Source organism: Vulpes lagopus, chromosome 12 (genome assembly GCF_018345385.1).
Source record: "Vulpes lagopus strain Blue_001 chromosome 12, ASM1834538v1, whole genome shotgun sequence".
Taxonomy (NCBI): domain Eukaryota; kingdom Metazoa; phylum Chordata; class Mammalia; order Carnivora; family Canidae; genus Vulpes; species Vulpes lagopus.
In genome coordinates this window covers 20,193,534-20,265,622 of record NC_054835.1, presented here as the reverse complement: position 1 = coordinate 20,265,622, position 72,089 = coordinate 20,193,534, and the positions used below count along the sequence as shown (strand labels likewise).

The 72,089-nt window shown below is 44.5% G+C and overlaps 1 pseudogene; it reads left to right on the top strand.

Annotated features, from left to right (window-relative positions):
- Nucleotides 1-51,209: 51,209 nt before the first annotated feature.
- Nucleotides 51,210-51,308, top strand: LOC121474309 (annotated as a pseudogene).
- The last annotated feature ends 20,781 nt before the right edge of the window (nucleotides 51,309-72,089 follow it).

The following is a 72,089-nucleotide window of genomic DNA, read 5'->3' as shown; positions in this document are numbered from 1 at the left end:
CTTCTCCCTCTGCCTATGTCTCTGCCTCTCTCTGTGTCTCTAATGAGTAAATAAATAAAATCTTTAACAAAAAACAAAACTTTATTTACAAAAGCAGGTGGCTGGTTGGATTTGGTCCATGGGCCATAGTTTGCCAACCCCTACTTAGCCTAGAGTCAGTTAGCAACATTTATCAATAGAAGGCAGATAGAAAAATATATTTAAAATTTTTTAAAATCTTTTAAAGACTTATTTGACACAGAGAGAGCACAAGTAGGCAGAGTGGCAGACAGAGGGAGAGGGAGAAGCAGGCTCTGAGCAGACAGCTCGATGTGGGACTCCATCTCAGGACCCCGGGATCATGAACTGAGCCGAAGGCAACACTTAACTAACTGAGCCACCCAGGTGACCCTAGAACATATATTTAGTTGGTACCTGGTACAGTTTCTGTTGCTGCTATTCCTTCTCCCCCTTTTCTTCTCTCCTTCCCCTCCCTCTTCTCCTTTTCCTGCCCCCTTCCCCCATCTCTCCTCTTCCTCCTCTTCCTTCCTCCTTTTTTTCTTCTTTTTCTTCTAATCTCCCTCCAACCTTTTAAGAATGTAAAACATTCTTAGCTTACAGACCATACAAAAACCAAACTTTTGTTGACCTCTGGATTAGATAAAAAGAAGTTGAGTTCCTGATTCAAAGAGTATGAACACTAAAAAATCTCTTGATGAACGCGACCTGATTGCTTTCCAGAATGGTGGTGGTTCCAGTTTCCACCCCCATCGGCAGTGCAGGCAGGTGTCCATCCTGTCTTACCCTCCCTAGAGCAAGAAGTTTCTTTTACTCAATCTTTGCTAATTCAATAGATGAGAAGATCTCATTTTAATTCACATTGTTTTGATTCCTAATAGGTTGAGTATTTTTCCTTTTAATTATCCATTTGTATTTCCTATTCTGTAAATGTTTTCTTTGTGTGTGTGTTCTTTGTGTTTTTTATTTGGGATCTTATTGTTGATTTTGCATGACTTTTTGACAGAAAAGATTTTAAGCTTTGTCACATTTGTTGCAATTATTTTCCCCAATGTTTTCTTTTGCCTTTAATTGTGTTTACAGTTATTCTGATAGCCAGAAGTGCTTAATTTTTATTTATCTTTTCCTTTGTGAGTTCCATTGCCCCTTTGAAACTTTCCCTTTTGGCTTTGTGAATATTCATTCTCCTGCTTTGCTCTCAGCCCCCTGATATCCCATAAACAGTTTAGGGATGCCATGGAGAAATGCATCAGTATAAATATTATCAGCTGAAACTCACAGAAACTCAGGCCAACAGTGGTTTAAGCCAGTGGTTCTTGAATTTTAGCTCATATCAGCATCACCTGGGGAGCTTGGTAAAACTCAGATTGCAGCCCCCCCTCCCCCCGCCATAGAATTTCCAGTTCTGTAGGTCTGGGGTGGGGCCTGAGAATATGATTTTGAACGCATTCCCAGATGGTGCTGATGCTGCAGGCCTGGAGCCACACTTTGAGAAACTCTGGCTTAAACAATTGAGACATTAAATTGCCTCAGAGAACCAAAACAATCCAGAAGAAGGTGGTCCCAGAGTTGGTTTAGCAGCTCAGTGTTATCAAGATTGAGGCCATGTCTTTGCTGTCTACTGGCCTTTTCCTCTGGACTGCAAGATGGCTGCCAGAGCTCCAGGTGATTCTTACTTACAGCATCATTCCAAGCCGGAAGAAAGGGGAAGAAGATGGCAAAAAGCTTCCTTTTAATCATCTGTGTATGTTGCCCCTTTGACCAAAGCTTTTAAGCAAACATCTAGTAAGAAGAGAGTGGATTTGAGGTGGGAAATAGTCTCTGTCTTAAGAGCTTTCCTGCACTGGGTGGCAAAGTGGATAGTTTCAAGCCCTTGGACCCTCAGCTGGGGGCCCTGTGACCTGTGCTCTATCAGGATGTCCAAAGGACCTAGAGTCAGGTTAGCTTGGCCTCTAGGCTGGATCTGATTTTGGCTTCACTGAAGTAATTGGATTTCTGCCTTGTGTCTGATAAAAGGCTGGACTCGTCTCCTGTTCTGGTATTTGGATGCTTTCTTGTCTGAATTCCTGGCTGAGTAATTAGCCTGGATCTAAGCTGGGAACCCTGCTTGCTTCTGCCCATCTTCTTCTAGCAGAGCCCCGACTCCTGATTCTAGTCCGGTGCTAGAAAGCCTCACTACCTGTTGACAGGCATCCCGAGCACCGTTTCGCCTGGATACCCAGAGACCTCCCTCAGCCTGGCTGCCACAGCCTTGGGGAACAGTGGACCCCCCTCTGAAGGCTTGCTGGGATCGGGTAGGCTGCTACATTTTTGCTTGTTGACTCAACTTTCTCTTATCTTTGATAACTGGTGTTTGAATTATTTGTAGCCTTCCTTGGAAGGCCAGGGCTGGCTCAACCTGCTCCATCTGGAGTGGGAATTGAGAGTAGAAGTTCCCACCTCAGACCCAAGGGAATACCACGGGCCCAGAGGAGCAGGCTAAGGCAGTGTCTCAGTGCAGGGGAGAATGAGGAAACCCTAACTCTGAAGGGCTTCAAAAGTGGCTTACCTATGAGGACCCAAACTGGTTTAAATGAAAGAGCTAATTGGGAAGTCCAGGGGTCTGGCTCATTGCATGTGTTCAAGTGGTATCTCTAGAATCCGGATGTTCCCATCTTACAATTTGGTTTCCTCTGGGTTCACTTCTTCAGCTGGCACTGCCCTCGTGGTCACAGGATGGTTGCCAGCAGCTCTGGGGGCTGCATCCTTTCCACTTTCTTTCTAGATGAGAAGGAGAAAATTCACTTTCCTGAGAGTACAAAACAAAAGTCTTAGAACTGAGGTTTGTTAGCCTGATATGGGTTGTTGTCCTTCCATGAAAGCAGCCATCAAGGTCGGAGGGATGTGATGCGCTGATGGGTTAATGCTTGGTCCTGGAATTCAACCCTACAATTGGGAGCAGAATCAATCCCACCCAAACCACGTGGCTGAAATAGAGCTAGAGTGCTTTCCAGGGGGTCCTCAGGGAGCACTGCTGGGGGGGACCAGGCAGGGGTGGATGCAGGGAGGTCATCCGCAAATGTTTATCTAACTGGACATTGACCTTGGCAGTCATAGTTAGAGGCTTAAGGTGACAGCCAGGATCTTAAAATCAGAAGAAAGCATGCAAGGATTGAGGGATGGAGAGGAAGGGATGCTTCGACTTCCAGAGGTGCAATGTGTGATTGGGTCAGGCTGGTTGGAAGTGTCAGGAGCAGGCGGGTGGTGGCTGTTCCAGCTCACTTTGCAGACCTAGTTCTGGGTTAGCCAGTTTCTTCTCTCAGAATCTCCTGGCCTGCCCACCTTGCTGTGCTTAACTCTTCCAGGTCCAGGGTGAGGTCCCCATCTTTTCCCACGAGATGCACTCAAGCATCATGCTTTCCCTTGGGCAATACAAACGCTGTTTAGAACATTCATTGCCAGTCAGGGCTGTGCCTCCTTCCAAAGCCCTTTGGGCTTACTGTTCTTGTTATTCTCTGTGACTCCAATATAATTTGTCTGCCCCATGTGATATATTTCAGCTTGAGTTTAGTCCCAGAAAGAAGTTTGTGGCCAGAGATGCACTCGAATGCTTTTCTATCATCAGCAGACAAAACGAATATAAAGCTAACGTGTGTTTCCATATGGGGCCACGAGAGTGTCCAAGGTATAAACTGGTGTTCCTCAGGTGCCTGCTGGTATCCTGCTGGCATCTCCTTCCTCTGTTCCATTTATGGTGTTCATTCCTTTCTTGCCCCTAATTATCACGGTTCCTGTTGTGTTTAGGCTTAGGAGCCTCCTAAACCCTTTTGGAATCAATCAGAGAAAATTCGAGGGAAGTAAATAACATGTGATTTGTTTTCCCTTATGTATTGGTTTTCTCAGCATGGAAGAGAAAAATTCAGACATAAACTTTGTCTGATTAAGATCAAACGAGGTTCTCGTATTTGTTCTTTTTTTCCCCCCTCATTGCTGCCCCTCCTGTCTTCCTCCCTTCTCCTCCTCCTATTGTGAAAGAGTATTTGATCCCTTTTCGGAAAGGGTAGGAGAAATGTTGGGGCTCAGAAGTGGCTGGTGGAACATGCCTGCTTCTTAACTTCCTCTGGGGTGGAAATTCATTTAAAACTTGCAGTTTCCAAAGTGGCTGCCAAAGCCACAGCACTGGGGGGGCCGGAGGGTAGGAGAGGGGAGAGGAGGGGCACTCAGAATCTCAGAGGACAGGCTGGAGCCAGGAAGCTGGGGGGATGGGTCACGCCTCATAGAGCCCATCCCTTGAAAATATCCTCAAGGCATAAAAGGGAGTGTTAATCGGAATCAGTAAGAGAGCAGACCCCTCCACCCGTGGCAGCCTCTAGTGGGGCTTAGATCCTATCGTGTCATATCTCTGTTAAAACCCATAGAAGTTTTTATTTCCTTCTCCATGAAATTCAACCTCCTCCTCATGACTTTCAGAATTCCCCATAACAAGGGCCACCCTACCAGGAATACCTAGCATGGCTACCTCACCCAATGCAACTCTTACCATTAATTCTTTTACCTTCCCAACACACACACACACACACACACACACACACACACACTCACTCACTCACTCACTCTGCTTCATTGGATTGGAGCAGATCTGAACTCCAGGTCCCTATTTACTCCTTCAGCTCCATGATCTTGGATACACGTAGCCATTCTGAACCTCCTGTTCTCTTTAGGCAAATAGAACTAGGGGATGTTAACTGAAGTCTGGAGGCTCTGCATCCATTTTCACCCATACTATCTCTTTGGTGGGCATATCCCAATTTTCCTCTGGGAAAATTCTTGGTCCACTTTTGGTCCATGGACCTCTGGGTAGAGTTGGTTATGCTCCCAGCTTCAGGAGTAGAACCCATGATCCAGTCTGAAGCTAAATGCATCATAAGCCTCTGTGCTCCCTGATTGCCTCATGGGCAAGTGACACACTGGTCCAACCAAAATGGATCTTGGGACTTCTGGGAATGCTGGGACATAGATGTTTGCTTTCTTTTGGCAGAATGTGAATCTGGAAAATACGGTTGCAGCAGCCTGAGGTGGAGGTGTCAGGCCTGAAAATGAACCAGCCTAGGAGTATAGGTGAGCTGGGGAAGAGAAAACATGTTTAGTGCTAGTGTGGAAGACCAACATTTACACTGTTGTGTAGTCCATCTTGGGGCTTTTTCATCTTGCAAATCTGAAACTCTACATCCATTGAATAACTCCCCATTTCCTCCACTTCCCTGTCTCCCCAGCCCCGGGCAACATTCTGTCCCTGAGTTCAGCTACTCTAGCATCTTCTATCCTCTACAAGTGGAATCATATACTATGTGTCCTTTTGTGTCTGGCTGTCTTTCACTTAGTATAATTCCTTCAAGATTCATCCATCTTGTAACATGAGTCAGAATTCCTTTCCTTTTCAAGGCTGAATACTATTTTGCTGTATGTGTATGCCACATTATTCATCTGTCAATGGACTTTTGAGTTGTTTCCACCATTTGGTTATTGTGAAAGATGCTGCTATGAGCACAGGTGTGCAAATATCTTTTTGAGATCCTGCTTTCAATTCTTTCAATTCCCAGAAGTGGAATTGCTGGATCATATGAGATTTAATTTTTAATTTTTTAAAAAGATTTTATTTATTTATTCATGAGAAATACGGAGAGAGAGAGGCAGAGACACAGGCAGAGGGAGAAGCAGGCTCCATGCAGGGAGCCTGATGCGGGACTCGATCCTGGGACTCCAGTATCACGCCCTGAGCCAAAGGTAGACGCTCAACCGCTGAGCCACCCAGGTATCCCTAATTTTTAATTTTTTGAAGAGCTGTCATGTTTACCATGGCAGACTCACCATTTTACATTCCAACTAACAATGCACAAGGGTTCCAGTTTCTCTCCAGCTTTGTCAACACACTTCCTGACCTGTTAGGCCAGCACAAAGTTGCCTCCTTTGGGGCACTGATCTCTGACACCAGGGATGCCATACAACTCAGATCCTGGTTATACGTGGGCCTCTGTGATTTCAAGTAGACCTTTTAGGTTTTTTCATGTCTGAATAGAGTTTCCTTGAGGTTAGGCCTCCCTGAGCCCCTGGTGACTAGCATGGGGCTGAGCACTCCAGAGGGGGCAAAATCGCTTCTTGTTTGTTATCTTTATGGGACTGTTCTTTACAGAGATCTTGTTTCTGAAGCATTATCTAGAACACAGGAGGTGGGTGGGACCATGAAAACAGCATGGGCTTTAGATTTCAATCCTGGTGCTGTCCTATACAGCTGCGTGGCCTTGGGTAAGCCACCCAAGCTCTCTCAGCTTGTGTTTTCTCACCTATAACACAAGACTACATTACTTCTCAAACAGGTCTCTATTTATTGAAGTTACTGGATCAGAGGTGCTAGGGATATAGAAGTCCTCTTCTTTGCCTTGCCAATACTGGTGGGGGCAGATGTCACACAAGTGGGATATAGAGATAATTGAGAGCATGATATATTGACTTTTGGAATATTTGAGGATAATCAGCCTTCCTAGACAATCCCCAAGTTTGTTTTAGTCAATGGTACCAGGGTCCTCCCTACCAAAGAGGACCTAACCTGCTAGTAAATGACTGAATAATTCAGCCACATTTCATCTTGACATGACAGTTGATGTGTCCCAATCCAAGACTCACGTTGAATAACCCTTCCTTCAGGAAGCCTTCCTTCATCTTACAGCACTTGGACACATCTCCATGTTAGTTTAATTGGTTTATTTTCCTGATGGGGAGTGTCAGTCAGCACATAGTAGACTCTTAAATGTTTGCTGAATGAATGAATGAATCCCAATCCAATCAGGGACCCTAAAGAAACAGGCTGCAAGACTAGTAAGAGATACCCACAGGGGGCCTGGAGAGTCTACAGCAGACTCCCTGGTTCACTGAAGGGTGCCCTGATCTATTTATATTCCTATTCTCAAGGTGATGTAGCATAGCCTGTGAGCACTTGGGCTTGAATGTAGATGAATATTCAGTTCCGACTCTGACCCTTCTTAGCTGAATGACTTTAAGCAAATTACTTAACCTCACTGAGCTACCAGCATTCAGCCCAGTTGGCTTTCCTTCTGGCTTTGCTTGGACATTCTCTCCTTGGAGCCCCCACCTGCCCTGCATGCCCCTTTGGGGCCAAGGCCTCCTCTTTCCAGGCTGCCTGCCATTTACACATCTGAGAAATATGCAGCCAATGGAAACACACATCCTCCCATCAGCCTGCTCCTCACGCAGGGGATTAAAATCTGTCTCATCTTCCCAGTTTGGAATGCTGAGTATTTGGTCAAAGATTCAGCTCCCCTTTTTTATGAGGCTTGAAGAAAACCCAAATTAAACCCTGATTTGTTTTGAAAGATCAGAATTCTTTTTTTTTTTTTTTTTTTTAAGATCAGAATTCTTAATCTTTCAGCATTTGGCTCATTTTCCTTACAGGCTTAGAAAGCAACATTAAACAGATTCTGTTTCTCAGCATACTCTGCTTTTTCTCTAGTGGGTGTTGGGGGCGGGGACAAAAGACCTCTAGAGAGTACTGCATGTCTTGTACTACTTTGGCTTGCCGGGTGACATTGGCCAAACCTCCCTATTTCTCTAGCCTTCATGACTTCATCTGTAGAATGAGGGGGCTGAGCATCAAGGCCTTTGTACTCCCTTAGGGAAGGAGATCATTTAAAATGCCTGTATTTCAAACTTAGGCTCAGAGATGGCCAGGGACTTACCAAAGGACACACAGCTATTTAACAAGCCGTACCAGCTCGGGGGTTCTGGTTCCTGAGAAAACACTTTGCTTCCTAGAAGCTTCATTTTTCTCTGGGAAGGAAATATGGGGCCACTGAGGATCCCTGTATAATTTTCAAGTCTTCCTCCATCATGGGTAGAGTTCAATTGACTTGAGGATGAGGTCTGTGTCTTCAGTGCTATTAAAAAAGGAGAAGAGAGAAAATACAGAAATAGGGAAATCAGGGTGTTTTGACACTATTCTGTGCTTTACTATATTAAATGTACCAAGAAGAAAAATGTTCTGTTCAAGCCAAAATGGTGTGACAAGCAGCAGCTCTCATGACATGTTCAGTGCTAAATCCTGGGCAGTCCCATGTAAACCAGGATGCATCGGTCACTCTGATGGCTAGCTAGTAAGTGAAGGGAGATGCCTTCTAAAAGGAGCTCTGGCTGATGAGGACTGGCTCTGACACGCGCCATGCAACTTTGCCAGGGCTAAGGGCATCTGGCGCAGAGTAATCGTCTAACGAAGCTTAAGTCTCTTCCTTCTGGGGAAAAAGAATGCAGATTTTTCTTTCTTTTTTCCTTCTTGGTAATCATTAGTTTTTTTTGTTTTTTTGTTTTGTTTTGTTTTGTTTTTTTAGCTTTATTGGGGTATTAGTGACGAAGTTGTAAGACATTTAAAGTGCACATCGTGGTGATTTGATTATGTATATATTGTGAAAGGGTTCTCGCCATTTATTAACACATCCATCGCCTTGCTTGTTTGCTTATTTTTTTTATGAGAAAAATTTTTTTCTAAGTTCTGAGTGTGTGGAAGAAGAAGTACAGATGATGTGTTTGAGGAAGGATTTTATAAAATCAGCCAGTCTTTTCCGTGTGGTTGAGTAGGTTTGGGTAAATTTCCACATCTTATTGGGCAAAGCAACCATATTGCCTCTTCTTTCTCTCTTAAGACTCTTAGGAAGGTCCCATGGATCGGCTCTGGAGTGTGGGAGACAGCAGTGTGGTCGGATCCCAAGCGCTCTAGCGGGTTCTATGAAAAGGGGAGGGTTGTTGGCAAGAGACCTGGTTTAAAATTGTAGCCCTGCTGTGTTCTGGCTCCATTATCCTCAACTGTGGTGGGTGAATGACCATCCTCACTGGGCCAGGTTTTCATGTGGACTGTGTAAGAGTTGATGCCTGGTATCTCCTGGGAACTCAATATTTCAGCCCTGCCTATTTGGGTTCCTGTCTCAGAGACCTTGGAGAGTCTTAAGGCGCTTTTCTTGTGACATTCAATGCTGGGTTAAAACATGTTTTGGAGAGTGTATGTTGGCTGGGATGGGACGCCAGCTCTCTTGATAGAGAACAGATGATTTCCCCTTGGACACCTGGAAATCAAGCCTGAAACCTTTGGCTCCAGAGACTCAGAACAACCACATTGTTCTGTTGGCAGCTGGACTCTGGGTTTTGGCCAATCTCAGCAAGTCAAGAAAAGGTCAGAAGACCAGAAGATCAAAGTCCACCTCCCTTACAGACCTCTCTGGAGGGTTTGTCCCGGGGTTGTTTCACTTGTTAGTGTTCCTTATCTTTTCTCTCAAGTCTGGAGTAGGGAGCCATGGATGTCTGCAGGTTGTCTGGAGGGCACAGGCTTGAAGCTCTGGCCTCTTCTCTTTCCCCAGCAGCTTTGAGCAGCAGCCGGGACAATTATGAATGGTTCATTGACATTGTATCTTTGTTAATGTAACCATTTTGCTATGGCTGTGTACTTCCATCACCTCTATTATAAGTAACATTGGTGTGAACCCTGCAAACAGGCTTCCCCCTTCAGGGAAGTTGACAAAGAGAGAGGCTGTGCTTGGTCTACAGATGAAATTTCCTGATAAATTGTTTTTCCTGATCAATTTAAAGCAAATTTGAAAACATTTTGAAGGAAGTCTTTCTAAAATATATTCCATCTTTCCCTGCCTCAGTGAACAGAGCATACTGATGAGACCCTTTGCCAGATACCAGGATCAATGTCTGTCTGATAATACCAGGATCTAGCAAGATGTATATCTCTTGTCTTGTTTTTTTCTGCCAGTTTCTTTTTTTTTAAATATTTTATTTATTCATGAGAGATACACAGAGAGAGAGGTAGAGACATAGGCAGAGGGAGAAGCAGAATCCATGCAAGGAACCTGATGTGGGACTCGATCCCAGGGCTCTGGGATCATGACCTGAGCCAAAGGCATATGCTCAATCAACCACTGAACCACCCAGGTGCCCCTTTTCCTGCCAGTTTTTACTCATGGTGTCTTGTCCCCTGTGAACTTGGTTATCTTTGAGTGTAGGATACTATGTTTGAAAAAATTATTAGTAAAAATAATTTGAAGCCTTGTATGACTTTGTGTCCCTCTAAAAAGGATTTAAAATTTTTCTTGCAGGTGCCTGGGTGCTCTAAATCTAATATAAACTTAATCTAAGTTTGGGGCTAAGGCTTTTGGGCTCCTCAAATGTCTTGAAGCAGTTGGCAGTCCTTGCAAGAGCTGCTTTACTGGTAGTCCACCCTTAACCAGGGAATGCAACCCTGTGGACTTGGTGATTTTTTTTTTTTCTGTTTCCCTGCCCCATACTTTCTAAGATTTCTATATAGTGATCATAGAGCATTGTTTTATTTATTATGTATTTATGATTTATTTATCTGGAAGTATAGTTGACATGTACTTTTAGTTTCCCATGTATAACACAGTGTACATAACATACTCTATACATTATGTAGTGCTCACCACAAATGAGGCTGCCATCTGTTAGCCTACAGTGCTATTAACAGCACTGTTGACTATATTCCCTATGCTGTACCTGTCATCCCTGTGACTTACTCATTCTATAACTGGAAGCCTGTACTTCCCTCTCCCTTCACCCATCTCCCTTCACCCACCACCCTCCACTGTCTCCCCTCTGGCAATCATCATTATTCTGTGTATTTATGGGTCTGTTTCTGCTATTTGTTCTTTTTTTATTTTTAAAATTCCACATACAGGTGGAATCATATAGTGTTTGTCTTTCTCTTCCTTGGATCACACCCTCCAGGTGCATCCAGTGTTGTCTCAAAAGGCAAGATCTTATTTTTTTATATGGCTGATAATATATATGTATACCACATATTCTTTATCCATTCACTATTGATGAACAGTTAGATTGCTCCCCTACTTTGGCTATTGTAAATTATGCCGCAATAACATAGAGGTACACATATATTTTTTAAATTAGTGTTTTCATTTTCTTTGGGTAAACAATAGGATATAATTTTAAATGAGAACAAATAATCATGCAAGCACAAAAATTAAAATGAGAGATCAGTCTCTGGATTTCTACACGTCAAAGTACCCAATTACAGAGGCTATCCCAGTTACCTGAGTGTCAGTAGATAATGTGGTAGATTAGCACTTGTCTGAAGATGGCAAAGATGCTAAGGGAGGCCCATATTTGCTTGAACCCAGAAAAAAAACCACAGAGCTTGAGGCCTCTGCTTCCACTAGGTGACCTCAAGGACTCCACCAAATTACCTCTACAAATAGCCTAAGTCTCCTCCCTTATATTACTCACAAATTCCTTCAAGTAGCAGATATCACTATTTAATCACTTGATTTTGTTTTTTTTGTTTTTTTAAAGATTTTATTTACTTATTCATGAAAGACCCAGAGGGAGAGGCAGAGACACAGGCAGAGGGAAAAGCAGTCTCCAGGCAGAGAGCCCGATGTGGGACTCGGTCCTGGGACTCCAGGATCATGCCCTGAGCCGAAGGCAGATGCTTAACCGCAGAACCACCCAGGTGTCCCAATCACTTGATTTTGATCTTCCCTACATTAATGAGGACTTTAAACAGCCAGATAATATGTAATACTTTGAATGGACCATAATTTATTTGATCATTCTCCTGTTAGGCTATTTACATTTTCCCATTATTGCAAAATATTTACAGTGAACATCTTTGTGCCTACCTCTTTGCAAGCATTTTGAAGTCTTTCTTTGTGGGTGGTTTCCTAACAATGGATCAAAAGATATGAGCATCTGTCAGGTTTTTTTATATATATTGCCAAATTACTTTCTAGAAAGTATGTTCTTTTTTTTTTTTTTTTTTTTTTAGAGATTGGGAGAGAGGGGTGCCTCAGTCAGGTTATGTAAGCATCTGCTGTAGGCTCAAGTCATGATCCTTGGCTTGAGCTCCGTGTCAGGCTTCCTGCTCAGTGGGGAACCTGCTTCTCACTCTCCTTCTGCTGTTCCCCCTGCTTATGTTCTCTCACTCGCTCCCTCTGTCAAATAAATAAGTAAAATCTAGGGCAGCCCCAGTGGCGCAGCGGTTTAGCGCCGCCTGCAGCCCAGGGCATGATCCTGGAGACCCTGGATCGAGTCCCACCTCGGGCTCTCTGCACGGAGCCTGCTTCTTCCTCTGCCTGTGTCTCTGCCTCTCTCTCTGTGTGTCTCTATGAATAAATAAATAAAATCTTTAAAAATAAATAAATAAATAAAACTACAAACAAAAAAATAGAGGAGAGAAGGCAAGGGGGTGGGGTGGGGAAGGGGCAGAGGGAGAGGGGGAAAGAGAGAGAATCCTAAGCAGGTTCCTACACTCAGCATGGAATCCAATCTCATGACCCTGAGATCATGACCTGAGCTGAAGTCAAGAATCAGATGGTTAACTGAATGAGTCACCCAGGTGCCCCAAGAAAGTATATTCTAATTACTATGCCCACCAGGAGCATGCAAAAGAGGCTGCTATACTCCTTGCCACACCAGGTATATAATATATAAAATAAAAAAGTTTTTGGCTAATTTGGTTAGTGAAAAATGGTATCTCTTTGTTATTTAATTTGCATTTGTACTCCTTTTTTGATGCAAGTCCCCTTTTGGTAAAATTACTCTCTATGCAGTTAGCACCTCTTTGATAGAAGCAGGCTTTAAAATAGGGGCAATTATTCCAGTGTCTAAGAGCTTTCTTTTTTCAGCATTTGCTGAAAAATATGTATATTGCATAATGTACTACATCAAGGCAGTCTCTACTGAGTCATTCACAAGGTCTTGCTTGGCTCCTGGCTGCTTTCCCTCTAGGAGCAAGGCAAGGAGAGTGCACTTGAAACCACTAGAATGATATAAAGTAAGTGGGAAAAGGGAGAATACAGAACAGTATAATTCCATTATGTTTTTTAAAAGTCATATATAGGGACACCTGGGTGGCTAGGTGGTTGAGCGTCTGCCTTCATCTCAGGGTGTGATTCCGGGATCTGGGATCGAGTCCCACATCCGGCTCCCTGTGGGGGAGTCTGCTTTGCCCCCTGCCTATGTCTCTGCTTCTCTCTCTCTCTCTCTATCTCTCATGAATAAACAAATCTTAAAAAAAAAAAAAGGCATATATACATTTTAAAAGGCATCTGCCTGGGCTCCTGGGTGGTTCAGTCGAGTTCGAGTTCGCACCTGCCTTTAGCTTAGGTCATGATCCCAGGATCCTGGAATCAAGCCCTGTGTTGGGCTTCCTGCTTGCAGGGAGCCTGCTTCTCCTTCTCCTCCCCACTCATGCGTGCTCGCTCTCTCTCTCTCTTAAATAAATAAAATCTTAAAAAAAATAAAAGGCATCTGGAAAGACACAGCATATACCATGGTTTTCTCTGTGGCTTAGTGTTCTATGGGAATTTGACACTTTTACCATACAGACTTTGTAATGTTTTTTTTTTTTTTCTTAATGAACAAGTGATACTTTTGTAATCAGATAAAATAGTAAAAAAAATTCTATTTTGAAAAAAAATCCTGTTTTAGCAACTGGTTATGGATGAAAAAAATACCATCCTATCTTGCCTGTGTCCCTCTTCTTCCCTTTTCCTTGATAAATAAATTCATATTGGGACACCTAGGTGACTCAGCCATTAAGCATCTGACTCTTGATTTCAGCTCAGGTCATGATCTCAGGGTTGTGGATTCAGGCCCCATGTCAGGCTCCACTCTGAGTGTGGAGCCTATTTAAGATTCTCTCTCTCTCTCTCTTTCTACCCCTCTGTCTCCCTCTGTCCCCCTCTGTCCCCTCCTCCTTGCTTGTGTTTGCATGCACTCTCGCTCTTCCTTTCTCTCTCTCAAAAAAAAATAATATATATAAATAGCATTTTATATTTATTTTTATATTTTAAAAGTTAATATTTTGTTATATTTATATATTTTAATATATTAAATATTAAGAAATTATTAAAATATATATTAAATACATATAATTTTTAAAAAATGTCTCTATAGAAAAAGAACCATTGATGCACTGATGCTTCTGCTCTGTGTAGCTCCAGGAGGATGACAATAGTAGCTGTCAAGACAAGTTCCCTACAGGGCAGATTGGGGCTATGGCATATATCCAATTTGTGTCTGATCTTGACAATAGTTTTAGATGAGATTGAAAGAGAAAGCCAGTATATACTGAAGGTCAATAACCTCTCATGACAACTTTGTGAGGCAGGTATTCCACACCTGGTATTTTGAGGGGAAGCTGAGGCTCCATAGGGTGAATCAATGTGGCCAGCAGGGCACAGAAGCAAGCTGTGGAATTTGGGATTTGGATCCACGTATTCCCGGCTCCAAAGGCTGGACTACTACACACAATGACTTTGTTAGGGGAAGTGAGAGGTTCTAAGATCCTTCTCCCTAGAACTACCACTGAGGAGGTGATACCTGGTCCTAACTGAGCTCTTTGGGTGATGAAGCTGAGTCATGTTCTGGTCATTTCATGCAGTAGAGGAGGTACTGTGGGATATACATGCAGGGGCCTTGAACTCCTCATACCAGGCCTCAGAACAGGGCTGGAGGGGTTTCCTAACCAAGGTGACTCTAGGAATTTAGCTGTAGGATTTCCTGGGACCTATGCCACCAGCTATTCATCATGTGTCTGCTCTTCCATGTATCACTATTAGCTGGCCCTCTTGCCCTCTATCTACTTCAGTGGACTGAAAAGCACCTGCATCAGACTCTCCTGAGGTTCTGGTTTAAATCAAATTCCTGGCCACTCCTCTGAATCAGATTTTCTAGGGCTGTGTGATGGTTTGTTTTATTTGTCAACTTGACTGGGCCACTAGATGCCCACGTATCTGGTTAAATTTTATTTCTGGGAGTGTCTGTGAGGGTGTTTCTGGAAGAAACTGGCATTTGAATTGGTAAACTGAGTAAAGCAGATGGCTCTCCTCAGTGTTAGTGGGCATTACCCAATCTGTTCAGGGTCTAAATAGAACAAAAAAGTGGAAGATGGTTGAATTTGCACTCTGCCTGACTCAGTGAGCTGGGACATCCATCTTCTGTCCTCAGTGCCCCTAATTTGCAGAACTTAAGATTCAGACTGGAATCTATACCATGGGTCTCCAGCCTTTGAATTATGCCACTGACTTTCTGGGCCTCCAGCTTGCAGACAGCAGAATGTGGGAATTCTCAGCCTTTCATTATCACAAGACAATACCTTATTATAAGTCATACACACACACACACACACACACACCTGGTTCTTTTCCTCTGGTGAACCTTGGCTAATACAGGTTTTGGTACCAGGAGTGGTACTAGAAGAACAGAATTTTGAGGATGAGTTTTCTGAATTGGTTCTAGGGATTCTAGAAGTGGGTCTCTGATCTGATTAAGGTTAAGGATGCTAAGACTCTATTTCCAGTAGTAAAGAGAGTACTGGTAGTCCATGGTGTGATCTGGCAATAAAAATACATATAATATCTGCATTAGATAGTCCTAATCAACCTCTTATAAGAAGCAAGGGTTGGATAATTGTGAATATGATACTTTGGAACATTTTTGGAAAATGAATGTAATAATGTTGGCTTGTGGACAAAGCCACAATGTTGCTGGACAAAGTGAGATGAGCTCAAGGATTCAAATTTCCAGCTCAAACTCAGTATAAATGAGTATAAATGACCAGGCTTCTATGTGTGTCCTGATGAGACAGGGCTAGTAGCTGCAGGGCTGAGAGTGCTGAAAGTCAAACACAGAATTTCATCCTGTGAGTGGCTAAATTACAATACAAATTGGCTCCCCAGCCTTGCAAGGTATCTGATAAAATGGGGGCATTGACTGGAAAAGAATGGGATCCTGTACACTGGGATGGGGATATGTGGGAAGACTCCAATGAAGCTGGGGACATTGAACCCCTAATCTTTGATGAGTCTTCTTTGGCAGTGGGAGAGATCTCCCCATCCTCAGTGGTAGCTGCCATCCTTCCACACCTTTTCAGGGGATTAACCCTGCATTGCCAGAGGAAAATATAATGGCCTCCTCTGAGGCAGTTGCCATGAAAGACAATGCTGGTTCTCTTCAGTATTCACCTGGACCACTCCTCTTTGCTTCTAGATGTATGACTAGACTCAAGTCCCAACAGGTGTGTAAAGGTGAGGTACAAAGTGTGACCCATGAGAAGGTGTGCTACACTCCAAGATACTTAAGACTTCTGTGCTACTGGACAGTGGAAAAAAGGTAATCCTTGTTAAAGAGTGGCAAAGAACTTGACTGAATTGTGTTCATGTTTTAGTGTTTTGCAAGAGGTAGAACCTGGGAGCCATGAAACTGGGTAGTTGGCTGAGGAAATTTTCTTTCTTTTCTTTTCTTCTTTTCTTTCTTGGGCAAGCATGCAGGTAGAGCATGAGGGTGGGGAGGGGCAGAGAGAATCTTTTTTTTTTTTAAGATTTATTTATTTATGATAGACATAGAGAGAGAGAGAGAGAGAGAGGCAGAGACACACAGGAGGAGGGAGAAGCAGGCTCCATGCTGGGAGCCTGACGTAGGACTGGATCCCGGGACCCCAGGTTCGTGCCCCAGGCCAAAGGCAGGCACTAAACCGCTGAGCCACCCAGGGATCCCGGCAGAGAATCTTAAGCAGCTTCCATGCTCAGCTCAGCCCTGGAACCCTGTCTCACTCTCATGACCCTGAGATCATAACCGAGCCAAAGCCAAGAGTAAGGTTCTTAACTGACTGAGCCACCCAGGTGCCCCTTGCTGAGGAGATTTCTAAGCAAAGTATTCAAGGAAAAGTCTAGTTCCTCCTTGCTAGTTACAGTAAAATGCAAGAGAGAAAAGAATTGAAGATGAAATTGTTTAAGCAAAAAAGAGTGAGAACTTAAAGATCTGGAAGAGTCTCAGCCTGTCTATATCATAAAAAATTAGAAAGTATGTTTGGAAGAGAACACTGAGGGTGTGGCAGAGGGAGTATTCAATAAAGAGATCAGTGTGGGTGTGAACCATGGATTTAATCAGCTATCTCAACAGAACCAGGAATAGAGGTGAGATTATACCAGCAGAAACACCACTGTGGGACTAAAGAAAAAGAAAATAGGAGAGGACAGAGGAAGGTTTTGAATATGTTCTATGCTTTATGAATAGGAAGAAGACCTCTGAGGCGATTCAGAGATTGTCAGGGCCTCTGGCCAGGTTTCACCAGGGTAGATGACCTAGAAGCTGTGAGGGCAGACTCACCCTGTGGAGCCCTGCGGATTCCTCATCTCAGGCTTTCTGGTGAGCTTAGTGCCAATTTTCAGAGGAAGAGTTTGGTCTAGCTCACATTTCAATCCCAGGCTGTGTAGTTGCCAGTCTATGGAGTCACTGATCTGAATCACGTGCTTTTCTCTTGACCAATTACCTGCAGGTTGGGGCAAGGTGTAATCACCCTGCATAAAACTATGCTGCCTATGGGCATGCACTGTGATTGACATCTGAATGTCAGCCTAAAGACTTTATGTGAATCGGAAACGTGACTTTTTCAATTGCATGGCGTAGTTTCTTTTTTTCTTTTGTGCATCCCACGCTGCTGGTACGACAGTGGGGGTGGGGGGTTTCAGGTACCACAGTGCAGGCACAAATGTGGGGTGAGGAGCTGAGGAAGGGGGAAGTTGTGGGGGAAATTAGAGGCTTGACTGCTCTGGCTGCTCTGGGTGCGGGTCAACTGGGCCACATCTCACTTAGTCCAGCTCTACCCAGCCAACTCCCTCAGCTGATTCCATTTCCCCGATGGGTAGATTTTTTTTTTTTTTTTTTTTAGATTTTATCCATTTATTCATGAGAGACATACAGAGAGAGGCAGAGTGGGAGCCTGATGTGGGACTCAATCCCAGGATCCTGGGATCATGCCCTGAGCTAAAGGCAGATGCTCAACCACTGAGCCACCCAGATGCCCCTGTAGAACTTCTTGAGGGCAGTTTCAAGGCAAGTCAAATACTGCTGCTTTGTCTTGGCCACAGAATTTCCCTTGAATTGTTTTTCCTCCTTGCACTCATGTCTCAGAGCCCTGCCTGAAGAGCTGCAGCATGTACCAGGCCCTCCTAGGCTGCCCTGGTGTCCACAGCCTACTCTCCTGTCAGGTGGCTCTTTGGCAGCTGTTCTGGAAAAGAACAAAGAAGTTCTGGAAAGCCCCTGAGAGCCCAGGCTAGGATTGGCCCCACCAGGTTTCAGAGCCCAAGCTCCCTCCTCTGGCTCTGGAGTCTGGCTGCTTGGAATGGCTGGCTGAAGGGGAGAGCCAGAGGGGAAAGTGAGAATGGCTCTGGTTTGACGTTAGGAGCCATAGGCTAGAGTCCTGGCTCTGTTAATTCCTAGCCATGCTGGGTTGTAGAAGGAGTGACTTTGGCTGCCTAGCACTGGGTTGGGCTTCCTTCTTCACCCTTTGGGCCAGGCCACCCCCAGAACGTCCATGCTCCGCCTCCTGGCTGCAGTAGCAGGAAGTCCAGGAGTCTACCCTGTCCCTTTTAAGTCTTCTGTCTCTGTCCTGTTACATGTCCAGGAGGCTGCTGGTGTTGAGGAGTCCCTGAGGGACAGCTGTGGCTGGCATGCAATGTGGGTACAAGGCAGGTATCTTGTGAGAATGGAACTCAGACTCTAAGGATGACAGATTGGAACATAGACTGAGTCTAGATCCTTGGTGACAAGCTGAACAGCTATTTGTTTCTGGGCATTGTATGCGAGAAAAATGAATCTGTAGGTGTTGAAGCCCACACTAACTAAGGTTTTTGGTACTTACAGCCAATTGAATGGAATCCTGACTGATGGGGAAGGCTACTTCCTTCCTAGTAATGGGGGCAGGTTGGGTCAGGATCCTTTTGATACTCATTTTTCTATAGACATAGAACCTTGGCCTCCACCTTGACCCAGGAGCCCACAGTACTTAGGGGTGGGGAAACCATATATAGGCCTCTTACTGCCTTGGATCACTGGTGGAAGGCAACAGACAAAGACAGCCTGGGAAAGTGGGAAAAGCACTAGTCACAGTCAGAAGGTCTGGGATTGGCTCTCAGCTCTGTTAATTCCTGCCTCTGGTCAACACGTGGCTCTTGCTTAGGGCAGGGAAGACCTGTAGGTCAGGTCAAGGGCCCTAGTTTGTGGGGAGTAGGGGCAGGGATATGGACTGCTCAGAGACCAATTAGGACAGAATTTCAAAGGACTGCAATTACAACCTTTTTATTAAAGAAGGCTTCTAGGAGGAGAGGGTCTTGGTCAAGGGCTTGAAGGATGTACCTAATTCCTTGGGGGAGGAGAGGACAGCAGCAGGGAGGACAAAAAGGCCGTCAGTGTGACATCTTCCTTTGTCTTGTGTGATTTCTGGCTGGGACTGTCTTTTGCCTACAGACCTGCTTCCTTTGCATTTGCCTATCTCCTGGCCACACAGCCTGTGAGCTCTGGGAGAGTAGAGATGCTCCCTTTATCTCTGTAGCCTAGTGTATTTGCTGCATCACTGCTGGGAGAAAGGAAGAGGAGCAGGAGTGGGTATCTTCAGGCCAAGGGGAGGCAGTAAGCTGCTGCATCTGGGGGTGTCTGGAAGGGCAGGTTGGAAAGGACACTCTTCAAACCAAGCTTCCTGATGACATTTTGGGGGCATTTCCAGGGTTAAATGTATTTTCCCTGAGAAGCCTAGGAATATTCTCCTTTCCTTTTGGTGTTGGCATTGACATGCAGGAGTGGGCCTCCCACTGACCACAAGTCCCCATACTTGGCCTTGAACTTGAGAAATTTGGAATGACATAGCTGAGTGTGTAATGATTCCCATTTCCCAGGAGCCCAACTCATCTCCCCAGATTACAGAGATGTGTTATGCTCGCACCTTGACCTCTGGGACTCTGAGGGACTCTGTGCTGGAGTGGAATGAGAAGTGGCCTGGATGCAGGGGGCCTGCGTTCCTGTCCTGACTCTGCCACTGACCAACTAAGAGGCTTGGGGCTAGTCTCTGCCTTTCTTGGGACCATTTCCCTTCTGGAGCTAGATGATCTTCAAGTTCTAACATTCTAATTACTGTGCCTTTGTGATTCCTAATACTGGCTTCTAGAATGTGGGACTGACCCCCAAGGCCATGGGAAGAGGTTGCCCTCTTACATGGGAACTACTGACACTCCCATCTCCTGAGATGATGAAGAGTGCAATGGTGTTGATAATACCTGGTGTTTACTGAACACAGGCTTAGCTGCCTATGGGGAAGAGGCTACTATTGTCCCATTTTATAGATGAAGAAATAGAAGCAGAAAATGGTTACTCAAGCTTCTGGCTATCTATACACACATAGGTCTATCCTATTTGCAGTATGAATCGACTATCCCTTCATGTTTTGTTAGGTTGGAGGGCTTCACACAGTGATAGAGGAATAAAGTTGTGGCTCCTGTAAAAAGTGAGGTGGTAAAAGGTGGAGGAGTTCAAATGGAGGGAGGGGCCTTGAGAGCATGAGATGGCAGCCAGAAGGGGGATGGGGCAGGAGGGGTGTTCTGAAATTGCTGGGTCTCCAGTGTCAGGGCCTTCCTCCCACCCTGGGCCCCCTGGTGAGCACTGGTTCAGGTCAGAGTTCTCCTCTGGGCTGGCTCCTGCTGCCCCAAGGCTCTGCTGGGGAAACCACTGGACTCTGAAATCAGACTTAAAGACTGATTTTGGGTCTAGCTTGTGGGTGAGCTGTAATTATGTCCATTATACCTGTCTTGAATGATTCACAGATGGCAAGGGCTTACGTAGGAGCAATGTTCCTCTTAATTTTTTTTTTAATTTACATTTTCCGGTGACTCACTGGAATGGAGAGTACAGTCTCATTGACTAGAGAAGAAAAATTAGGGAAGGGAATAAAGAAGGAAAAATGTCATCAGGTCTCTTGGAGACAAATAAAATTGTCCAAACCATGTCCAGATGATTCTGGGCTCAGGTCTTAGGGGCTGACACCTACCGCTTATACCATTTATCCTCTGAGCCTCTTGGCTCTCCTTCCTGGAAGTGGGAGACAGCTCTGTGGCCCCAGGAAGCCAGTTGAGGTACAATCCAATCCAATGCTGGAGAGTTTGTGCTTTAGGCTAGAAGGATTGGGGTTTATTTTTTATTTTTATTTTTTTATGTATATTTTTTATTGGAGTTCAATTTGCCAACATATAGTATAACACCCAGTGCTCATCCCATCAAGTGCCTCCCTCAGTGCCCGTCACCCGGTCACCCCATCCCCCCCGCCCACTTCCTCTTCCCCTACCCCTTGGTCGTTTCCCAGAGTTAGGAGTCTCTCATGCTTTGTCACCCTCTCTAATTTTTCCCACTCATTTTCTCTCCTTTCCCCTATAAACCTTAAAATATTTTTTATATTCCCCGTATGAGCGAAACCATATGATTGTCCTTCTCTGATTGACTTACTTCACTCAGCATAATACCCTCCAGTTCCATCCACATCGAAGCAAATGGTGGGTATTTGTCGTTTCTAATGACTGAGTAATATTCCATTGTATACATAGACCACATCTTCTTTATCCATTTATCTTTCAGTGGACACTGAGGCTCCTTCCACAGTTTGGCTATTGTGGACATTGCTGCTATAAACATTGGGGTGCAGGTGTCCCGGCTTTTCACTGCATCTGTATTTTTGGGGTAAACACCCAGTAGTGCAATTGCTGGGTCATAGGGCAGATCTATTTTTAACTCTTTGAGGAACCTCCACACAGTTTTCCAGAGTGGCTGCACCAGTTCACATTCCCACCAACAGTGCAAAAGGGTTCCCCCTTCTCCGCATCCTCTCCAACATTTGTTATTTCCTGTCTTGTTACTTTTCCCCATTCTCACTGGTGTGAGGTGGTATCTCATTGTGGTTTTGATTTGTATTTCCCTGATGCAAGGGATGCGGAGCATTTTCTCATGTGCATGTTGGCCATGTCTGTGTCTTCCTCTGTGAGATTTCTGTTCAGGTCTTCTGCCCGTTTCCAGACTGGATTGTTTGTTTCTTTGGTGTTGAGTTTAATAAGTTCTTTATAGATCTTGGATACTAGCCCTTTATCTGATGTCATTTGCAAATATCTTCTCCCATTCTGTAGGTGCAGTGCAATCCCTATCAAAATACCATAGACTCTCTTCAGAGAGTTGGAACAAATAATCTTAAGATTTATGTGGAATCAGAAAAGATCCTGAATAGCCAGGGGAATATTGAAAAGGAAAACCAGAGCCGGGGGCACCATAATGTCAGATTTCAGGTTGTACTACAAAGCTGTGATCACCAAGACAGTATGGTACTGGCACAGAAACAGACACATAGATCAATGGAACAGAATAGAGAACCCAGAAATGGACCCTCTACTCTATGGTCAACTAGACCATTCAACAAAGCAGGAAAAACTATCCACTGGAAAAAAGACAATCTCTTCAATAAATGGTGCTGGGAAAATTGGACAGCCATGTGCAGAAGAATGAAATTAGACCATTCTCTTACACCATACATAAAGATACACTCAAAAATGGATGAAAGATCTAAATGTGAGACAAGAATCCATCAAAATCCTGCCTACTTCAGACCTATTACTCCCTCTGAAACCTCCCATGGCTCCCCATGCCTGCCATACTTAACACAGACTCCTGAGCCCAGCACAGACTCTCTGTATCAGGCTGGGTCCATCCTTCCCTCTCTCTGGCCCCAAGTTCCCCAGTTGCAGAATGAGAGTGCCAGGGTCACCTCCCTTTCATACTCATATGGAAAATACATCAAAACCAAGCTCCCACAGGGGTGGAGAGCCCCAGGTCTTGGCTACACTGCTTTCCTGCTGTGTGCTGGGGGGTTCCTGGGGGCCCTGTGAATATGCCGTGTTAGGCTAGGTGACATTTGAGGCCTTTCTAGAGGCTGCATGCTTAGACCCTGTGGCCTCCCCCTGGATGTCCTGAGATGTGAGTGGGTGCTGGGTCTGTGATTCCCGCTGACTGGGGTGTCTGAGGGGCTGGTGGCCCAGGATCTCTGTCCCCTCCCCTATGGCCCTTGGGGCAGAGTCAGAGGAAGTAGGGGGAAAGCCCTGGGTGTCTGTGGGGAAGCCAGCAGCTTGTATTAAGGATGGCGCTGTCTGCTCACAGGGATTGCTACCTGTTCTTTTCTCCTCCTGCCAAAAGAGATATGCTTGGGATTCACCTGCACTGCTGGGAGGGAGAGGGTCCCCCACTGGCTTGGCTGGAGCCTCTTGGCCACTTCCTATTGATCTGCGGCTGGTGGGCATTAAATGGGGGGGGGGACTCCTTCCCACTTGGAATATCTGCTCCACAGAGCTGAACCCTGGACCTCACAGCAGAAGAGGAAAGAAGGGTGAGACCTAAGTGAAGTCTGAAGCTCCAGGCCAGGCTGCCAAGTCTCTCAAAAAGCAGGTTTTGCTCTGCAGCCCACAGTAGGGGCCCCAGGATGGGGGAGAACCCCCAGCAAGTGCGATGAGGTGGCGGTTGGTTCTGTCCAACAGACAAGACCTGCAGTGTGAAGATCCCAGGTAACCCCTACCCTGAGAATAGAGGGGCCTGGGGGTTCCAGTCGTCTACCAAGCAGCTACTCTGTGAGCAGGGCAGGTGCTGGGAACAAAGACGATGACATCTTTCCCTGGAAAGGAATTCATGATCCTATTGTGGAAACAGATACGGTAATCCCATGATTTGTGGTTTATTGGGGAATGTCAATTCATGGGTGTCTAAACAGGATGTGTTTTTATTTTTTCACATTGCTTTCCATTATGCTAGGTTGAAAGCCCTCCCCCTTTCCTGTCCCTTGACATCTGGGTGGATTCCACAGCTTCCTGGTCTTTTCTGAGGGTGGTAGTTTATGGTGGCTGGGCAGACCCAGGCCTTCTCTTTGGGGTGTGGGAATGCTCTAGGTTCTTAGGTCCTTTGGTACTTAGCTATGGGCTAGAGCTGTTTTGGGATGTGACCTATGGTAAGATAAGTACAGGGGCTTGTTGAAGTGAAGAGGACACCACCCAGCCTGGCCAAAGGGGTCAGGAAAGGCTCCTGGGCAACCCCCTTCTGCCAGGAACTGCTGGACTCAGATTTCCTCAGGGGGTAGTGCTTGATTTCCATGATGATCTCCCTTTCTGCAAGTTTTTAAAGCTCTGAGTACCAGTTTCAGGGTCTTTGTGAATTTGAGAGCAGGGCACCTCTGTGTCCCCAGGGCTCATTAGTCTGTGGGTGGATGCATGACTGAGCTCATGCCAGTTGAGGAATTCCATTCTCTCGTGTGTGTCTTGGTTGATGGGCTATCTTGGGACCCTAGAAGAGTTTGAATTCTTTGGAAGAATTACTAGAAGGCAAGTTGGCTCAGTCGGTCCAGGGACTTGCGGGCTGTGATCTGGGCTCTGCTCAGCCATTCAGGGGGCTGTCCCTGGCCAGTGTCTAATGTTCTCTTCCTCCTGCTCAGCTGGAGGCCCCTTCTCTGGTGGCTGCTTCCTCTGCCCTGACAGCCCCCAAAGCCCTCCCTCTGCACTCCCCTTAGAAGCCGGTTCTATTCATGCAGTGCCTTCCACTCCCTCCAAGGTTATGCCTACGGGACTGTGTCCTTTCTGATGATATTCTTCTGATTGCTGGTCTATTTATAACAATGACTCACCCACCACCTAAACTTCTGCAGGAAGAGTGGCTTAGGAGCCAACTCTCCTGGAATGTAAAACAATTTGCACTTATAAATGATCACCATTTCATTTCCCTGAGATTGTGCATCCTTGGCCTCCTCTTGACCCTGTGGTCAGATCACTTATCGATCTCCCACCCCCATGCTGCCTGGTGCCACCGTCCCCTCTTGTTTATCAAGGATCCTGCCGACCCCATGACCCACCACAGCCAGGCAAGTTCCTCTTCATCATTAACCTTGAGACCAAGACTTCCTTGCTGTGCAGATGGGAAGGCTCTGCTGGATGATTTCCCTTTGTTTTCATGTTGTTTGCTTGTGAATGAGTTCAGGTTGGGATGGGGGCAGGGAGTGGATGAATCTGGCAGAGAGCCCTGGGTCCCCACCCTTGGCCCAAGGCTGCTTTTCTCCAGCTTCTCTCTCAGGACCCCAATGTTACCAGTGTGGCAGCCACAGATGACCCTTGTGCAGTGCACCCACTCTAAAGTAACCGCCGGGTAGGAGGGGCACTTACTGCAACAGGTCTCATTTCATCTCCTGAAGTGTGGCCCCCCCCCCCCCACGCCCAGCTCCTCCAGCAGGGCATCCAAATGTCAGCTGCTCCAGAATCTCATCAGAGCTTAGGAGACTCAGACCTCAGAAACTGTGCCTCCCATGGCTATGACATGATATCTTGTTATTTTCCTGACTGCTGTTGAGGTCAAGCATATTTTCAAATGTTTTCCCTTCAGTGAATTGCCTGTTCATGTCTTTTGCCTAGTATATTTGGTGGTTTTCCTCCAGAATTGATTTGCAGGTTTTTTTTTTTTTAATAGATTTTGAACATGAATCTCTTGGCAGGCTAATGTCTTCTCCCAAGCTGTAGTTTGTCTTTTTTGGAGGAAATGGGAGTTGGGGATTTTGTTTTTGTTTTTCAAATACAGTGAAATACACAAATCTTAATTGCTACAGTTTGATAGATTTTTGTTTTGTCTTATTTTTTTAGAGTTTTAATTCCAATAGAATTAATATATAGTGGTTTTGGGTACACAATATAATGACTCAACAATCCTATACATTACTTGGTGCTCATCAAGAGAAGTGTACTCTTGGGGTGCCTGGGTGGCTCAGTTGGTTAAAAATCCAATTCTTTTAAGTGTACTCTTAATCCCCTTCACCTATTTCACCCATCCCCCCACCACCTCCCCTCCAGTAAACAACATCAGTTTATTCTCTACAGTTAAGAGTCTCCTTTGGTCTCTTTTTTCCTTTGTTTGTTTGTTTCTTAAATTCCACATGTGAGTGATTTCATATGGTATTTGGCTTTCTCTGACTCATTTATTTCACTTAGCATTATACTCTTTAGCTCTATCCATGTCATTCCAAATGGCAAGATTTAACTTTTTAAAAAAAATTTAATTCCAGTATAATTAATGTACAGTGTTATATTGGTTTCAGGTGTACACTATAGTGAGTTAACAACTCTATATAGTCGTGCTCATCCTAAGTGACTCTTAATCCCTATCATCTATTTCACACATCCCCCATCCACATCCTCTCTGGTAACCATCAGGTTGTTTTCTATAGCTAAGAGTCTATGTCTTGGTTTGTCTTTTCTTTTTTTTCCCCTTTGTTCCTTTGTTTTGTTTCTTAAATTTCACATATGAGTGAAATCATATGGAATTTGTCTTTCTCTGATTGACTTATTTTGCTTGTCATTATACCCATTATATCCATTCATCTTGTTGCTAATAGCAAGATTTCATTCTCTTTTATGGATGAATAATATTCTGTTGTATACATATACCATATCTTCTTTATCCATTCATCCATTGGCGGACACTTGGACTCTTTCCATAATTTGGCTATTGTAAATAATGCTGCAATAAACATAAGGATACATATATCCTTTTGAATTAGTGTTTAACTTTTTAAAAAATGATTTTATTTATTCATTCATGAGAGACACTGAGAAAGAGAGGCGAGACATAGGCAGAGGGAGAAGCAGGCTCCATGCAGGAAACCCAATGTGGGACTTGATCCTGGGACTCTATGATCACGCCCTGAGCCAAAGGCAGATGCTCAACCACTGACCCACCCAGGTGTCCCTATTTTTAACTTTTTGATGTAACTCCATATTGTTTTCCACACTGGCTGTACCAGTTTGACTCCTACCAATAGTGCACTTATAACCACATCCTTGCCAGCACTTGTTTCTTGTGTTGTTGATTTTAGCCCTTCTGACAGGTGTGAGGTGATAATCTCATTGTGGTTTTGATTTGTATTTCCCTGATGATAAGTGATGTTGAGCATCTTTTCATGTGTCTGTTGGCCATCTGGATGTCTTCTTTGGAGAAAAGTCTATTCATGTCTCCTGCCCATTTTTATTTTTATTTTAGTTAAATAAATAATTAATTAATTAATTAATTAATAGAGAGGAAGAGAGGGTTTAGAGGGAGAGGATCGTAACCAGGCTCCATGCCCAGAGCAGAACCTGATGTGGGGCTCAATCTCACAACCCTAAGATCATGACCTGAGCTGAAATTAAGATTCAAACACTTAACCTACTGAGCTACCCAGACTCATTTTTAAATTGTATTACTTGTTATTTGAGTGTTGAGTTTTTTTTTTTAAGATTTTATTTATTTATTGAGACACAGAGAAAGAGGCAGAGACACAGGCCCAGGGAGAAGCAGGCATCATACAGAGAGCCTGACGTGGGACTCCATCCAAGGTCTCCAGGATCACACCCCGGGCTGCAGGTGGCACTAAACCACTGCACCACCAGGGCTGCCCGAGTGTTGAGTTTTATAAGTTCTTTATATATTTTGGATACTAAGCCTTTATTGGATATGTCATTTGTAAATGTCTTCACCCGTTATAGGTTGCCTTTTAGTTTTGTGGATTTTTTCCCTTTAATATGCAGAATACTTTATTTTGATGTAGTCCCGATAGTTTGTTTCCCTTGCCTCAGGAGATTATATCTAGAAAAATGTTGCTATGGCTGATGTTAGAGAAATTACTGTTTGTATTCTTGCCTAGGATTTTTAGGTTTCAGGTCTTACATTTAGATCTTTAATCCACTTTTATTGAGTTTGTTTTTGTGTATGGTATGAGAAAGTGGTCCAGTTTCATTTTTTTTGCATTTAGCTGTCCAGTTTTCCTAGTCTCATATGTTGAAGAGACTTTTTTTCCCCATTACATATTTCTTGCCTCCTTTATCAAACATTAACATATATAATCATGGGGTTATTTCTTGCTCTCTATTTTGTTCCACTGATCTATGTGTCTATTTTTGTGCCAATACTATGCTATTTTGATTATTAGTATTTCTTGAAATCTGGGATTGTGATACCTCCAGCTTTGTTCTTCTTTTTTTCTTTTATTTGGGTGGAGAGGGGGCTTGATTCTTTTAGTAACTGGAATCGTGCTGTATGTATTGTTCTTTGATGTGCTTGTTGGAGATGTTCCCAACTCAGGACACTCCTTTTATCCACTACATATTCCACAGAATTAGTGTTGTCATTTGTGTTGCTTCATTCTGCCATTATAATTATGCACACTTTTGTGCACAAATTTGATATGGGGCTGAAATTGGAGTAAGAGAGTCTCAGTTTGAGTCCTGTTGATATGAGGTGAAGGTGTGTTCACTTGGCATTCAGCAGACAGCAGGCAGTGCCCATTGACCAAGGCAGGAGGGCAGCTGGGTTGTAGATTTGGGACCAACAGGCCAAAGGCACTATGTGTATGGGGAAGTGGCTGGATTTGCTCCTGGTGTAGTGGAAAGGGGAAAGGGGAGAGGGGGATTTTATTTAACTTTTTATTTTATTTTTAACTTTTATTTGTCTGGGAAACTCTATCTCTCCTTCTCTTCTGAATGATAGTCTTGCTGGATAGAGTATTCTTGGCTGCAAATATGTTTCTTTTCAGCACTTTTTGAATATATCAGGCCACTCTCTCTGGCCTGCAAAGTTTCTGCTAAAAAATCAGATAGCCCTATGGGGTTTCCTTTATATGTAGCTACTTTCTTTTCTTTTCTCTTGCTGCTTTTAAAATTCTCTCTTTATCACTACATTTTATCATTTTCATTATTATGTGTCTTGGTGTGGATCTCCTTGAAGTGATTTTATTGGACCTCTGTCCTTCCTAGATGTGGATTTTTGTTTCCTTCTCCAGATTCAAGAAGTTTTCAGTAATTTTTTTCTTTAAATACATTTTCTCTGCCCTTTTCTCTCTCTTCTTCTGGGATCCTCATAATGTGAATGTTATTAGGCTTGATGGAGTCACTGAGATCCCTAAACCTGTTCTCTTTTTGCATAATTTTTCCCCTCTCCCCTTTTTCTCCTTTTCCTATCTCACTGACTCAGCTTGATTCAACTTTCCATTACTCTGGACTCCAGGTTGCTGATCTAGTCTTCTGCTTCCTCGTGTCTACTATATACTTCATCTAGTGTATTTTTTATTTAATTCATTGTGGTGGTCATCTCTGAGTTCTTTTTTTATCTCTTTGTTAAGGGTCCCACTGATGTCCTCCACTCTTTTCTTAAGTCCAGTGAGTATCTTTACAATCATTACTTTAAGTTCTCTATTAGGCATATTACTCATCTCTGTTTTGCTTAAGCGTCTTGCTATGATTTTGTTCTGTTCTTTCATTTGGGACATATTCATCTGTCTCCTCATTTTGTCTAACTCTGTGCCTGTTTCTATGTGTTAAGAAAGTCAGCTATATATCCTGCTCTTGAAAGTAGTGGCTTTATGAAGAGGTCTTGTAGAGCTCCTCAGGGCAATGTCTCCTTTTTCCAGAAAACGGCACTTCAGAGGTGTCCCCTATGTGTATTGCATGAACCCTAAGGTCATGGCTGAGCTGTTTGCCTTCAGTTAAGTCATCTGCAATATCTCTCTTTGCCTGTCATGGACAGGATCTGATCCCTGTATGGTTAGTGGGCCAGTCTGGGGCTGCCTAGGGCTTGAGTTGAGTCAGACCAGGAGATCCCCAGAGATGAAGTAGCACCAAACTGTGTGGCAGTTTTTCCTATGTTGTCTCTGAGAAGCTTTTGTTAGTGGGCAGGTCCTGCAGTCAGAACCTCTGTCTGCCCTTAGCTTACTGCTGGGGCTGCAGTCGGATGGATGTGTGTAGTTATCTTCCCTCTTCCCAGGAGAAGGAGTCACTTTGGAGTGGTTCTGGCTCCTGTCTGGGCTGCTAGCACACTGCCAGGCTTGTGGTACTTCTTTGGATGGGTTCTTCCCAAGAGGGTATTGATGGGGGTGAGCACAGGGGCCAGAGGGGCAGGGTTAGCAAGGTTTGTGTGCTTTTGGTCCCTTGTGGGAGGGCCCTGTAGCACCAGACTGAGGCAGGCCAGTCTGGAGGGGTGGATCCATGGAAGCACAGCCAGAGGGGATTGGGAGGGTAGTGGGAGTGAGGCAGCAGTGCAAGCAAATTAGGTAGCCAGTATCATTGCCACACTGATACCCACAGGTGGCCAGGTGTCTAGGCTGTGGGGCAAGAGAGAATAATGATGCCTGCCAGCTCCTTTGTCCTGGAGGAGTCCTCCACCAATCTCCTCTCTTTGGAACACAATGAGATGAGTAAACAACTCTCCCTCTCAGGTGCCCCAGGTATTTTCCAAACTGCTGGTTGTCTTCCTCTCAGGCTCCTGGCTCTCCGCAGACCAACCCAATGATTTTTAAAATTCCAGGTTTTAAGTCCCACTGGTTGTAAGAACTTCGAAAATTCAGCCCCTCTGGTTTTCAAAGCCTAGTGTCGTAGGGATTCATCTTCCCCAAACCCAATGATTTTTAAAATTCCAGGTTTTAAGTCCCACTGGTTGTAAGAACTTCGAAAATTCAGCCCCTCTGGTTTTCAAAGCCTAGTGTCATAGGGATTCATCTTCCCCAAACGGGCTCCCCTAATGTGAAGGTCTGTTTCTCTCCCCTCTTCATGCCTATGGCTTCCTCCCTCCCTGATCCCCTGTGAGTTCATTTAGCACCACCGATTCTGCCCTTCCTACCCTCTTCCATGGGGCCTCTTCTAGATGTTTAGTTGTAGGAGTCTGTTCTGCCAGTGTTTGGGTCATTAGCTGCATTATTTATGCTAATGTGGGTGCCTAGGTGTACCTATAGGATGAGGTGAGCACGGTGTCTTCCCACTCCACCCATCTCTCTGAAAACCTGTTGTTTTTCAAGGTTGCTTTTGATATTCTGGATCTTTTGTGGTTCTGTACAAATTTTAGGGTTGTTTATTCGAGTTCTGTGAAAAGTGCTTTTGGCATTTTTGTAGGGATTATATTAAATCTGTAGATTGTTTTGGGTAGTGTAGATATTTTAATAATATTTGTTCTCCCAATCCATGAGCATGGATTATCTTTCCATTTGTTTTTGTCATCTTCAGTTCCTTTTATCAGTGTTTCATAAGTTTTCAGAGTACAGGTCTTTCACCTTCTTGGTTAAGTTTATTCCTAGGTATTTTATTATTTTTGATGTGATTGTAAATGGGACAGTTTGATAGACTTTGACAAATGCATATAGCCATGTAACCCACTCCTCTGTCATGGTATAGAGTACTTCTGTCTCCCCAGTAAGATCCTTTATGCTCTTTTCAAGGAAGGCAACCACTGTTTGCATTTCTTTTACCATGTATTAATTTAGTCTGATTTAGAACTTAATACAAATGAAGTCATACTGTGTATCTGGTTTCTTTTGCTTAGCATAATGTTCTTGAGATTCATCCATGTTGCATAGATTTCTTTATTGCTGAAGAGATTCCATTGTATGAATGTACTATAATAGTTTTACCCAATGTCCCCCTGATGTACACTAAGATGGTTTAAGTTTTTGGCTACTATGAATAAAATGGCTAACATTCTTATACCTGTTTTTTTGTGCATATATGTTTTCATTTCTCTTGAGTGAATACCTCAGAGTGGAATTGATGGAGCGATAGGGAAAGTTTGTGTTTGACTTTATAATTAATACTGTGTTTCATCTTTTAATTCTGTTAAGGGCATTATCTGTTATCAGATTTAATAATTTTTTTCTTTATGGCTTCTGCTTGCTTTAAGAAATCCTTTTCTGAGGTCATGCAGATTTTTTTCATTTCCTGTTGGAAGGTTTTAAACTTTGCATTTCATATTTGGAGTTTCAATTCAACTGAAATTGACTTTTATCAACTGTGTAAGAATCTATTTTTCCCCCTATTTCCCATTTGGGTAACTAATATTGCCAACACTTCTATTGACTAGAACATCACCTTCTTGCCCCATTGTAATGTTCTGTCATATATAAGGTTTCCACCTGGACCTAGACTTGTTTCTTGGCTCCATTTTGTGCCATTGGTTTTATTTTTCTATCTCTATGCCAATACCATACTGTACTAATTACTATAATTCATAAAATGTCTGGCTATCTGGTAGGATAAGGTATCATACTTTTCTCTCCAAAATCTGCTTGTGTGTTTATTGTCCTTGTTCTTCCACATAAACTTTAGGAACAGTATGTCACTTTGTAAATTCTTTTTTTTGGAGAGAGAGAGAGAAAAGGGAGAGGGGCAGAGGGAGAAGGAAGGAGAGAATCACAAGCAAGCTCCATGCTCAGGGCTTGAGGAGGGGCCCAATCTCATGACCCTGAGATCCTGACCTGAGCTGAACTCAAGAGTCAGTTGCTTAACTGACTGGACCACCCAGGCGCCCCCTTGTAAATATTTTTTTATTTTGCATTTTGTTTTTGTGTTTGATCCTTTTGTTAGATAGAACGGTTTTTACATTTCCCAAACACAGCTTTGAAGTAGACTTTCAAAGCTGTATTATGTTACTGATTTTGAATTCAATTGAGTTGTGATCAGAGAATGTAGTCTGTATGATAGATTATTCATTTTCTTTATAGTATAGTACATGATCAATTTTGAAAATCTTCACAGAAGTTTTAATAATATATATTCTCTTGCTGCTGGTTGTAGAATTCTACTTATGTCATTAGATTAAACTTAGTGTGTTGTTAAAATCTTCTAAAGCCCAAGTTGTTTTTTTCCTCCTTGATATTTCAATTTCTAAGAGATATGATGAACTCTCCTATGATTTTCAGACTTTAAATTTGCTCTTGTAATTCTGTCAATTTTTGCTTTATATATTCTGAGACTATATTATGTAGATCCACATATGTTCAGAAATCTTCTACTCTTCTGATGAACTTTATAATTATTATATAGTAACTGTCTTTATTTCTAATAATGCTTTGGCGTTAAAGTATAGTTTGTCAGATATTGGTTGACTACACCAGTTTTCTTTTGATTAATATTAGCCTCTTTCATTGTTTATCAATTTAAAAAACTTTCCAACTTTTCTGAGTCCTTGTGTTTGTTTTATTTATTTATTTATTTATTTATTTATGATAGTCACAGAGAGAGAGAGAGAGGCAGAGACACAGGCAGAGGGAGAAGCAGGCTCCATGCACCGGGAGCCCGATGTGGGATTCGATCCCGGGTCGCCAGGATCGTGCCCTGGGCCAAAGGCAGGCGCCAAACCGCTGCGTCACCCAGGGATCCCAGTCCTTGTGTTTTAAGTGTCTTTTGTAAACAGCATATTTCCAGCTTTTGTTCTTAATCTAGTCAGAGAACCTCTATCTCCCGAGTGAATAATCTAGTATATTAAAATGTACTGTGATTACTGATATTTTTGTAATGATTTTCATATTTTGGTTAACATGTATGATAGATGGACTTATTTATATTGCTTTGTTTTGTTCTTTTTAGGTTCTTCCTTTTCTTGTCCTTTTTTCCACTTCATATCTCAATTGGATCAATCTAGTTGACTCTTTTTTCACTTTTTTCTTTACTAGTTTGGAAGTTATGCATTCTGTTTCTGTTTTTTCAGAGGTTACACTTAAAATTTAATATATATACTTGACCTAACAGGTAACAATCAATATCTCTGTATCTTCCCAAACCATTTGATCCTTTAGTATAATCACTTCTGTCCTAGCTTACTATACTGTTTTGTAGTTTTTTTGGTGATAACTTATTCTAATATCCTTACATTATTCATTATAATAATTAATGTTATTTGCCGTGGTTTTTAGAGATTTATCTGCAACTTTACCAATTCATTTGCTCACCACTGTTTATTACCTTTCACTCCTTATTTTAGCACAGATATTTGGATAAACTTTTTTAGTCTTAGTTTGAGCAAAAGTAGGTTTTTTCCCCTCTAACATCTCGCTGGGCATAGAATTCTAGGTTGACCTTTATTTTCTCTGAGTAATTTGAAGATATTTTCACATTGTCTCCTGGTGTCTGTTATTGTTGTTGGAAAGTCTCCTGCCAATTAATTGTGTTCCCTTTTTAAGCAATTTGTGTTTGGTTGCGGTGTCCCCAGGATGAGAATATGTTTCGGTTTGCCCTGGCCAGTCATGGTAAATAGTCGTTATCTTTGCATAATTATTACTAGTGCCTCTCTCATTCTCAAAGGTATCTTTGGTAGAATGATAATTTATGTGGTCCCCCTAACTATAATGTATATACATATGGTTTCAGTTTTACTTATCTTTTTGAGGATTCATTCATTATGCTTCCTCTTTCTGAAGATTCATCATTCTAGAGAATGTTTGACTATTTTTCTCTTTTAAAAAATATACATTAAAAACCTTTGAATTAAAATCATGTCTTCAAGTACCTGGGTGGCTCAGTTGGTTAAGCTTCTTACTCTTGATCTCAGCTTAGATCTTGATATCAGGGTCATGTGTTCAAGTCCTGTGTTGGGCTCCACACTGGGTATGGAGTCTACTTAAAAGTAAATAAGTAAGTAAAAATAAAATTGTATCTTAAGAAATAAGTTAATAAATATGCTATTAAATTATGTTCTTTTTCTCCTCAAATTGTTTGACCTCTCAGTACCCTTTAAAGCTACCAATGGCTACTATTACAACACACCAGATATTATGTGTAATGGACCATTTTTATGGGCTCAATTCTGGTACTTGGTTCAACCCTCTGTGTGTTTGCTTTCATTGTGCATCATACATAAAACAGTACATAAAACACATATCGAAGAATGACGTACTGAACAGTCAGGATGACAATTAGAAAATTATCTAATACCTAATATGCTCCCTCTGTGCTTCTGCTCAAGTGCATTCTGCCCTGCTCCCTACATAATCACTATTCTGAATGTAATGTTCATTATTCCATTGCTTGTCTATATAGTTTTCCCACATGTATATGAATTTTAAAAGATCTATTATTTCATCTTGCCTGTTTTTAAAGTGTATGCAAATGGAATCCTACTATATACAGTCTTCTGTGATTAGTTTTTTTCCCTTCAGATTTATGTTTTTGAAGTTAATTGACATTGCTGAGCAGCACTGGAGTTCACCCATTTCACTAACAGTACAAACAGTGGACTCATTGTTTGACTTTATCCCAATATATAAACCTAATCTCATCACGGACACTTGTGATGTTTTCAATGTTTGGTGATTATACACCTATCACTGGGACTTTTGGACTTCTGGGTCATAGGGTTCATAGGGCATGTTCAACTTTACTATTACCCAACAATTAGTGGTGGTACCAATTTACATTCCTGCTCTCCGTATATGAGTTTCTTTTCTTTTTTTAAGGATTTTATTTATTCATGAGAGACACAGAGAAGCAGAGACACAGGCAGAGGGAGAAGCAGGCTTCCCCCAGGGTGTGTGATGTGTGACTCAATCCCAGGATCCTGGGATCACGACCTGAGCTGAAGGCAGACATCCAAACACTGAGCCACCCAGGCACCCCAGTATATGAGTTTCTTTTACTTTACATAATCACTAACACTTGGTATTGTCAGTGAGCCACCCGGGCTGCCCTTCCATACAGATTTTAGAGTGAGTTTGTCAGTTTCCATGAACTGTCTTCTCAATGATGAAATGAGTTCAATGTCATCAACATTCCATTAAATGGCCTGGTGTGTCCCTCTGGAAAACAGTGCCATTTTCAGGGCTCAGTGTTAGTCTTTGTGATCGGAGGTTGGACACTCGGCAGGAGCTTTAGCCAGATTGACCTTGGTGAGTAGGGGCCCCTGTTGCTGAACCCATGCACAACCTCCATCTCTTTTACCATGGCCATTTCATTGATGAGCACTTTGAAGAAGGACAGAAGTGGTTGGAGGGATGGCTGACTGACATCCATAGAGTGGATTATCTTCCCCACTGGTTGTTGGAACCCTCTTCTGCTGAGCAACCCCACACTAAATATGCTCATTTGGAGAGCTCTATCCTCACACCTCTATATCTTTGTCACCAACTGTCCAATCTCATTTTTCCAAAATCCCTGTCGATCCAGCCAAACTCTTAGCCTTTGTATATGAATTGGTGTAATAGCTATACCTCTGGCCTGCTGCAAGAAGGACAGGTGGGAGAGGCTAGGAGAAGCTACTGATTGTGGGACTGTCTGGGAAACCGCTATGTCCTGCCATTATAACTGTGAAGTGAGTTTGTGGAAAGGCTGCGAACTACTATTTCTGCACAGCCTCCAAGTGGTAGCTTATGGAGAAATTCTGAAGCCACGTCTGACTGCCACAACCTTCTGGAAAAAAAATTGTTATTTCAACTTCTCTTCCCTCTTCCAACCTTATTTCTCTCCCAGGCAAACTGGATCCATGCTGGGAAAAATAATTCTCTGACTTAAAAGAAGTGGTGTTTATAAATCAATAGCAGGCTGTCCAACCCGATGGTATACATTTATGTTGTTTTTGGTGATTACCATGTATAGGTAAGGTATCACTAGCTATCCTGGGTTTGGAAATGATTTCTAGGAATACAACTCCTGCCAACTGTTTCAGTTTGCTTGGGATTGTGGCCTCACGTGCAGAGGGCATGCTATGATAACAGGTCATATGATGTTCGGCTTTGGAAGTATATGGTTATTGAAGAAGAAATAAAGAAATGTATGATGTCAGAAACTAGTCTGTTCAAAAGTAAAATAAGGCATGTTTGATAGTTAAAAAGCTTATCACATCTATGTTTAAAATAATCAGTTTCTCTTTGTTTATCCTTTGAATGATTCGTCTCAAAATGACACTACAACTTATAACATCATGCTTTAGAGAGTATAAGTATTGCCTAAGAAGCAAGAAGGCAAGTTATGAATAGGCCTATATCTTCCTGTGTACCAATCTTCCTTCAGCTGCATTTAATCTGCTCTTTAACTCGTCCACTGGGTTTTTAATTTCAGTGACTTTCTAGATTTTCCTAATAGTTCAAGTTGGATATTTTCCAAATATGTTTGTTTTAGAGAATATCTTTTTCCTTTTTAAAACACCCTTTATGTTGTTAATTAAGACATACTTATTTTGTTGCTCGCTTTGGGCAGCACAAATACTAAAATTGGAAGGCAAGGATGATGTGCAAATTCATCAGGTGTTCCAATGGGGAAAAAAAGGATATATTTATTTTGTAGTTGATGTGCTGTTCATTCTGATGTACGAAATCCTGAGGGATGGAATAAATCCAGTTGCTTATTTGTTTGATTCTTGCTCACCCATCTTGGAACTTTGGACAATGGTCTCATCTACAGCAGCACCCTACCTGTAGGAATCATGTGAAGCCGTGGCTGACAATACACTTTCCAGAATCCTGGGAGTATCACTGTACTGAGAATGTTGCTATCTAACTGTGTTATTTTCCAGTTTGGGAGTTTGGGGGGCACAGGTGTAGGGTTCCCCCGTTTACAGCTATAGCATTAACTCAAAAGCTTACCCCTCTGATATTTAGTTCCATCTCAATTTCTGGCCCTGGATTTCCTTACTTACTTGAGAACTTAGTTCTGCTTTTAAAAAGGATGTCTATTATATTTTATCCAGAATGTCCAAGTGTTTATTAGTGGGAGGGTTTTCAGGTTGTCTGGTAAATCATATATCTAAAACCATAAGCCTCACTATGCATTTTGTTGATCATTGTGTCTATTTTGCCTGGGGGATTAAATGTCCTCTTCTTTTATTCTTTCTTTATTTATCCTGGTAAATAAATGTCCTCTTCTTTTATTCTTTATTTATTTATCCTGGTAATTGAGATCCTTATGGCCTTCCTTGGTGCCTAGCACATAGCCTGGCATAGAGTAGGTACTCAAGAAATGTTTGCAGAATGGATTGGAAGGATAAATTTTACAGATGAGGACTTGGAGACCAGAGATGTGAAGTGACTTAACACGTCTCTGGAAGCTCAGTGCTGGCAAAGGTGATTTCTAGTTGTTATCATTCGCACATTGATGTTTCCCACAAATTAATCCATCCCTGCCATTCTAAGAAGACATACCAAGTCCCTTAGTCCTGTCCTCTGGATCTAATTTTGTTGGTGGCTGTGGTCCTGCCCTCTCATTCAGTTCTCCAGGATTCAGGACCTCAGTATCTCAGCCTGAGAACTCCAAGTCTGATGATCCCAACAGGGTTCTTGGTGGTGGCTGAGATTGTGGGGGAGAGGAAGAGGGGAAGATGAAGAGGAAAATGGAAATGCCTGTGTGCTTCCAAGTCACCTCATCTGTGGATACACGCCATTGTTGATTTCTCTTCTCTCTCTTTCTTCCCCCTGGTTAAATTCAAATTCTTGGTAAGAGGCCAGTGGCTTTAGCTAAAAATGTCTTGCTTGATTTATTCTCTTTAAGACCTAATAATAACAAAGCTTGCCCTAACTTGAGCCCTCCTTGGCTATCTGGGAGCTGCATTCATTTACTCCAGATAGGCTGGAGGTGGGGGCTGTGGAGAGAGCTCTGAGCTGAGAGCCAAGGGCTCCTGTGTGACCTTGGGCAACTCACTTACCCTCTCTGAACTTAGTTTTAACATCCGAAACTTGAGAGGTTGATCTTTAAATGTCCTATCTGGCTGTGACATGAGGTTCTAAAATTCAGCAAGGCACTAAGAAGGGAACAGTGCTTGAACCCTTGCCTGTGCATTAGTGGCGTTCTCTGCTTAGCCCTGATGATGCAAACATGGGGGTGTAGGAGGCTTGACATCATTACAAGGAATTTAGAATCAAGGCCCCTATGCCCTAGTACGTAGGTGACATCTTGTGGAGACCTTGAACAAAACTGAGGTTCTGTGGTAAGGAATAACTGGAGGTGTGCATTTATAGCAATGCCCCAAATAAGAGAAATAGCAAATATTTTACAGACTATTATGTGATCATTACAAATGACATTTTCGTATACTTTCTAATAACGCAGCGAACTGCTGATGCCACGATGGTAAGTGAAACCGCAGGAAACACATTTGCAGATCTACAGTAAAGGAAGCTAGGTAAAAAGTAAGCATAGCAGAGAAGGCTGGAGTGGAACCATGGGTGATTTTTCTTTCTGGGAAAGTGTTTTTCTCTGCTCACTGCATTTTTTATATTTTCTATAGTGAGCATGTATCACTCTTATAATGGCAAAAGAACTATATTAAAATACTGTTTTAAAGAATATTCACTCTTGTGCTGTGGGAAGAAGGGGACCCATGTCCACATTGGGGGACCCCCAGGGGGGTGAATGGGCTGACAGGTGTCTGGGGGAGGGTGTGGGGTGGTGTGGGAGCTGCACAGCTGATGGTGTGGGGAGCAGCTGTCACAGAAGCTGCACAACTTAGACAAATAAGGGTGGGTTCATGATCATGCCCTGAATCGGTCCCAGGGAAAAGGAATTTGACACCTGAGTGGATTCAGAGGACAGAAGCAGCGCTGCTGGGGGAAGCCACATATTTGCAGGGACCAACTTTTGGCTGAATAGAAGAAAGGATAGCCAGCCTGGTAAACTGTCCAAGCTGAGGATAAGCAGCCTGGGGAGGCAGTGAGCCCTCCATCATGGGGATGGTTTGACAGGGACACTGCAGTGGGCTTCCTTGTGGGGCTGCAAGGCTGGAGGAAAGGAGCTCGAAATTTCCCCTTCTGATTGTTAAAGGAGAAGGAAAAAGTGGGGAGTAGAGAAGTCGTTACCATGGTCAGGAGAGGAGCCTCTCAGCTGGGTTCAAATGCTGAATTCACTATCAGCTGTCCATCCTGGGTAAGTTATGAAACATCTTGTACCTGAGTTTGCTCATCTGCAAAATGGGCATAACAGCAGGGTGGCTGTGACCTATGATAAATAAAGGGGATAGTATGAAAGGGGCTTATTTGCAGAGCTCAGTCAAGGAGATTGGTGGCTATAAGTTATCTTCCAAGGCACCAGAGAGCCTTACTTCCTCGCATATCAGCTGTATCACAGGTCGAATCAGTATCTTTTGGTCAAAAGTCATATTCTGTATTCGGTTGAACTAATCATATTCCTGATTATTCCCGACAGTCAACTTTCCTCCCTCTCCCTCTGAATCCCCTTGCAGGTATGCATTCTCGCGGTGGCTGCTACCCTAGCTTGGTCTCCGGGCCTCCCTCCCCACACCGGGGCCCAGAACGCAGTCCCCAGCCAGGAGCTGGGTGCCCAGGAATTCCGGCCCTGCCGGCCAGCTCCGTTTGCCAGGGCATCTGTTTCTAATCAGCGCCGTGTGGCGCATTCTTTCTGCTGAGCGTGCAGGCCCGGAGCCTGGGGACGGCGCTAATTGATTGCTAAATGGATCTTGTCATTTCCAAAAGAGGCCTCCAGACCTGCCCTTTGCTCTGTCTTTGCTCCCCAAGGGCTTACGAACTTGAGAATTAACTCGTCTGCTACCTTCCGAGCCAGGAGAACCACAGCCTTGAGCCTCAACTGTGGGGATCCATCAGGAGCCCTAGAGAAGCCCCTGCTCTTTGTAAAGACATTTACAGCCTAAAAAGCACTTCCGTGACCACGGATCCCGTCTCATTCTCCTGGCAGCTTTGTGGGGCGCATGGACAGATGAGGAAACCAAGGTTCAGGGGTGTGATCCAGTGGCTCTGGGTCACGCAGAGTTCATTGCAGGGATGGAACTGTCTTGAATGGGACTCATGCTGGGGCCAGGTTGTTCCCCGAAGCAGCGAATGGCCAGGTGCTGCCATTGAGGTTGTTGGGGAGCAAGGAGACCGCGTAGGGGCTGCTGACCTGGGGCATCTGGGGTGTCAAGTGTCTGGTTGCCCTGCATGCGGAGAGCACCAGGATGGGTTGAGGGGTGGCTCCCTGAGTCCCGGACAGCTGCAGCCTTCCCTCCCTGACAGTAAGCCCCTCTCGTCCCAGCATCTTTACTTTAAGGGTCCAGGTGTCCCTGGCTCTTACCAGTCACGAGTCACCAACCGTGCCCTCGTCTGTCTCCCCGGGTTAAAGGCAGAGATTGTTGTCTTTCTGTCTCTAAGGCTCTGCCTGGAAAGGATCTGCTCGTAGTAGGTGGTCAGTGCATGAATGTAGCACCAATGACTCATCCTGGACTTTCCCTCTGATCTCAGTCTTGGTCTCTTGGCAGAGTTGATCAGTGAGAACAAGATTAAAACCTCCTCTCAGCAGAGCTGTTTAGCACTCTGATACTTTGGCTTCTGACAAGAATCCTCAAGCTTCAGGTTTTATATCTGGCAAATGGGGATGATTCCATGTGTATCTCCCCCAAGCTGGTTGGAGGACCAATTGAGATAATGAAAGCTTGAGCACTCTACTCCTGAAAGAGTATATGTGTGTGGGGAGAGGAACAGATTCTGGACTCCATTTTCTTCCAGAAGCTTCTTTACTGGCCCACAAGGCCAAAAGGGCTAACAGAATTGGAGTCCAGATGTACCCCAGCCTGTAAAACTATGTGTGGGCACTCAAAGTAATTCTTGGTTCAAACTAAATGGCTCATGTGGGCAGAAACCAGAAGAAAGGGATGTATTCTGCTCACTGTGGCCTGGATCTTGGGTCCCTATGACCTTGGCTGGCTCTCCTCTGCCCTACTCCCCTGCATCGATTAAGATTTTGGTTAAGAAATCAAAGAGAACTACATTCAATCTCATCCTTCCTAGCTGTGAGACCTTGGAGAAATTATTTAATTTAATTATTTAATTTGATCTTACCATGTCTAAAATGAGTACAATAGCACATCTGATAAGGATTATTGAGAAGAATTACTGAAATAATGAACAAAAATATGCTCAACAGTGGGTGGCATGTGACAATTGCTCCATAAACATTAGCTACTCCTGTTGGGCAGGAAGGAGCACCCTCTTCAGCCACTCAGACTTCCGGCATCTGATCTCTTATAGACAGGCCCTGCTCTCATGATGGCCTCCTGACTTCCCGACTGCAGAATCCAAAGGCCTCTCGATCCTGACCCTTGAGGGATGCTCTAGTGTGGGGCTGTCCATTCTAATATTTGTAGGTTCCAGCATTAGGCATCATGACCTATGCTTCCCTAATAGCTCTCCTCTCTTAATTTCTGGGCTTTCTGCTCTTTCACCCAGTGCTAAAACACTATGTGTTCTTCTCAGTCTGGAATCACCAGAGTTTACAGGCACAGAAAACAGTCTCTGCCCACAGGAGCTTCTAATCTGACAATGCTCTGCTAACAGACATTGAGAACCCATAGGGGCTTGTGCCGTGCTTAGTGCTTCTATGTATTATCCCACTTGGCATTTGTAGAAGGTGTCAGATGGACCAGGGCTCAAATCCCAGCCCTGCCACATCAGATGCTGGGGTGGTGGCAGCAGATAGTCTCTGGGTCCTCTCACCAGTGGGGAAGGAGCTGATAGGTGGGACCAGGCAGAGGTAGGTAGGCCAGGGCCTGAGGATGGTGTGGGGCTAGGCTGCACATCAAGCCGTAGAGCCCCAAGCTCTGGGGCAGGCACAGAGATAAAGAGCTGCAGATTCAGGGTTGCAAAACTAGCATCTGATCTGCTTCTCCACTTACTTGCTGTGTGACCCTGGATAAATCACTTTACCCCTCTGAACCTCAGGTTTCAGTGAGGCCCAGTATATAAGACTGCTTGGCAAATAGTATGCTTGGCAAATTACTGTCACAACTAAAGCACTTTTAGGGACGCTATCCAGTTGGATCCTGACACAGAAGTGATTTCAGCTGAGCTAGAAATCCCACTGGATCTTCTGACGTCAATGGGAGCACCAGTCACTCAGTCCCCTAAGGTTGAAGCTATACCTGTTCAAGCCAGACTCTATCTAACTCTTTGCTTTCTGTAGTGATCCTGGTGATGGCACCACCATGTCCATTTTATTAACTAGAAAATCAAGACCTGGAGAGGTGAAGCGATGTGGTCAGGGACCACACAGGCGGTAGCGGGAACCAGGTTCTGTCCCGGAGCTGTGCTCCTCCCACCAGGACACACCACTTGGTCCTGGCATTCACCAGCCCAGCTGATCCATGCTTTGGCTTCCTGAACATACCTGCCTCCCAGGAGCTGTATTAACCGTCTCTGGCCAGGTATTCATCGCCCATCTTCCACAGTAAATAGCTGTAAACAAATTAGTGTTTCGCGACAACCTGTTTCCCAGAACTTGGTTGTCCCTGGGAGAACTGAGAGACACTTTAGAATGAGAGATACTGACCTGTGGGATATCCTTGGGACTTTCTAGAACCCCCAAAGCCCTGCCTGCGAAAATCACATCAGGCACGATTTATTGAGCACATTACCCGCTGTGCTAGGTGACTTCAAATGGATTGTCTCATTTAATGCTGACAATTGGCCTTGGGTGGCAGATGCTGTTTTTACCCTCAAGTTAAATATAAAGAAACTGAGTCTGAGGGTGCATGGCTATTTAGTGGTGTAGCCAGGATTCGAACTCTGGTTCCACAGCCTGAGCGCTTAAGCCCATAGCACAGGGCAGGAGGATCAGAGGGTCTCAGAGACACCTTACACCTCTGTGATTGGCTGAGACTCCCTTCCCATTCTCTTACTCCAGCTGACCTCCTTCTCTTGTTCTGGAATCTTCCTTCCCTCTCTGCTTGGCGACACTGCTGGAGACGCTGGCAGAGCCCAGGTGGCCACATCTATGCCTGGTCTGTGCCTGAATCTCCCTCAATGCCCCGTGCTCCTCCTTGGCAGTCCAAGGCAGTGTTGGCTGGGAGTTTATGTTAACATTTCAGAGATTTATTCTGCTCTCTGAAACTTCTCTTCCTTTGCCTTGCACTGTTTATTGAAAAAGTTCATAGGATACTGTTAAAGACTAAAACAAAAGTCAATACAAAAATATTTATGAGCGCTGTTGGGACTGCTGCCAGGTAATGATGTTTGAAAATGATTCTCTTAGATTCACAGTGTGCTTCAGAATGCTGGGCGGGGGGAGCAGGGACTCACCCCTTGGCTACGTTCTGTGTTTTTACACCCTGCTTCCCAAGGATTCAATCTGATTATTCTTCCCCCTTCTGGAGAGCTGTTAATTTTGTGAGGCCAGGCCTCTCCTAGGCGAGGTGGCTTGGGGGTGGTCCCAAAAGTCCTTCTGTAATTTATTCCTACATGCTCTGTATTTAGCATAAAGTCCTTGTCATTTTTTACATGTGGATTATTCTTGTCAGCTTCCAACATAGATGTAACCTTTTCCTCTACTAGGCATTTCTGTCATAAGCTGTGAAAAGGGATCACACGTCTGTCCCTAACAGCTATCTTCCCTCAAACTCTGAGCTTAGTAGCTCAAAGGAGTCGCTCTTCTTTTCTTCTAACACCTGTCCCTGAGAGGCCCCCGGGGGCCAGGAGGGCCTAGCTGGGTGCAGAGCACAAGCTGATAGGCCAGACCTAGAGGTTCCAAGCAGGTTGTGGCAAGGCTGGAGCTGAGGGTCCAAGGGTGGGTCCCAGGGCAAGCAGAAGCGACAGGCAGGAGTATTCAATATGATTATTTAAATAAAGCTGAGACTACTTGTATCTTTTTTTTTTAAGATACATAGATTCATTCATTCATTCATTCATTCATTCATTCAAGACACACAGAGACAGGCAGGGACACAGGCAGAGGGAGAAGCAGGCTCCATGCAGGGAGCCCGATGTGGGACTCCATCCCAGGACCCCAGGATCACACCCTGAGCCAAAGGCAGGCGTTAAAACATTGAGCCACCCAGGCGTCCCAACTCCTTTTTAAGAATTAAAATCGTTAAATATTTGTATTATGAACTTTCTGCAAACCTGAAGTTTAGCATCTATCTAGCTGACAGTATAAAAAAATTGGCATCGTGGTTTATGCATACTATGTCTGGACCTAGAGATACTCGAATTTCAGATTAATACAAATCATTTATTGCAAAGTTTCTCAGTCACTCTCAGACAACTCTTGGAAATACCATAGTCATTCATGAATAGCTCTCGCACCGCTCACAGGGACACAGAAAGAAGCCAGAAAATACTCAGCGCCCCTCCTAAATGATACATGGAATGCCAGGATGCATTCCTGCCCTCCGTGAAGAAAGATTCCACAAGTTATTTGGTTTGTCTTTTACCCAGACAGTTCTGCTCCTTCCAGCCTCTCTGCACTGTGTGCAACCTTGCTAGTGGTGGAATCCACAAATCTTTGTGGTACGTGAGGGTGGAACACAGGACAGTAGCAGTGTTGAAGCATTTCTTGGGGGCCTGAGAGGTGTCAGTTTGAGGGCAGATGTTTGGGGCTGAGGCTGTGCCGTGCCAGGGCCAAGGGCCAGATCTCAGGTGTGTGTCAGTGCATTTATTTATTTGTGTGTGTCATATGCAAACCTATGTACTTTTCCCCCCCTCACCCTGTGTAAATTTGATTCTGGTAGGGGAGCATCTTTCTGGAAATGGCGTGCTGGACTGCAGGACTGGGAATATTTAGCCTCAGGGAAAAAATATCTTTTCTTCTACCTTGTGCTTACCATTTTCTCTCTCTTTTCTTCTCTTTCCCCCTCTCCCTTATTCTCCCCAAAGGAGGGTCATGGAGACACTTACCTCCCATGCTGTTGCAGATAGTTAGAACTTCACCATGGGGTGGTCATTACCTGGGGAGGACTCTTGACTCAGTGCAAGTCAGGGATCTGCCTGGTGGTGGAGGTGGGCTCCCTGACCCTGGAGGTGTCTAGTCATGGGTTCATGGTACTAGAGGATTTCTGCATTGGCTAGGGAGTTGAGCTAGAGAAAGAAAGGGAAAGATGGTGCCTAGGGAGTGCCAATGACCTAGACTCAACTCTGTGCTCTTTCCTGGTTCCTCGAGTCCCCAGTGAGTGATACAAAAACGCTTTGTCCTGCCAGTGAGATATAGAGATTTCTAATACAGTGCCACCAGAAGAGGGTTCTGGAGTCCAGTGTTGGTGGGGTCAGAAATGGCATCTGTGAGTGCTAAATCACAGCAGCACTAATGATGGATGGACACACAACATGGATAGGTACCTTTTCATTATTCATATCCTCCTCCTTACTTCTTAAAAGAACCATGATTTTAGTTAGCTATCCCTGCCTTCCCCAAGTGGTCCAGGTGCCTTGGGGAAAGCTGATCCCACCCCAGCTTTAGGAGTGGAGTGGACCTGGTTTAAGAAATCTTGTCTCTCTTGCCAGGGATTGGTTCAGAACTCCGGACATAAGCCAGTCAGCTCCAGGCATTCATTGGTCAGGGCTAGGCACATGACTTAGGCTGGATCAATCAGCCTGAACAGAAGGATTTTCATTCCATGTTAGGGAAGAGGCCTATTGGACTTGAACACATGGAATACTGTCAGCACTCCAAGAAACCTGTGTGTATGCCTTCCCCATTGACCATGTCCTCCATTCTCCCAGAAATAACTATCTCCTGACCTTCAAGATGATATTTCTTGCTTTTTATTCGATTTTAACACCTATGTATTAATCCATAGACAGTATCTATATTTTGCATATTTTTGACATATATATAATTTTTTTAATTAAAGATTTTGTTTATGAGAGACACACAGAGGGAGGCAAAGACATAGGTAGAGGGAGAAGCAGGCTTCCTGCAGGAGCCCCATGTGGGACTCAATCCCTGGGCTGAGATCATGCCCTGAGTCGAAGGTGGATGCTCAACCACTGAGCCACCCAGGTGTCCCAACGTATATATAAATTTTTAAAGAAACTGAGTTACATTAAATGTATCCTTTTGTAGTCATTGCACAACATAATATTTGTAAGCTTCGTCTGTGTTGTGGTTCATCCATTTCCATAGCTGTATAGTACTCCCTTTATTAATATGCTACCATTCCTTTATCCAATCCGCTCTATGGAAATTTGAGCTGTTTCTAATATTCTGGTTTAATAAGAAACCTGCTGTGGATAAAGAATTGTTCATGACTCTTGGTACAGGTACACATGAGTTTCTCTAGGTATGTTTTTACTCAACTTCATCAGAAGATGCCAAATTGTTCACCAAAGTGGTTGCATCAATTTATATGTCATCTTTTTTTTTAATAAATTAATTTTTATAGGTGTTCAATTTACCAACATACAGAATAACACCCAGTGCTCATCCCGTCAAGTGTCCCCCTCAGTGCCCGTCACCCATTCCCCCAATTTATATGTCTTCTAAGCAGTGCATGAGAGCTCCTGTGGCTCACAGCCTCACTAAACACTTGGTAGTCTTGGAATTTGATTGTGCTGATAATGTATATGCAATAATCTCTTTGTGGTTTCAGTGTTCATTTTCCTGATTTATTAATGAAATTGAGCATCTTTTCATATTTTATTAGCTGCTTGGATTTCTTCTTTTGTGAAATGCCTAGAAAAATATTTGCCAATTTTCTATAGGGCTATTTATATAGCTTTTTAATGGTCATCTTTTTTTTCCTTGTGTTAAAATGCATGTTGCATAAAATTTACCCTCTTGACCATCTTGAGTTCAGTAATATTAAGTACAGTCGCACTGATGTGCAGCCAGCACCACCACCCATTCCTGTAATTCTTTCCAGTCTTATAAATCTGAATCTCTATCCCTGTTAAACAATAACTCCCCAATCTCTGCTCTCCCTAGGCCCTGGCAACCGGTTATTTATATAGTTTTGATATCAATTTTTTGGTTTGGTTTTTATGTTGCAAATACCTTCTCTCACTGTGTAAACTGTCTTTTTCCTTTTGAAGACATAAATCCTGAATTTTAAAATAGTTGAGATTATTAATATTTTCCTCTAGAATTTGTGCTTTTCATGTGTTTAAAAAATTTTTTTTTCTCTACACTGACATCTTGAAGATACTCACTTGTGTTATCTTCTACAATTATTGTGTCTGGCCTTTTGGTTTTTTCCTCCAATTCCTCTAGAATTGACCTTTTTGTATGGTGTGAGATAGGGGTCTGGTTTTCACCCTCCCACCTTCATAAAAAATGCCCAGCTGTTCGAGCCATTTATTGCAAAGTCTGTCCCTTTTTCTCCTCTACAGCCCATCTCAAGGGTCCGGATAAACAGGAGCCTATTTCTGGGCTCTCTCTCCTGTTCCATTGGTCTGTTCCTGAGCCAATACCATACTATCTTAGTTACTATAGATTTATAATAATCTTTATATTTTATCAACCAAATTCTTTCACATTGTGGGAAAAATGTTAGGAGTGTCTTGATTATTCTTGGCCCTTTGCATTTCCATATAAAGCTTAGAATTAGCTCATCAAATTCCACAAAAGAAAAAAAAAGCAGCTGGGATATATTTTAATTGGGATTTCATTGAATTTAAACTCAAATTGGGGAGACTGTTGAGTTTGCCAGCCCACCAACATGGTATATTTCTGCTTTTATAAGTCTTTTAAAATAGAGCTTTATTGAAGTATGATTGACAGTGCAATAAACTACACATATTTAAAATGTATAATTAGGTAAGTTTTGACACCTGTATATACCCATGAAACCGACACTACACACAAGATAATGAACAAATCCATCAGCCCCAAGGCTTTCTTCCTTGCTATTGCTATCCTTCCTCCCCAGATATCCCGCCCTTCCCTCTACGAAGCTGAGCTGCTGTTCATGTGCTTATCTTCCATCTGTATATATTCTTTGGTGAGGTGTCTGTTCAAATCTTTTGTTCATTTTAACTGGGTTGTTTCTTATTGAGTTTTGAGAAATCTTTATATCCTGGATACAACTACTTCATCAGAGTTTTGCTTTGCAAATTTCTCTTCCCTCAGGTCATGGTTTGTCTTTTCATTCTCTTAAGAGTATCTTTTGAAGAGCAAAAGTCTTAATGTTGATGAAGTACCATTTATTGATTTGTACTTTTATGGATTGTGCTTTTGTTGTCATAGTTAAGAGATCTTTGCCTAACCCAAGGTTGCAAAGGCTTTCTCCCCGTAGTTTTAAGATTTACGTTCAGGTTTATGATCCATTTTGAATTAACTTTCTTTCATGATGCAAGTTATGGGTCAAACAAACATGATGTAATTCTAATTTTATTGAAGTCTTTTAAAAAATGTCTCTCAATGCAGATTTATAATTATGCCACAAAGAGACTGCATTCCTTTTGTTATTTTCAATAATTTACTGTTTCTTTGATACTCTTGTAGATACTTTTTTTTTTTAGAGACAGAGCACAAGCATGCAAGCGGGGTGAGGGAGGGGCAAAGGGAGAGGGAGAGAGAGAATCTTAAGCAGGCTCCATGCCCAGTGCAGAGACTGATGTGGGGTTTGATCTTATGACCCTGACATCACAACCTGAGCCAAAATCAAGAGTCAGATGCTTAACCAACTGAGCCACTCAGGTGCCTCATAAATAGTGTATTTTATTTATTGATTGATTGATTTTTAATTTTTTAAAAAATATTTATTTATTTGAGGGAGAGAGAGAGAACCCATGAGAGAGCACAAGTAGGGGGAGCAGCAGATGCAGAGGGAGAAGTAGGCTCCCTGCTGGACAGGGAGCATGATGCCGGGCGTGATCTCAGGACCCTGGGATCATGACCTGAGGGGAAAGCAGACGCTTAACCATTAACTGAGCCACACAGGTGCCTACCTGCATTCTTAACCTATCAAAGTCAAAAGTTAATTAAAAGCTTTCCCTTCCTCCCAAATAATACAAGATTCTTAAGTCACTTTGACTCCATTAACCCCTTCAGTGTAGATGCTATTGTTTCCACATATTTTAATTCTATATTATTTGTATGTGTGTTTATCTGTTGTAACAGTAAAAGTCTAGCCAGAAAAACAAATTTTTCTAGGTATGTCAAGTAGAAAAGTTAATTGAGAGACATCTGGCTGACTTAGTTGATAGAAATGCAACTCTTGATCACAAGGTTATGAGTTCAAGTCCCATGTTTGGTGTAGAGATTACTTAAAAACAAAATCTTAAAGGGGCATTGGGTGGGCTCAGTAGTTAAGTGTTTGACGTGATTTTTGACTCAGGTCGCGATCTCAGAGAGATGAAGCCCCGAGTCAGTCAGCCCCATGATGAGTGTAGAGCCTGCTTAAGGTTTCTCTCTCTCTCTCTCTCTCTCTCTCTCTCCCTCTGCCCTTTACCCCTCACCTGGGCACTCTCTCTCCATCCCCACCCCCACCCCCGCCTCTAAGAAACAAACTTAAAAAATTTTAACTGGGAGATTTGGTCACCAGATTGTGGGAAAGCCTGAAGGAGAGCAAGACTGGAGATAGAAGGAAACATTATCCAGGGTTGGAAATGACAGGAAATTGCTATGTTCACTACAGGGATCAGGATACTGGGTTGTGCCACCTGGTGTTCTAGTCTGCTCTGCCACTACCACCAGAGCCAGAAGGATGGTTTCTACATCTCTGCCATCTCTCCTCTCATGTCAGAGATGCTTCTCATTGTCAGAAGCTATACTAGAGTCCCTCTGGCATGGGAATCTGAAAGGTGTAGCTGCTAGGCTTCTATCTCTGCAATACGAGGCAAGAATAAAATTAATAACTGGTAATATCCAGCACATTCCCAGACATCTTACTTACTGTTTTGTACAGGCCATGTTCATTTAGAATTATCCCATAATTACCCTTTATTTGCCCTTTGTCCTTTTTTAGTTTAAAAAAAAAAGATTTTTTTCATAAGAGACACAGAGAGAGAGGCAGAGACACAGGCAGAGGGAGAAGCAGGCTCCCTGCGGGGAGCCCAATGTGGGACTTGATCCCAGGACTCCAGGATCACAACCTGAGCCAAAGGCAGATGCCCAACCACTCAGCCACCCAAATGTCCCATCCCACCCTTTGTCCTTTTCTCAAAACTTCCAATCAGGATCATTTTCCTTCTGTTGATATAGATCACAGAATTTCCTTTAATGAGATTCTGCTGGGAATAATTTTATTTTCTAAGAACGGTCTCTTTTACTCTCACTCTGGAATGATAATGTTGCTGGACATAGTGTTCTAGACTGGCCATTACTTTTGGCTCATTGAAGGTATCATTCCACCATCTTCCAGCTTCCACTATGGCCATTGAGAAACCAGCTCTCAGACTATATGTTTTCTCTTTGGCTACTTTTATTTATTTTTATTTTTTTAAGATTTTATTTATTTATTCATGAGAGAGAGAGAGAGAGGCACAAAGACACAGGCAGAGAGAGAAGCAGGCTCCATGCAGGGATCCTGATGTAGGACTCGATCCCGGGTCTCCAGGATCACACCCTGGGCTGAAGGTGGCACTAAACTGCTGAGCCACCCAGGCTGCCCATCTTGGGCTACTTTTAAAATCTTCTTTTTGTCTTTGGTGTTCTCCAGTTTCACTAGTGTGTCTAGGCATGAATTCCCTCTTAACTTCTGTGCTTGGGATTAACTGGGATCACTGGATCTGAGTATTGATAATTTACAACAGTTTAGGAAATGTCTCAGTCATTATTCCTTAGGCTATTACCTCTGCCCCTACCTCAGTTTCCCAAGGCTGCCATCACCAATCACCACAAACTTGGAGGCTTAAAACAACAGAGATTTGTGTTTGATTCGGCAGTACGTATACTAATGTTGGAATGATACAGAGAAGATTAGCATGGCCCCTGCACAAGAATAACAAAAGAGATTTATTCTCTCAGATTTGGAGGCCAGATGTCTGAAATCAGTCAAGGTGTTAGCAGGGCCATGCTCCGAGGACTGTGTGTGTGTGTGTGTGTGTGTGTGTGTGGCCTCCAAGTTGCTCATTTTCCTGGGAATTTTATCTGTGGTAATACTCCGAGGCCTGAATTAAAATGGTTTGTTCTCCACAGAAAGAGGAGATGCTACCAAATCAGGATACTTCAGACAAGTCTCTGCTTGAGGTTGCTTTTGTGTTTTCTTTAATTTCTCAGGTGCATGAGTTCAGACTGCAAGCCTCCATGTGGGTGCGCTCGTGGTTATGAATCTCCAGGGGAATTTCCCCGTTACCTCTACCCAGTGCCAAGGTGTCAGACAACAGAGTATTTTTCTTATTCATCCTTTCTGCTGGGCCCCAGATTTATGTCGGGTGATCTAGTAGATCTCCCACCTAGGTGGGCCTGAGTCTTTATCTCCTGTCTCTGGTGTTCATGCAGTTGTCAGTGTGGAAGTCACGGTGACCACAGCTCAGCAGAGATGCTCAGCTAGCTTTGATGCTTTGCTTTTCTATTGGGATTCCTGGTGATTTTCTTGTTGGGGTCTACAGGTTCCTTACTGTCATGTTGTAAGTGATGGTCCAAAAACTTAGTTTGTCATTTCTAGACACCAGAAGTCTTAGAGATTTTTCTTTTTAAAAAATATTTATTTATTCACCAGAGAGAGAGAGAGATGGAGACAGAGATATAAGGTAGAGGGAGAAGCAGGCTCCCTCCAGCGATCCCAGTGCAGGACTTGATCCCAGGACCCCAGGGATCATGACCAAGGGGTCACTAAGCCACCCAGGTGTCCCAGGGAGAGAATTTTCTGTCTCTGTCTTGAGCTCCCCCACTGCACCCAGTTTCCTCATCACACAGGGAGTCTGGTCTTGGGTCTCTGCCCCACCTGTTCGCCCATGGACATTGGAATCGAGCCTCTGCTGCTTGTCAGGCCAGCACTCGAGTACCTTTAGTTCTGCCCCTGCCCACTGCTGTTGGTTTCCACTCTTTAACTGGGGAAATGACTCCAAGTGATGGTCTTTCCTGAGAGCTTCTGTCTCTTGCTGAGCTCGAAATGCAAGGTTGCAAAGTGGGATAGCCACCTTGATCCTCTATTCTCTTCTCCCAAGGACCCCTTCCTCCAAGCTGCTCCTGGAGTATAATACTAACAGGCCAAGCTGGCTTCAGCAGAGAATGGATAAGGCACCCTCTATGTCCTATAATGTAGGAATTCAGGGCATAAAGGAACTCAAAGCAGCTCAGTTTGTCCTCCTAGACTCCATTCTTCCCAGGTATGGGAGAAAAGCTAACCAGCCCTCTGTGTACTAGAATCATATAGGGCCAAGGTGAGTATATTAGTTGAAGGAAGCTTGTTCTCCTCTTATGCCCCCATGGACGATGCACTTGCCACTTGACCAGTGAACAGGCAAAGCCTCAGTGCTCAGGAAGTGCTTGGGAAGAGTGTTCAGCCCTAGTACCAAGGACAGAATGAAGTCAGCTCCTCACATCCATCCCAAGGCTCCTCCCCCAACCTCACATGGAAAGTCAACCCCATCTCTTTTCTTTCTTTTTTTAAGTTTTTTATTTATTTTTAATATTTAAATTCAATTTGCCAATGTATAATATAACATTCAGTGCTCGTCCCATCAAGTATCTCATCTTTTTTCTGTCTTGGAATACACCTTAGCCAACAGGACCACACTTGCTTTCTTTTCTAAATTGTTGCTTTGTTAAGTCATTAATTTTAATTACTTAATACAGGAATACAAATCCCAATATTACAAATAAATTTCCCCTTGAGCACCCCTCCAATTTTACTTTCCTCTCCAGAGATAACAGGGGTTCTATGAGCAGTTTGATATATACCCAAATCCTTTTCTATGACTTTATATACATGAATATGCATATATAAATGCCTTGTCTAATTTGTTAAATATAGATGATATACTGTACTATTGTTTTGCAGTCTGTTTTTTTTTTTTTTAAGATTTTGTTTATTTATTCATGAGAGACACAGAGAGAGGCAGAGACATAGGCAGAGGGAGAAGCAGGCTCCATGCAGGAACCCCAGTGCAAGACTTGATCCCAGGAGCCTGGGATCATGCCCTAAACTGAAGGCAGACGCTCAACCACTGAACCACCCAGGTGTCCCTATTTTTTAATTTTTTTAAGTAGACTCCATGCCCAGCATGGGCCCCAATGCAGGGCTTGAACTCACAACCCTGAGATCAAGACCTGAGCTGATAGCAAGTCAGACACTTAACCAACTAAGCCACCCAGGCACCCTTTGCAGTTTGCTTTTTTTTTTTTTTTTTAAGATTTCATTTATTTATTCATGAGAGACACAGAGAGTCAGAGACATAGGCAGAGGGAGAAGCAGGCTCCATGTAGGGAGCCTGATGTGGGACTTGATCCCGGGACTCCAGAATCCATGCCCTGAGCCAAAGGCAGATGCTCAATCGCTGAGCCACCCAGGCATCCCATGCAGTTTGCTTTAAAAAAAATCAGTGTAGGGATGCCTGGGTAGCTCAGCGTTTTGAGCCCCTTCACCCATTTTCTCCACATACACTGCCCTCCTCTGGCAACCACCAATCTGTTCTCTGTATCTAGGAATGAATTTGTTTTTAGATTTTCCATACAAATAAGATCATATGGTATTTGTCTTTGTCTTTTTTTCACTTAGTGTAAAACCCTCAAGGTCCAACCATGTTGTCACAATTGACAAGATTTCCTTCTTTTTTAGGGCCAAATCATATTCCATTTTATATAGATACCACATTTCCTTTATCCATCGATCCATCGATCCATCCATCCATCCATTGCTGAGCAATTAGGTTGTTTCAATGTCCTGGCTATTGTAAATAATGCTGCACTGAACATGGTACAGATAGCTCTTTGGGTTGGTGTTTTTGTTTCCTTCTGATAAATACCCAGAAGTGGAATTGCTGGATCATATGGTAGCTTTTTTTTTTTTTTTTTTAAGTTTTTGAGGTTCATAGTGTTCTCATTTTTTTTAATACTGCAAGAAATTCTATGATATAGGTGAGGGTATTATAGTCCATTTACTGATTCCTTTACTGGTGGGCACGTAGGCTGTTTCCAGGGCCACCAGATCACAAGGATGCTGCAGCGAGCATCGCTGGATTCACCTCTTTGAGTTTGTAAGATTGCCTTCTACCCGCACCTTCCTCCCCTTCCTGCACGGGCTGTGAGGCTGGTCAAATTGGCAGCCATATCTGGTGACAAATGCTTTGGTGCTTCCTTCGTAGATTAACGTTCTGGTCGATTCTGGTCTTCAAAATCTCCCACTCTACAAAAGTCAGTAAGTAGTTTTGTAGTCCTCTGTCAGGGGACAAGGTCCAGAGCTTTGTTTCTGACCCCTTCTCTGGCTGGATTCCTGAGGGTGTCAGGTCTTTCTTGAGGTCAGGTGGAGGCACCATGAGAGCAGAGCCGGGCTCTGTGATTTAGGCCAGCACAGCCCACCAGGGGACTGGGACTCCTTCCTGATTGTAGTTTACATGATTATCCTCCTACTGAGATTATTCTTTTCTGCTCAGCCTAGTAAATTTCCTTGTCTCACATACAAGTACATTGGAGTTGTCCCTTCTGTGTTCAGCAGCTGAGGGAAGTTGGCTCAGGGTGTCTGGGGTAAGGGGTATGGGAGGATGAGTCAGAGATAAGACCCAGGATGTTATCTCTCAGCAGTCAAGTGGGGACTGAGAAGGAGACCCATATCCTTTTGGAAAGAACTTTCTACCTGTCAAGTAATTTGGACTGCCAGGAAGTTACCCAAAGGACAGGAGTGTCTTCCAGGTGCTGTCAGCTGGGGGGCATTCTCTGCAGGGGGACACCCCCCCCTGCCAACACATCTGATGTCACAGGGTCTCATTCAGTGGGGAAAGCATTGAAATTAGTGTCTGGAGATGTGGGTCTGACTTTCTTAGCCTCTCCAAACCTCAGTTTCCATATCGGTAAATGGGTAGATTAACACCTATTTCCAAAAGGTTGCTGGGACAGTCAAATGAGATCACTTATGTTAAAAAAATTTTTTTCTTTTTTAAATGTAGCAGAGTGTTTGTGTGTCATATAATGGAACCAGGATCTAAATCATCTGTAACCCAGCCAACATGAGGTAATGCTGGAAGGATGGGAGTGCCAGGGACGGGTGAGAAATACTGAAGAAGGAACAGCTGGGAGGGAGGGACCGGCCCTGGGTCCTGAGCTTGGGTGAAAGCCCTGGGTTTGTCCTGCTCCCTTTGTTCTAATTCACAGCTCACCAGGCAGCCTCTGGTTGCTAATTTGTTTTCCTACTGACCTTGGTCAGGATGGGAGCCACCTCCCCTCCTGTGTAGAAGGCAAATTCACATGTTGGTTGTTTACTGTTCATCTTAACTCTGCGTAGGGGGTCTCATTAATCTCTTCCTGGTGAGAAAACAGGCTCAGAGATGCCAGGGGCTCACTCAGGGCTCAGCTCAGGATTGCTCCGCCGGGAAGCAGGGTATCCAGGGTCTGTCTAACCCCAGCATGCAACACCCCAGACTTCCAGCAGCACATCCTGTGCCCCCACATCCTTGACCTTGGACCGGCATGCCTCTATTGCAGGCTTCTGAGCAGGCAGTGGAGTAGTATTAAATTTGGGGACCTGTTCCTCCCTTCCTCTTTCCAACCTGAGCCCACCCTCCATCTTCTTAGTGACAAGGAAAACCAAGCTCTTGAATCAGCCCTGCCTGGAACAGGTGTGACTCAGCAGCCACAATTGCAAGGGCCCCTTAGTTCCATCTGGACCTGCAGACATTGCTTCGCACGGATAGTCTTTCTTAACAGCTCCGAAACCTGCCAGCTGATGGGGTTGGAGGGTGAACAGGAGCCAAGCCCACTGCTGGGGTCTGTGGGGCCAACTTACCTGCATCTTCCTAGGAAAGCCCTCCGTTTCAGGAAAATCCGGATGGTTGGTCCTCCTACCTCTAAGTCCAAAGCACAGTCTTTGCACTCATGGACATGCTGGACAGGCCAAAGCATGGCTCAGTTTGCCCTGTGGGCCCATTCTCTGACTACTTGGTGGGAATGGGCACCTGTCACTCCACTTGCTCCAAGGAGCCATTAATGGGCTCAGAACATGTGGCCATCAAGTGATTCACACTCAGTTCACACCAGTGTGGCAGGGTCTGTGGAGCCAAGGGAGTCACTGTTTTAGGGAAAAGCAGTGCTGGATTTGTTAGCTTTCTTTTCCTTTCCAATGACTATCCACTCTTCCTCCTTGGCCAGTGCTCTGACTGCTTTTGTCTGGCCCTCCTGCCAGTTTTCTTCTTTGCTGCCAAGAGGTTACCCCTTCCCTGGCTCTTATGAGCTGTGTGCCCTGGGCTTGGGGAAATAGCATGATCTTGGCCCTGGCCCTTCAGCCTCTGACACTCGAGAAGTCAATGCATAGGACAGGGAGGGTCAGACTAAGAAATGACCAGTGGAAGAAGTCACTCTTCTGGCCTGGAGCCCGGATCTTGAAGGGACCGTGATGAGGGGCTTGATCTCTGGAGATGAACAGCCTAGGAGCTGCTGTCAGGGTCTGACTTAGGAAGTTCTGATGATATACCCAGACAGTCATTGTGGCAGTCAGGGTAACGCCCCCCAAAGATGTCTGCATCCTCTTCTCCAGAACATGTGACTTTGTTACTTGACATGGTAAAATGGATTTTGCAGGTGCTGATAAATGTAAAGGTTTTGACTTGGGGCGATTATCCTAGATTATGTGGGTGGGCCCAGTGTTTCCACAGGGGTCCTTATAAGGACTCGGGAGGGTCAGAAAGAGGATAAGACAATGGGATGGTAGAAACAAAGCTTGGAGTGGCACAGCCACAAGCCCAGGTATGCCAGAAGCCTCTAGAATCTGGGAGAGTTAGGGAATAGATTCTCCCCTGGAGCCTCCAGAAGGAAGGGGCCCTTTCCAACACCTTGAGTTCTTTAAGACTCATTTCATATTCTGACCTCCAGAACCCTAAGAGAATACATTCCTGTTGTAAGCCACTGCGTTTGTGGCGATTGGTTACTGCAGCAGCAGGACTCCCTACAGGATGGTTTTAGTAGCTCAGTCACTGCTGGTCCACAGGGCCTGCACACACAGAGCCCTCAGGTCAGGGGCACGCCTGGCCTGCTGCCCATTCTGTTGCAGAGGAACAGGGCGGTAGCCTGAGAGGGAGCCTAGCTGGTTTGTGTGTTCTGTAGCCCTGCGGCTCAGAATTGGCCCACAGACCCTCAGCTCCAACACCATCTGCAAGATTGAACTGAAGACTCTCCAGCTCCAGACCATACATCAACAAGTCAGAATCCACATTTTCACGAGATCTCCAGGTGAGGTGCATGCACAGGAACGCTTAAAGAACACAGGACTCCAAGGCCCTTCTGGATTCTCCAAATGTTGTCATGAGGCAGGTTATGGCCACGACTGCCGGTAGGCAGAGAAACAGGGGTGGAGGCACACACAGCTAGTGAGTGGCGGTACCAGGCCTCAAACACTGTCACGTCTGACTCCAGAACTGGTGTCTTTACCAATATCCAGCAAGACATGAGGCAGAGGGATCCCTGGGTGGCGCAGCAGTTTGGCGCCTGCCTTTGGCCCGGGGCGCGATCCTGGAGACCCGGGATCGAATCCCACATCGGGCTCCCGGTGCATGGAGCCTGCTTCTCCCTCTGCCTGTGTCTCTGCCTCTTCTCTCTCTCTATGACTATCGTAAATAAAATAAAATAAAATAAAATAAATAAATAAATGAAAGTGCTTTATCTTAAAAAAAAAAAAAAAAAAAAAGACATGAGGCAGAAATCGTCCAGGGATCCCTGGGTGGCGCTGCGGTTTGGCGCCTGCCTTTGGCCCAGGGCGCGATCCTGGAGACCCGGGATCGAGTCCCACGTCGGGCTCCCGGTGCATGGAGCCTGCTTCTCCCTCTGCCTGTGCCTCTGCCTCTCTCTCTCTCTCTCTCTGACTATCATAAATAAAAAAAAAAAAAAAAAAAAGAAATCGTCCAGAAGTTTCGCCTGTAAGACCCCTTGCCTCCTGCCCCTTCCTGCCTGCCCATCCCTGATCATGCCCATGTTCATCCTCCCACTGCTTCCTCTACTCACCTTTCCTCTTTCCCTCCCTCCTTCCATACTCACTCAGCACTCTTCTGAGCTGGGCCCTGGAATATAGCAGAAAACTCTGCTTTCAATGTTCACACCCCAGCAAGTCCCCTACTCCTGACTGAGCATTACAACCAACTTAAACTTCTGATACCTGGCCCCATCCTAGACTCCCTGAGTCAAATTCTCATAGGATGGGGGTGGGTTGGGCCTGAATATTTTGAGATCACTTCTGAGGTGATCCTGATGTAGCAGATCCACAAAAGAGGGCTGAGGACCACATCTGTCTTGCAGGAAGTATTAGGCACACTGGTGTACAAAGAAAGAGGGGGGTAATCAACCCTGGTGAATGGGGCAGGGAGGGTCTGCTGCTAAGAAACAGGACTTCGGGATCCCTGGGTGGTGCAGCGGTTTGGCGCCTGCCTTTGGCCCAGGGCGCGATCCTGGAGACCCGGGATCGAATCCCACATCGGGCTCCCGGTGCATGGAGCCTGCCTGTGTCTCTGCCTGTGTCTCTGCCTCTCTCTCTCTGTGACTATCATAAATTAAAAAAAAAAAAAGATTAAAAAAAAAAAAAAAGAAACAGGACTTCACAGAGGAAATGTCTGAAATGGGCTTTGAGGGATGTGTAGGAGTTTTCCAGGAGGACAGTGAAACAGTTTTTGCAAAGACATTGAGGTAAAACAGTGATATATTCAGGAGACTGTGAATAATATAGCGTGGCTGAAGGGTCAAGCAGCGGTAGGACTAGAGAATTGCCAGAGCAAGGTCACCATGTCAGAAAGACGGTCTCATTTTGATCCTGTAGAGGTGAGTTCTCCGGACTGAGATATTCTCTCCAGGGGGCACGTCCTTCTTCTCTGGGCCAGTGGGGCTTACCTGCTGTATGAGCTCTGCTACTTTTCTAAGCCTATTGTTATGCTTCCTTTCCTCTGGCTCCCACCCTCTGCTGGTAGCACTAGTTTCTCCACCTGGGATAAACCCCAGCTGTCCACCCCTCTTATGAACAGAGCATCACATGGATGTTAAAGTCTGTCTTCATTGCCGCTCTTGACTCTCACAATCATGGAGCTGGTGTACCCACTTGACAGAGGGAGAGACTGAGGCTCAGAAAGGGAAAGTAACCCAATAGACTCCCACAGAAAACCTGGGGCGAAGCCCAGGCTGCTTATTGTTGGCTGATAATGACCTTATATACTTGGCAGTTTGTTTTTTTAAGATTTTATTTGTTCATGAGAGACACAGAGAGGGCATAGATACAGGCAGAGGGAGAAGCAGGCTCCATGCAGGAAGCCTCATGTGGGACTCGATCCCAGGACTCCAGGATCACTCCTTGGGCTGAAGGCAGGCGCTCAACCACTGAGCCACCCAGGTGCCCCTATACTTGGTGTTTTAACACTGGCTTTCTATGTCTCTACCAAAGGAATGAATCGGGAAGCATCCTCAGGCATTTGAGAGGTGGCACAGGTGGGGGTTTTTACCTGAACTACTGAGCAGGGCCTAGCAGGAGGAGTCCTTTCTTACGTGAGCAAAGCTGTGAAGGTGAGAGTCTGGAAGCTACTTGGGGCCACTTTCCTCTCCTACATGGTACGAATCAGGTCCACAAACAGAAGCAGAGAGAGATCCCCCGTATACTGGGAGTCCTGGTTCCCGTCAAACATGAGGCAAGCTCTCCCCTGCTTTCTCACCCTTTGCAATTGATAGCTCTTTTTCGGGAAACTTTCCAAAATTGTCTCACCCTTTTGCCTGATTTAGTTCAAATTGTGGTTTTTGTCTCTAATCAGGTTTGTGTTATCGGCCCGATTTCAAGTGAAGAAACTGAGGTGTAGAGAAACTCGGAGAAACTGAGACTTGCCCCCAGTCACTCAGGGAGTAAGTAGAGCTGGAGTTTGGACTTAGGCCCATCATGGCCCCAAGCCCATGTCCTTCCCTCTGTCCCACACTGTCTCCTGTGAACCATAGCAGGCTCCTGGGAGAAGCACCTCTGTTTCTTTCCATAGCAGCAGGAGCCTGCCAGGAAAACAGAAATCATGCAGAAGTTCAGCAGAGGAAATTTATTTATTCATTTTTTTTAAGGATTTATTTATTTTGAGAGAGAGAGAGTAAGTGAGTAGGGGGAGGGGCAGAAGGAGAGAATCTCAAGCAGATGCCCCACTGAGTGCAGAGCCTGATGCAGGGCCCAATCTCATGATCTGAGCCAAAATTAAGTCAGATGCTTAACCAACTGAGCCACCCAGGCGCCCCAACAGAGGAAATTGAAGGAATTGGTTACACACAACAAAAAAAGAAGCAAGGGGACATTGAGGGAAACCCAGAGAAAATAACTGTAGAAGGCAGCTCTCACCTCTAGGGTGGTGGGGACAACAGGGGAAGAAGATGGCATGGCAGAATCTAGATGCTCAGAGGGGCACCCGGAGCTCAGACACTGAGGAGCAGGGTGCCTCCCAGCCCTGTAAGTGCTGATGAGCAGCAGACACGTGGGGCTGGTTCTGGGGTGTTGGGTCCGGAGTCCAGGTTTTAAGGCTTTATCTAGGTACCCTGCATGAATGGAAGGAGGGAACAGGTTTCCCGGGCTCTAGGAGGCAGACTCTGCAGTGCTGGAGGGACACCCTTGGCCTGCCCCCATTCCCCCAACGAAAATTCTGACCTGCTTTGTCCCAGCTCTTCTGCAGAGGCCTCGGTGAGCCTGGATAGCTGGAAAGGTGATGTCCAGGGAGAATTAGCCATTTCCTGGCCAGGGTGTGGGGTCAGGATTCACTGTGACAGTGGACACCTTCCTAACCTCTTGGAGGTCACCTCTTCACAGGTGCATCTGCTCACACGCAAGAACTGACTTCAAGCCTTGATGAGAGTCTGGTGCTTTGCTCTGGCCTCGCCCTGAGGCCCCATCCCTGCCACCCCATCCCTGCCCTGGCACTTATGGCCCGGTTATCCACTGGGTCAGACTCCAGGGCCTGGGATTCCTCCGGGTGTAGCAGCTGTTGAACCCTGAGGCTACTTGAGGCTGTCACACTCTATTCTATGTTGCTTCCTCCTCCTTACCCACTCAGTGGGTCTGATGTAGAAGAAACAGGTTAGGATTTGGACATGAGTCATCCTTTGCTCTGCTACCTCCTGACTGTAGGACAGTGGCAAGCTACCTGTGTTCTCCTAAAATATAAAAACCTTGCAACTTGATGGGTCCATTAGCCACGACCTCCCCATTCTTTATGTGACATGTAATTGTTGTATACATATCACCCCTACAGACACTGCAAACCCTACAATTTACAATTGTTGCTTTAAATAGTCACATGCACTTTTAAAGAGGGAAAGTGGTCTTTTATATTCAACCATAATTTTGCCATTTCTCACATTCTTTGTTTCTTCCTCATAATCTGGTTTGGTGGAATGTCTCCTCCATCTGAAGAACTGCCTTTAGAATTTCTCTTGGGCAGGTCTACTGGTGAGGAATTTTCTTGGTTTTCATTTGCCTGAACATGTCTTGGTTTCATTTTCAATTTTGAAAGTTATTTTTCATGGATACAAAATTCTGAGTTGACAGGTTTTTTCCACCCAGTACTTTACAGATATCATCCTTGGGATACCTGGGTGGCTCAGTCAGTTTAGCATCTGCCTTTGGCTCAGGTCATGTTCTCAGAGTCCTGGGATCCAGCCCCACATTGAGCTCCCTGCTCAGTGAGGAGTCTGCTTCTCCTTTCCCTCTGCACCCCCGCCCCCATCCCCTTGCTTGTGCTCTGTCTCTCTCTCTCTCTCAAATAAAAAATAAATAAAGATGTGTCCCATTCTGGCTTTCTTTCTTTCTTTCTTTCTCTCTTCTTTCTTTTTTTTTTAAGATTTTGTTTATTTATTCATGAGAGACAGAGAGAGAGGCAGAGGCACAGGCAGAAGCAGGCTCCACGCAGGGAGCCCGACGATCCCAACGTGGGACTGGATCCCGGGTCTCCAGGATCACGTCCTGGGTTGGAGATGGCACGAAACCACTGAGCCACCCGGGCTGCCCGCCTCCATTCTTTCTGATGAGAAGTCAGTGATATTTATATTTCTTCCTCTGTATGAGATTATTTTTTTTCTCTGGTTGTTTTCAAATTTTTTTTGTGTTTGGTTTTTGATAGTTTAATAATATGTCTAGGTGTGTGTTGTGTACTTATTCTGCTTGGGATTCATAAAGATGTTTGGGTTTAGAAGTTTATGTCTTTCACCAAAATGGGGAAATTTCAGCTACTAATTCCTCAAATCTTTTTTTTTTCCACTTCTATTCTCTCTCTCTTTTCCTTCTTGGACTAAAATTACACAAATGGTAGACCTTTTACTATCGTCCCTACAAGTCCCTGAGGCATTTATTCTCTTTTCCTAGGTCTATTTTATTCTTCGCATTGGATCCTTTCTATTGATCTATTTCTGGGGTCTCTGATTTGCTTCTGTCATCTCCAATCTACTGGTAAAAGTAGACGCCTGGTTTTTGCCTGCTTCTGATTATTTTCCAGTGTTTTGTTTTAAATCTTTGTCCAGAGTTCATAGTTATTTGTGGTCTAGTGGGAGCTTCTCTGCCATTACTAGAAACAGAACTCTAAGAATTACTCATGAGGGTCACTTTCTTCATCTAGAAAGTTATAGTGATCAAGCTGACCTCATGGTTATATCTATAAATGTCTAGCATTGTATTCAGGACACAGTAGGTCCATTACCCAACCCACTTCTATTCCTGGTCAGCTGAGCCTAGATTCTATTCCCACCTTTCCCCTCCCACCAGAGAAAGCAGAGGCACAGCCTCTGGGGGACGATAATTGGCCGACCCAAGGCTCTTCAAATCAAGGCAACAAAGAAGTATCTAAGGCTTGTCTTGGGATCATGTTCCAGGTTAAGTTGTGACTCCTTTATCATCAAGCCCTGGAAATACACTCTGGATGGTTTGTGGGAGGTCTGGTCCGGGTCCAGGCCCTTTTCTACTCTCTGTGTCTCCTGAGGGCAGAAGCAGGGAAGGGAAACTCGTGCTGATATGCAGGCAGGGGTGCCCTACCAAGGAAGGAGAAGAGAAGGCACTGGGAGATAAAGGGAGGAAATAGTAGGTAGCCTTGCTTATTGAGGGTTACCCTGTGCTGAAGATCACAGCGTCTACCGGAACCTCTCCCCTAAGGCCGGGTCCAGGGTAAATTCTGTGTCATAGGAAAATGGACCAGAGATGCTGGACTGTGCCAATAGCCATGAGATGGTCTTGGGTGAGGAAAGTAGTCTCAGGCTTATTTCCTTATGTAAAAGGAAGAACCCTTTATTTTAAGAATCAAAAGATGGTCATAAAAGTACTTTGCGACAGTAAAACTCCCAGAGTTTGGGATGTATTTATTCATGTTTTCCCTGGGTGACTGTCACTTTGTCTGTAATTAGCAGTATTTTCCTGGTTTTCACGCAAAATTGCAGGACCTCCAGTCTGTCTTTCTTTTTTGGAGTCTCAGTGGCATCCCTCGAGGTGTTCATCAATATCAGTGTCAGACACTTGAGGCCTCCATGGCTCAAGGATGGAGAGGCCTAGGATCCATTGCTAAGCCACCTGCTAGGGCAGAAGCACACTGAGTTCTACATAGAAGTGACAATGCATTGTTCCATATTTTGTAGAACATTTTAAGATACAGATCTAAGAAGAGTGGCTTTTTGGACTAGTGTCATTCAAAGGTTTCAGATAGCTCTTTCAGTGTTTATTTGCAGTCCTGTCTCTGCCTGGGATTCAAGCAGGACCCAGAGTCACCCCTCCCCTCTGACCCCTGAGGTTTGATGCCTAAGCCGACTTGGATGGGCTTGCCTCTTTTTCTGTTTTGTTGAATTCTCTACTTGGGTAGAGTCCTGGGTGGGTCTGTCCCACCCATATATCAGACACCAGGCAGGTCTACACTGCAGCAGGAACATAGCCCAGGCTGAAGCTGGGACCACCCCAGCCCCCTCCACTAGAATGAGGAGAGGACATAGCCTGACACAGCTCTTGAGCCCAACACTCAGTAGTGAGCCTTGTCCATATGAGAGCCATGAACATGAAAGAAGCCCCCAAAACCTAGAGATCTAGGTGAGCCATTATAAAATAATACTGCCATGAATATCTTCGTGTTCACAAATTTCTGAAGTGCAGGATTAATGGGTCAAAAACTATGAATAGTTTTAGGCTCTTTGTAGACATCACCAAAGCATGGGTGGCACATCTTACCACCTTGTCACCACTAGTAAGCATTATAGCTTTTTTCAATGTGTCACTTCGATAGATGAAAATGGTATCTCATTCTCTTGCTAGATGATCCTACCAAGTCCTCACCTTCCCCTGATTGGCCTCGTACCCCCCTTACCCTTTTTGGTGTATGACTACAAATTGAAATGGCTCTAGAAACAACCAGAGAGATTCTCCAGGGGAGGTCTGTGTCTGGCCAGGTGGGTAGGTTGGGGGGGCCCACAGTTTTTTCTTTGGCTTCCCACAGTGGTGTTGAAGAGGATGCAATGGGCTGTTAAGGAAGGGAAAGGCATTGCACAGCTCACATAATTTTATTTTATTTTATTTTATTTTTTAAGTTTCTTTTTTCCTTCTCTGTTCCAGCTTGAGTTTTCTATCTGCACTATGGGTACAAGTCAGTAAAGAGAACTATCTAACTTGGTGAGGCTCAGATGAAACTTTGGAAGGAACTTTCAGGCAATCTTGATAAAGGTCCTAAAGTCCTAAAACATAATGCAGGAGTACTCTTGATGAATAAGCAGTTACTCAAGTGATTTTAAGGGAAAAGATTCTATCAAGCATTCAACCCCAGTATGTCACCTGTTCATTTTGAATGTCTTGAAATGACACACTTTTCATTATTGTAAACAGCAGATCCTATTTTGTGGTGTTTTAAGAAAACTTAGCATTATTACCATATAAGGACATGATAACAGCAATAATAGAATAGCATCTAAAACTCATACTCACATACATATCAGGTCAACCCTGGGCAGAGGGTGATTCAGATCTCATTACCCTGAATATACTGATAGGGAAGCTGAGAGCCCCACCTAGGAAGGGTTAGAGTTGGGCTTGGGCTCTGGTTTTCTCTTTTGCTTTCTAAGTTCAGCAGTTTTTTTGGAAGCTACTAAACTGAGATGCTTTCACCTTGTCTGGTTAGGCTTTGATCTGGCAATTTGTAAGAAGATGGACGGTGGGAACATAGTCCCCTCTGGAGCCAGAGGAGGGACTGGGTGACCTCTGAGAGATAACTGGGAAGAAGTCAAGCTGGATCCCTGTAGAGTCTTGAATCTTTGATCACAAGGATATCTCTCCTTGGTTGGCTCACTCAAAGCAGGCAGAGGGTCCTCTTCTCTCTATGCCTCCCTCTGCTTCTAGCTGGTTCTTCTTCTACAGTACAATCTTTAGCATCACTACTTAGGTTCATTATTCAAGAAATATTTGAGTGCTGAATGCCAGGTCTTCTTTAAGACACTGGAGATATGAAGAAGAATAAGGCAGAAGCCTCAAGTCTAGGAGCTCAGAGCAGAGTAGGCAAACTAAGTCAAGGTTCTCTGCATTGTGAATGACTGAAACTCCAATTCACATTAGATTAAAAGAAGGGGAATTTGCAAGTGTCATGCTAGCTTCAGGTACAGTGTGATCAAGGGCTCAAATTCTCTCTCCATCTTTACTCTTATACTCTGTAAAGGATCCATTTTCAGGTAGTAGGTAGAAGAGGGAGGGAAGAGTATTCTAGATTAGAGAACTGTAAGGATGCCAGTGTGGCTGGAGTGCAGAGAATGGTGTAATGAGAGGCAAGAGAGGTGGAAAGAGAGTCAGGGGCAGATCATGTGGGGCCTGTGCCCTCTCTGGTGGGAGAGTGATATCAAATTTGCATGTTTAAAAGATTGATGGCTATACAGGGAATATAGAGTGGAAAGATTCCAGGGGATGTGGGGAGGTCATTGCAGAGCTCCAGGCAAGTGATGATGCTGTCATGTCTAGGGGAGTACTAGGAGTGAGGGAGAGAAGCAAGGCTTGAGAGATATTAAGGAAGTAAAAACAAGATGCAATGATTGATTGAATGTTGTGAATGAGAAGGAGGTGACAGCAGTGACTCCAACATTTCTGGTTTGCTTAATTGGATGGGTGGTCGTGCCTTTCACTGAGCTATTGATGGTGGGAAGAGAAACAGACTGTTGGAGGAAGTTTGGTTCTTCGTATAATGGTTTTATGGCTCCTGTGAAACATCCAATTGGAGGTGTTGGATTTTTCCCTTTCCTCCTTCCTTCCCTGCCTGCCTTCTCCTTTCCCTCACCTCCTGTTTGCTCAAAATGGCCTAACATAACCACTCCAGCCCTTTCCAATTCCAGGACCCAAAAATGAATGACTGACTCTCTAAATTCAAATTTTCAAGAGATTGAATTGATTGGTCATTGGCCAGCCAATAGATTGGTTCCTCTTGGGTCAGGTGACTAGTTCTCATCCAAACAGAGATGGCCAGGAAAGAAGGATGAATCACCTGATACAAACATGGCTGCCTTGGGCTGCCCTTTTCAGCAGAAGCTAAGGAACAGGAGTTGCAGACAGAGAGGCAGTCCCAAATGTACTGACCACATCTTTAAGGAGTAAACTAAGTGGTCTGTAAGGTACCTTTACCTCTAAAGGGTGCCCACTTCCGGTGAACAAAAAGGACTGAGGTTCAGAAAGCTGCCCTGCTGTATGGAGCTCCATCTGGATTCCAGAAATACCTCCCTCCTCACTTCCCCATGAGCCTGGCACAGTGCAGGTTTTCTGGCCTTGACAGGTGAGTAACCCCAGTTGTCAGCTGCTAGCAGGATTCACAGGCTTCCACCCCTGGGAAGACAACAAAGGGAAGCCTATTCCTGGGCAGCAGAGCTAACTTGTGGCTTTCCCCAGTGACTGAGCCTAGGAGTAGCACCAACCCAGTCTGTGCTCAGGACAACTGTGTCTTATCATTTCTGGTTCCCTCCCCACCCACTGCTCCTGACTTGGAGAGACTTGAAGTCATGGGCTGCCAAGCTCCTCAGTGCTTCCCACCTGCATCCTCAGCCCAGTGAGAGGGATTTCCAGGGCTCATCCTTGGGGCTGGAGAGCTCCCAGCATGCTCAGCCTGGCTGTCAGACCCCTGTGTCCCAGCATCTGCCTTCTTCCTGGGACTGAGCCCCTGGGCACTCCAGCTGTCATGCCTGGACAGCTGTCCTTGGCCCATTCTTAGGCTGATCCCTGCTCCTTTATTGACTTCTGAGTAAGGACAGCCACCCAACTTCGCATGCTAACATTGGCTGTGTTTCTGCCTTTTCCTCCTGCCATATTGTGATTTATAACGTGTATTTGGTCTTTGCCTTCATTTCTGGCACAGTGCTCCTAAAACACTTGGAATTTCCTAAGTGATGACAGTGGTGAAGGTGTCTTTTGTTATGTTAATGAGATGGCTTTTGGACCTACTCTAAGGATGGGGGCTGGTTGCCAGGAGAACCAATCATGTGATTAGAGAGTTGGAACTTTCTGTCCCATCCCCCTGACCTCCGGGGAAGGGAAAGGGGCTGGAGGCTGAATCAATCTCCAATGGGCAATGATCTCATCAATCATGCCTGTGCAATGAAACCTCCATGAAAACCTCAGAAGACAGGGTTCAGAGAGCTTCTGGGTTGGTGAGTACACGGAGGTTTGAGGGAGAATAGCATGGGCTCAAAGACGGCATGGAAGTCCCAAGACCTTCCCCAGATCTTGCCTCATGCATCCATTCCACAAGGCTGTGCCTGAGTTACATCCTTGCATAATAAACTGGTAATTTCTAGTTCGTAAATAGTTCTCTGAGTCCTGTGAGCCACGCTAGCAAATTAATCAAACTCAAGGAAGGAGTTGTTGGAACCTCCAATCTGCAGTCGGTGTAGAGGTAAGGTGGGCAGCCTTCTATGACTGAGCACGTTACCTGTGGAATCTGACTCTATGTCCAGGTAGATAGTGTCAGAACTGAGTTGAATTGTAGGATATGTAGCTGGTGTTGGAGAATTGCTTGATGGTGTGGGGAAGCACTCCCCCCTCACCATCCTACCCTCCCCCGACACACTGAAACTGGTACTAGAATTACCTCACCTTTCTCTACAGTCTGTCTTCCTGCCAATCAACTATAGATTCATAGGGTCCTCATCCGTAAAATGAGCGTAAGGATAATAATCCCTCCTACACAGAGATAGTGGATTCAAAAGTCCTAAGCCAACAGTCCTCAAAGTTTGGTCCCTGGACCAGCAGCATCTGTATCACCTGGGTTAGACATTCACATTCTTGGCTCCACCTGAGTCAGAAACTCAAGGTGGGGTCCGGCAATCAATGCTTTTAATTGGGCTTCCAGGTGATTCTGATACATGTTCCAGTTTAGGAAGCACTGTGCTAAACTACCTGTCCTGGGATGCAAGACATGAATTGAGTCTGGTATTTAGGGAACAGCCTCCCCTCCTCACCCCCATACCTCACCAAATCAGTGCCTGTTTCCTTTTGACTGGTTGTGTAGACTTTCCAGTTTCATCACACCAAAGGTCCTATGGACTTCTATCCTTTCTCAGTTTCCAAAAGACCATTGGTTGTCTTTGTCTTCCTTAGCGGCTCAGAATACCCCAGATTCCTGCATGTTGACTTGGGGGAATGATTTGGGATGGTTGGTTTTCAAAGCCAGATGAGACCTCCAGGAAACACTAATCTGTCCCAAGCAAAGCTTCTCAGCAGAAGGTAATAGCACCTTAGAAAAAAAATTCTTTTCACCTCTCCAATTTACAGAAATTAGGTCTCAGAGAGCCAAGGGTATCTTGCCCAAAGTCACACAGCAGAGTACAAAGCTGACCCCAGGGCCACGTCTGCTGGCTTCTAAGCTAGTATTCTTAGCACTATAGCAGGGCTTCTGGAATCTTAACATGCACATAAATCCCTGTGGAGCTTTGCTAACATGCAGATTCTAATTCGTGGGTTCTGAGATGGGGCCCAGGACTATTCTAACAAGCTCCCAGGTGATACAACACTGCTAGTCCAAGACAATACTTTGCATTGTGAGGTTCCTTTTTTTTTTTTTTTAAGATTTTATTTATTTATTCATGAGAGACACACACAGAGAGGCAGAGACATAGGCAGGGGGAGAAGCAGGCTCCCTGTTGAGAGCCTGATGCAAGACTCCATCCCAGGACCCCAGGATCATGCCCTGAGCCAAAGGCAATTGCTCAACCACTGAGCCACCCAGGTGCCCCTGCATCGTGAGGTTCTACTCCACACTGCTCACCACTCATCTCTCCTCCCAGATTGATTTTTGATAACCTTCCAGCCTAAGAGAGCCAGCTTTTGCCGAAAAGAAATGATCCGTACTTGTGGTCAGGTAACAGAGAACTAGAGTCATGAATAGAAAGCAATAGAGTTGGTGAGGTTGGATGAACTGCAAAATCCCAAAGTTCTACTTTTAGCCAGGGCTGCTAGAAAATCTGTTGATTCTGGGCCTCTTCCTGAGTTGGAATCTGCTGACACCCCTCCCTACCCCTGCTCCTAACAGCCCCCCACCCCCAAGCCGCTGCTGCTGTCTCAGAGGCTGGTCTCCGGGGCTCAGCACCTCAGGAAGCTCTCACCATGGCAACAGACAGTCCCTGCGCCAAACACATTCATTACAAGAGCTGGAAAGAAAACAGCCAAACTCTTCCTGACCTGACCTTTCCTGGGGGAACTCAGTCGGTCGACTGGGAAAGTCTTCCCACCCCAAACCCAAAGCAAAGAGCCTTGTGACTCTCACAGAATCTTAGCAAGAGAAAGAATTTTGAGGCTTAATCCGAGCTGCTCGTTTTCTAGATAATGCCAGAGAGGGCACAGGACTCACCCAAAGCCACACAGCCAGTTTCTGGAAGGAGGGCCTGGTCTCTGGGCAGCCAGCACAAGCTCTGTTCTCCTGAAGGAAGCTCCCCGAAGGGCAGTGGCTCTCTTATATTTTGAAGCACTAACCTCCCAGTGTGATTGTATCTGGAGATGGGGTCCTTAGGAGGCAATTAAGGTTGTCAGGTCAGAAGGTTGGGACCCTGAGCTGTCAGGACTATGACCCTATAACATGAGAGAGAGAGATTGAGATCTAGTTCTCTCCCTACCACGTGAGGCCACAGTGAGAAGGCCACCGTCTATAGGCCAGCAAGAGAGCCCTCACCAGAACCCCACCATGCTGGCACCTTGGTCTTGAGCCTCCAGACCATGAGGAAATACATTTCTGTTGCTTCAGCCATCCAGTCTGTGATATGTTGCCATGGCCGCCTGAGCTGACCAAGCCCACCTTCAAGCCAGTCACATTCTCATTCAGTGTCCCTAGAAGAACCTGGATGTCTTCACATGGTGCTTTGAGAACTCTTATAAACAGTATCTTTTCCCTGGACTGCTGGGAAGCCATTTGGCTTTCTCCGCCCTCAAGAATGCATCTGTTCGGTTGATTCCTTGTGGGCATATGTGTGTGTGTGTGTGTCTGGTTGGCCTGAGAGGTGAAAACATGTTGTGCTGGGTGTGGATGAGAGTATGCCTCCAGGGTCTGAGGGGACCACAGAGAGAGGACCAGAGCCTCATTCCTGCCTCTCCTCCAGCACCTATAGCTGGCCCTCCTCACTGCTCCACTTCCAATGTCACCTTCCACAGACCCGATGCTCCAGCCTCTCTGAAAGCCTTAGGGTGTCCCAAATGTGCCGTGCTGTTCATTTCCCCCTCATACCTTCACACGTGCAGTCCACACTGCTTGGAACACTTTTCCCTTCTTTGTTCCCCTGGCAAGCCCTCAAGATCTGCCTAGTGATCTCTTCTTCCATGAAGCCTCCCTCACCAACACTCCTTGATTCCCATTCACTCATTCACTTGTAAACAAGCAAACACACAATAGCTCAATATATATGGGCATGTACATACACAAACACACACGATTCTTGGTTGCAAACAATAGAAACTATGGCTAATTTAAACAGAAAGGGACTTTATTAAAAGGATATTGGGTCATCTCCAGATGACCCAGAATTGGGAAACTAGGCTCCAGGCTCTGCAGCCACTAACAGTGCCCTGTGGCATTCTCAGAGCCAGGTGCAGGATGCTATGGGCAGTGGCTTGCAATAGCTTGCATTGCCAACCCTACTAGCACTGGCCCCTCCACAATGCCCCTGGAACTGCTGCCATCTCCACCAATGGGAATGCTTTGGATTATTTCTCAATCTTCTCCCTTCCTGTGGCACTAGCTCTGATTCAGAGTCTGGGTCAGTGAACCCAGTTGGCAGAGCCTAGGTCGCATGTCATACCCTGGTTCTGAAGTGGAGGGTAGGCTCCTTGCTTTGCTAAGAACTATAGGGACGAATTCCTCAAATTATAGAAGGCGATTCAAATGCTAGGTGGCCAAAATCTTGACAAATGCCTCCTAAATGTAGAATATATATTTTGGGTGTTTAAAAAAATTCTCATTATTCATGGTAGCTATGTTCTATAAAGTCACTATAAATACTGAATTAATGAATACAGAGCAATTGCTCCTATGGGATATTCAAAATTAAGTTCCAATAAGCCTCCAATCACATTTTTGTAAAGAGATCAATATGTATGTATGTATATATGTAAGACACTTTATTGAATATATATTGTTGATTCACTAACATTGAACTCACAGCCAGTAGCACCAATTATGGGTCATCAAGCACCATTAT